The sequence below is a fragment of the Carya illinoinensis genome, chromosome 7 (assembly GCF_018687715.1).
Source record: "Carya illinoinensis cultivar Pawnee chromosome 7, C.illinoinensisPawnee_v1, whole genome shotgun sequence".
NCBI lineage: Eukaryota > Viridiplantae > Streptophyta > Magnoliopsida > Fagales > Juglandaceae > Carya > Carya illinoinensis.
Window position 1 is genome coordinate 35,108,171 of NC_056758.1, and position 71,430 is coordinate 35,179,600.

Below are 71,430 nucleotides of genomic sequence, written 5' to 3' on the forward strand. Positions count from 1 at the left end.
ATTAGGTTTTTTTCTTTTTTTTTAAGGCACCGGGCACGCTCTGTCCAAAAGTTATTGATTTTAATTGAAGTGACACGAGTCTCGAGTCTTGTACAAATTTGGCGTGATTTTAACAAGTGATTCCGAAGATAAAAGAGCGGCCAAATGCAGCAAACATCAAAAGGTCCAAAACTATACGAAATGTAGATAAGACAGCCACTGTCATGTTGTTTTACATTGCTGCTAAATTAAAAAGAAACTTCTATTTGTACGGTTTACTCGCGACCTATTCGTTTTTTATCTCTTAAAATTTATAAAATAAGTTTTTGAGAATATTGTTTTTGTCTTTTAAATTTTAAAAACCACTTACAATTTTGTTTCAAAACAAATATTCCTCTAACTACCATCTCAACTATCAATTTGACAATCAATTATGTAAACTATTAAAAAATTACAATGTGCCTCCTTTGTAAAAGGAAAAAAAATTTATATTTATTGATATTTTTTTCATCATCCACTCATCAGTTGTAGATAATATTAAATGATAGATTCACAAGTGAAATATAATAAATAATCTTTAATTATTTAATTCCACATCATGAGATAATATAAGGATGATAAAAAAATGATGAGTAATATTAATCTTTATAAAATATTTGATATAAACGTTTTCGTTAAAAAATAAAATATTAGAAATAAAATATAAAAAAAGTGACATTTTTAAATAAAATATGAAAACGAAAAAAGAAGATATATATTTTTTTTAAAATGTACAATGAATATTTTTCCAATTTTTGAGAACTCTTATGGATAATTATTTTGGAAGTAAACCAATGTTTGATGCGGCATATTATTTCACTAGTATCTTACTTTGTTGTTGAGAAAAATTATTTCAATAATTAATAAATAACTTCTATATGATGGAAGTGAATGCGAAAAGCATAAATTATCTTAAGATCGATCTGGATTAAAATGTTCCGTGGATTGAAAAAAAACCGAGGTCGTTTTTGTAATTCTGATATTATAAAACGGAAAAGTGCAACGAGTCACGCAGCAAACATGACTCTTTATGTATCTGCCACGCCGAGGTGCAGAAAGCCAGAGAATCAAATCATCACAACCCCACCCAGCATCAAATAATCGCCATCAAGTAACCATTAAATCGCCGAGTACCTTCCCTCTCCTCGCGACTCAGGAATTTTTTTTCCTTGAAGTCATGTTGCAGATTGCAGTGTTTCAGCGAGTATTTTTCATCTCTATAAACATTTCTTCACAAACCAAAACTCACGCTACTTTAAGCGCGTGAATAAACTCCTACGCCGTTGTCGTCAGCCTTCTGGTTCGTGTTATACACGCCGTCAGTATATATTATGTTGGGAATTGAACAAAATGGTGGTGGTACGGAGAGATGGTGATCTGTCACACGTGGCAAACATCCGAAGAATTTTTCTTGTCATAATGGCCGTCGATGAAGGAGTCAGGTTTCGGTTACTTGTTCTCAACCGTCTCAGTCGTAGAGAAAGAAAGGCACGTCGAGGAGAGCATCGAACGGCCAATGAAGGCCAAGGCTTCGGAGAAACTCATTGGGGCCGTGGATCCTCTTCCACTGCAGGGAATGCCACGTGGAGAGGTTACACGGTGGCATGTTATGGGACGGAAAGGATTGGGCTTTGTCTGATGTGGATGAAACGTGGGAATTTATTTTGTTGGATGTTTCGGACATTCGGTGGTAATCCAACGGCTGTGACGGACCACCCTATGCGAGTCGTCGATTGTAGGATGACGTGAGGATGGAGCTTGTGTATAAATGTGATGCGAGTAAGAGAGAGATAGAGAGAGAGGAGGTGGCAGTTTCGGGACGCATTTAAGCGCGATTTTACGGTGCAAAAGCTTCGCGTTTTCTTCCGTCTTTTCTCAGAGCTTGTCCGTGAGCTTTTTGAGATAGAAGAATTGAGATTCAGAGCTCTAGTGTATGAAAGCTTCTGTTTTCTTCCGTTCTCTTTTCGGAGCCTGTGCTTGAACTTTTTAGAGGCGAGCTTCGGAACTCTGAATTTTTTTACTGAACTTTTCTTTTTGGGTCTAAATTTCGACTCTCCGATATCGTAGTTTTTTTATTACGCGAAAGAGTGGCAATTGCTGGGGATTCAGTAGTGAAGATGGGTTTGGGGCCTTTGGGTTTTGTAGCAGATTCGCGCATTAATCGTTTCCTTTTATTCTAGAATTTGAATGAATGTGATTCATCCGGTATTCTGATTCAAGGAGTTTTCACGGGTATTTCAAAGCTTTTCTTTTTTGTATGCGGATTTTACCCCTCTCTCTCTCTCTCTCTCTCTCTGGCCCTTTTATCTGGTCTGTTGCTCCGCTTTATTTTACGAAGAACCTGATTCTCTGAACATGATAGACGAATTACTTTTCTTCCTTTTTAGCCATCTCTTAGCTAGCTTTTTGTCTCTTCCTCCTCTGTTTTTATTTTTATTTCACCGACGCGATCCTTACGAGCACTGCTACTCTAACTCTCATGCTCAGAGAGAGAGGAACGGAGAGATATGCGACAACTAAAATTGATTTTTATCTTTCTTTGGAAAACCCAAACGCCACTTTTTCAGTTTTCTTTCCGGCGAGCTTTTCGGTAAATACTCCAAAAAGAAAATAAATTCTCTCTGCGCTGTTCTCATTAACCTACTTCTTCGCATTTTCGTTTTGTTTTCATTATGGACCCAGAAACGATTTTTTTTTTTCTCCATACTGATGTTCTCTCTGACCCTTTCCCTTTTCTGTTATTGAAGAAACTCAAATTCTCGAAAGTAGAGAGAAGAATAGTAATCTAAAGGATCTGGGGGGTTCAGTGTTTCCTGTTGTTGGTTGCGCCCGATCGAGTTCTGAGCTTTCGAAGCCATTTTCAAATTCAGATGTTGGGAGGCCAGAAATGGACAAAGCTCGAGACGTGAGTTGTGGAGTCAGTCGGTTCTCTCTTGCCACGCCCAAGAAGCTCTTCTCTGGTAAATTTTACTCCCACATAAAGATACAAAAAGAAAACAAAGCTCCACCCCATTTTGTACTTGTCGTTATCTGGGCGTTCCTTGTTTCGCTTTATGATAAGGCTTGCCGATTATGAGCGTCCCGTGTCCCTTATTATCTCCTTTCTCTTGGGCTCTTGTCGTTTATGTGTGTTTCTATTTGCGTGCGATTTTGAAGGGTCGGATGGTGTTTGTGGGAACTTCGTACATTCGGAAAGGTCGAAGAAAGAGAGGCTAAGAAGATTGAGTGTTATTGGTAGGACAAGCTCAAGCTACGAAGACTGCGAAATGGGTTGCGATCTGTCTGACAAAGAAGATGAGCTTCGCTTACAAGCACCTTCTATGAGTACTTGTTCTAGCAAGAGATTTAAGATGCCAAAAAAGGTCGACAATTTTGATAAGTTGAAGATTTTTTTTTTTTATTTTTTATTTTTTTTTTTTTTATCGTTCATGGTATATGCTTATTAATTGTTTAGCTTTTTTTTTTTTTTTTTTTGTACAGTTTTTTGATGACTGCAATGGAGTCGATCATGCCTCTGTTCCGAGAAAGCTGCGTTCAGGTGCGTGCTTCGCGAATTGAAAAGGCTGGTGGATTTTTGTTTTTAGTTTTTACACAATTTTTCTTCGAGTGGACTGTCCATAATTTTATTTTTGTAGCTTCTTTAATTGTTTGTTGTGATAACCTGGAGCCTCTGGTTTATTTTTAGGGTCGTTTTTCTTTGGTTCTGGGAAGTTTCTTTCGTTTTTTTTCCCTTTTGGTGCGTGTGTGTTTTGTTGGTTCTGTGAGTTTGGATTAGGTCTGAAGCAAAACTGAAGCTTTTTGCTTTTTCTTTCTTTTTCTGAACGCAAGATTCTGTGTGTTCTAATTTAATTTTGTTTAAAATATTGATGGTACAACTTTTTTGGTGCATATGTTCTCTTAAATCTAGAACTCTGGTATTTGAGATTTTTTTCTTCATTCTGTTCTGAGTTTCACTTTTCCTTGGGAGATACTTTTGCTTTTAGTGAATCAGAAAGCTTTTCTGAATTAAATGTTAAAAAAAATGCTTGGTATATTTTGTTGGATTAATGTTTGGGAATTTTCTTTTTTAACATGTACAGCCACGAAGAAGCGTAATCATGAATCTATATCTCCCGAATCTATTTCTCCACCTTTACCAGATTCAAAGAAGCTGAAAGGTACAATCAGTGGAGTCGAAGCTTCACCCATAAAGAATGGTGCAAGGAAATCTAAATTCAATGTGGTTAGCTCTCTCTAGCTCTCACTATCTAAATACCCCCTACTTTTGCTTTTTTTCGTTGTTCATTTCAGCTATTGTTTTTGTAGAAACACGGGGGCTCAGACTGGGCCCCAGAACAGACTCTCTCTGGGCCAATAACAAAAGACGAGGAAGAAGTAGTGGAGACCTTGTATGCATTGGCCGGAATGTTCCCGAACAATGATGCAAATGAGAAGAGTAAAGTTGAAAGCAAATCCAGGGAACAAAAATCTGTGCCAGAATCAAGGGCGAGTTCAATGCCCATACAAGGTTTCTTCATTTTGCTATTAAGTTTTGATTATTTTTTTCCCTTTGTTTTGATCTGTCTGTTAAGTCGTGTAGTTTATCAGATTCTGCAGTTACAAAAGACAACTTGAGCTCAATGCCCTTGATTACAGCCAACGTTGTTGATCCTTCAGTTAGATTCTCCAGAGAAACTGGAAAAATAGTTTTTTTGGACGAACCCAGTATTCAGGAACAACTGGATTTACCCGCTGGAGCAAAAATCCGAATGGAATTAGATTGTTCTGTTCCTCAACTGAATCTAACTACCATGCCATTCCTAGCTAGTAGTGACAATGACAGTGAAAGGTCATTACACAATTCTGAGCTAAGCTTGGACTCGGGGTGTGTGGTTTTTCTTCTTCTTTTTAAATAATTAAGTGCTCTCTTAACTTTTCCCTTTTTTTCTTTGTATATAATCCTTTTTATATTTTTTATGATCCAGCATATTAAAGCTACCCACACAACCAGAAACCCCTCTGATTGAGAGGAAACAAGAGATGGCGTTGGGGGCAGTAACTGTAATTTTCTTATTTTCAAGTTCAGACTAAACATTCTTTTAGTGATCTAGATATGATTTTTTTGGTTCATCTGGTTTTCTTTATAGGCCGTAACCACTGCAAGTGAACTGGAACAACAAAATAGGACCAATGAGCCCAAGAAAAATGGTACACTTCTAGCTTGCTTGGAAGGTCTAATTATCATGTCTGGACTCGTGCTTCAGTTGCAAAAGTAGCTGTTTTTAGTAGTGTTGGATATAAATATTTTGACACCATCACACTCTTTTCTTTGATCAAAAGGTTCGATATTGTGGCCAGGATTGTCGTCAGTTGTCTCATATGGTGGTGGGAGTCGTGGTCCTTTGCAGTAATTTTCATACATTCTTGTTCTTTTTGAACCTGCCATGTATCCGTTTTCTTGTTGGTCCCATGTCCTCATGCATTTAGGTATCTCAGGTCCTCTGATGCTAGAATTCCGGGTTGGCTTGATGATGCTGTGATTGCCTCCCGACACAGGTCATCTGAAAATGGTTCTTCAAGTGGAAAGGTGAACATTTATCTTATTCATGCTTCTTACCTGTCGTTCCCAACTTTAAAAAGCTAAGCTATGTGTCTTGAAGTGGTGTTTACTATTTCAAGCATCTGAATTGGTATGTGGTTTCTACACAGATTTCAAAAGTTACTGTTGAAAAAAATTCATGGAAGAGGTGTGCTGCTCATGTTCATATAAGTCGTCTCATTCAGATCTCAAAAATGCCAGAGAGCCAAGAGAGGTTGCTGCTGCAACTTAATCAGTTGAGACCAGAGGAAGGATCAAATCTAGGATTTCTTATGGCAACCAATAGATTTGATGGGGTGAGAAACAGTTCAAATGGCATAATCTCCTATGCTGCTCCATGCAATTCTACCACTGAAAGAATTTCAAATGAAGCTAAAACTGAAATTCTTCAGCCCCAGCAACTTAATCAAGATCAGCCCCAGGCTGCTCTGGCATCCGGGGTGTACACTCAACAGAAGCAGGTAAGCTCATATTGTATTTGCGAATGATTTCTTCCCCTACAATCTTTTGACTTCTTCCATTATTGGCAGAGTTTCGATTTCTTGTCCTTGTTAGCTGGAGATGGTGAGATAGAAGCTAAGAACCGTGCTAATAGAGCTGGAAATGGGTTGGATCCTTTGTCACAACTCCAAGTTCCTTATCTTCAATGTCCTGCACAACAGCAGACTCTCATGCCTTTCACTATGCCTCAAACTCGCTATACCTCCTCTGCTTACCCTGATCAGCTTTCAGTAGCACCACCAGCAGCACATCAGGTTTTATTCTTGCTTTCAGGTTACACATATAAATTTTTCGTAGGATATTCTTTGGAGCCGGTTAAAAATTTGCTACGCAACTCTCTCTTTTCTCAACCTGACTGTAATAAATTTTCCTTAGGCTTTGCTAGCTATTACAGCTGTTTCTTGTTAGGCTTGCTATGTCATCTATAGTTATAAAACTAGATTATGCTTCATTGTCGGTGCAGCTACAGGTAGCTCCATATCTTGGTAATCCATTCCGTGGTACTAACCCAAGTCCTATGGCCTGGACAAAACAACAGCAGCAGCAACATCAACGCCTTTGGGCTGCTCAGCTAGCAGCTCATTACAGGCCTGGCGAAACTTCAACATCCCTGACCCAAGTTTCGAGCTGGCAACAGGGAATACAAGACCTGCCTATGCTGATTCCATTTGCCCAAACCATTACCCCACCATCCCCTTCATCCCTAGAAGTACTGGGGCCCAAGTATACTACAGTCTCTCAACAACAGCAGCACCTCATGGCAATTGCTACATCATTGCCCCCTGCCCGGGTAAAAAAACAAGACCACCTTATCCCCTCCGTCTACGAAGAAACCGGAGGTGGGTGCCATGCCACTGGTGCACTACCATTGCAATTACTCTGCAATGAGCGTCGTTGATGTGAAATGCATTGGCCAGCTGTTCGGTGAGACAATGGATGGGTAACACATTATTGCATTCGTTCATTCTGTTCATTCTCGGGACTAGCTGTAGCATAATCAAGTATTTGAATATACTTACAAGACCATTCATTTCAGAAACCAAATTATTAGAAAAAGAAGAGCATCGGGGTAGGCTGAGGAAAATTGCTGCCATGTATATGTTGAGGGAGAACCAAGACCTATAAGCTGCTGGAGAATGGAGATGGTAATTGAGTTTTGTTGTATAAATCCTTTTACGAGCATATCTAATCACATTGATGCCTTCTATAGAGAACCGCACCAAAAAGAATGGATTTTCTTTCTGTCTGCCTGTACCCCCACACACAGTTGTCTTTCTTGCTTGCATCCATTCTTGTTTTGACCTTATCTGCTTTACGAGGTTTATGCTAACCGTTCAGAATAAAGAGAGGCCAAAAAGTAAGAAGGGCCAAGGAGTAGAGATTTTTTTACCAGAGTAGTCTCAAGCAACTTCAGTGGAGCTCCCAATCACAATATGTATACTGCTGGGGAATGAAATGTGATGTCTTTTCTTTTGTGGGGGCAAGTGAAATGGTGACGTCAAAAAGAATGACCTTTGGATGTTCTTAGATCCCGAATTTTTTTTCCATTCAAGCATGGTAGAAGTTAGAACCATGTGATTGTCACCGATTATGCACCATCCAATGTAATTTCCGCAGTAAACTAATGCATTAAGGACCGAGAACTAGAAGTGTCGATTCAACACTTGGAGTTGAAAGGGTTCCTTCCTATTAAATTCATTATGATATTTCAACGTCATTGAAGTTTACGTTCTTCTTGTACCTTATTTTCTTTCCCCTTTCTAGAGTTTGGATATTGGATGAGGACATAGTAGTACATCTTCTCTTAATACTCATTATCCCATACCACATTTTATATATTTTAAAATTATTATTTTTTATTTCTGTTAAACTAATTAAGTTATTTTACTTGTTATTCATACACTATATATTTATTATAGAAAAAGTAAAAAAAATAAATAAATATTTTTGGGGATGATAAACTGAATTATTCTTATTTTCAATTGCATTAAATTTCGAGCAACATTGAAGATTGTGGGTCGATGGCGTGTTCGTATGTATCCCATGCAATTCTTGCCAAATTGTCTTTGCACGTCATTCGAATTTTGTAGTTTGAATGGGTTGGACTCTTTAAGACTTTTGGAGGCATTGGTGGGCTGAGTTTTACCGGATTCAAACAAACATATTGACAGTGACACTTGATCATCTTCATGGGATTATTTTCTTCAGCTAACAATTCATTGGAAGGGACGGGTAGCACGTTCAAACATTTGGCAACGCAACACGTTGGTAACTACCAAACAAGTAAAGAAGGAATTTTTCAAAGTTGAAAATTGTGGTCGGAATCAACCCAGTTTTGTCATAGATTTGGTTTGCCTTTCTTTTTTAATTCTTTTACGCTGTTGTTGTCCAATAACAGCATCAGTATTTGAATTGTCAAGATTTACTCCAGTGTTTCACTCCATTTTTTTTTTTTTTAAATTACCATTTTTCAAAAATATTTATGCATCATTATCTAATCTTACTAGACTTTTAGATTCGAATCTTATCAAAACTGGACCGTTTAGATAAGAAACACGTATCTCATAACATGACATAAGAGATATATGCATCCATTATGCAATGTATTTAGTTCTAATAAAGGCATAACACCGACCAAATCTATTTTTTTAGATTTCATTTAAATATCCGTTCTTTATTTTAGTTACTAAGTTTCAAAAAGTCCACATCTCAATAGTCTTATATTCCATTTAAATATAGAACTCCTAAAAAATTATTGGCCTTTGCCACAATTGTAAGTTATGTTTGGAGGACGGCAGCCGTAGCAAACTAAAAAACTATTGCAGGGATGGCTAGTCAAATTAGGGGGGCGATTTAAAGAATCATACTCGAATTTCGACTAAAATGAGCATTTGGGTTAGTGATCTTACGGTGTTAATATTTCGGCCCGCAGGAATCTCTGACGGTCCAATGGGCCCCCCCGTTCTCTCTCTCTCTCTCTCTAAACGAGTTTCATTAAACTGAAAATAAGAGTCATGTTACAAAATACAGACCTTTAAATACTAATCACAAAAGAGCCTAACTTGTGGGAGGATCTTTCCCGCTACTCTCTCTCATTTTTAATACAAGTTTCAGTCCTTTTTTTCGTAGAAGATTTCTTACCCTTTGGGCTTTTTACGACTAATAAAATAAACGACTTTCTACACATCACCCCGCTTCTCAGCCAGTCTACAACTTAGTTTTCTTCCACTTCACAAAACTCAATTAACAATACTCAATTCTAATATAAAAGGCGAAAACAATGGGTAAAAATAATAGACCCATATAATGGCACCATTAAGAAGCAAGAGGGAAGAGATAAGGAATTGATTAAAAAAAAAAAAAAAAGGAAGAAAGAAAGAGAAAGAGGAGCAAAAAGGGAGAGAGGACAAATGTGCATGGGGACAAGATACGAGGGAAAAGCTAGTATTAGGAAAAATGGGAGAAAAAAGAGAAAGAAGTGAAAAAGCAAGTTTGAAGAGATATAAAGCAACATCCATCACCACTCCAAAGGCCAGAATACAAGGGATATGAGAAATGAGACTAGAAGGGATGATAAAAACATTGTGTCGAATTATGTAAATTTGTGTTTCTTCATTTTTATTTAAATTTGTGCCGAATACCATACCACCGCTCCGAATCACCATTGTCAACTTCGAACCACCTCATCTAGTCTTGGACTATACCAGTGAGCCTAAAATGACTTTCTCGCGTTCCGGCGTGCGATTTTTTGGTCAGCAATAGGGTTCCATCCTTTTCATTCCTCTGTTTTGCTTTTTATTTGATTTTTCTTTCCTTCTCCTCGCAATATTACATCGAATATCTCGTTAAGTATTTCACAGCACTGGGAGATGTAGCAGGAATATGAAGCCCTCTCTTTGGCTAAAAGATTTCTCACTGGCTCGCAACACACAGGAATCAAACTTGCGAAGGGATTGCGTCCTTGAAAGTAGATACAAGAATCGGGAAAGCGAACGTCCACAGCCACGTTCATGTATATTGGTCTTTATTGATTGAATTTGAATACAATCACACATATAGTAACAAACAACGGGAATGGAGGGAAGGTAGGAAACACGTTGGAGCGCTGAAAAACGAACACTTAAAATCTCGTTCAATTTTCTGATATTACAAGATGAATTTCGCAGCAAGAATTTTGTAAGCAAACTACAGAAAAACCGATGGCCACAAGAAAGGAGCAATAAGTTGCAACTCCTAACACACTCGTAATAATCTCACTCTAACTTTTCCAGTTCCCCCATTCTCTCAATAATAGCCTGCAAGGTAAAGCAAAAAATCAGCAATATAGGCAAAATTCGTTGGCAATATGTCTATGCTGGTTCAGATTTAACCTATTTATTCATGCAATACTCAATGTATTCATTGAATGAATATTCACTTAACATTCGGTTAGTATTGCACAATAGATATGTTAAGAACAATCAATACTGGCTGCTTCTAAGTTGTAACAAATAAATAGATCACGTTAAACAGGGATACAACTATCATACTAAGGTTGGTGCTGTAGTGGTGCTCGATAAATTATATTCTATTATCAATATATGTGAGAAGGAAAGGCCAATAGCCTGTGGGTATCGTAGCACCAAGTATAAAGAGGTGTGGCAGAACTGGGGATCCATCCCCAACTCATAACTGTATCCCCTAAAAGAATCGCATAGAAAATAATTTGTGAGAAAAGGCAAACAAGCTTCAGTATGGCATACTCTAGAAGCACGGGAGGAGAAAGCACTTAGTAATATGCACACCTTTTTGCTTGTTTCTTGGAGCTCTCCAGCAAGAATGAATTCATCAAGTATAAGATATACCTAATAAAAAGAAAAAATAAAGCGTGAGAGGGTATAAAATGATCAGACCAATATCTTCAAAAAACACATATGCAGAAGGGTTGGAGTCGAAAATATCATAAAAGTTTTTAGATCAAGCAATGTACTCTATGATCTCAGGTCCATAATACTTCCCACAGGAGTCAATATGACTTAAAGATAGTATATCCTATTATGCATGCTCAACCTAAAAAAGGGCAGGAAGTTGGGAATGCATATACATTTTGCAGCATGACTGGTCTAACACAAAGGAAATCGGGGATTGTACTGCATAGTATAATGTAAAAGGGCAACAAAGAAAGTTCAGGTATGATTTCCACCAAAATCAAATCCAAAATCATATGAAGGATAGGGTGGCTCTTCACTTTCCATACAAGTTCAATCAGAAACATTGTCCAAATAAAATACATGGGACCTATATTAAATTCATAATGCTGCCATATGAACAAGGAAAGCAATTAACATCAGGAATCATGAGATAAGAGGCAAACCTTGTGAAAGTTGAAAACCAAATCTAGCTCGCACACATTGCTGAAGAAATGATCCAATATCTCCACAAATAAATGAATGCACTCCAAATAGGCCAACTCATTGTCAGTAATGTCAACACAGAGTGAGAAAAATAACCCCGCATATCGCCTATAGATTACTTTATGTGTGCGGAACTGAAACAAGCATTATAATCAGGTATTCAGTGAATATCAAAATCAGGAAACATTAGATGTAGCAATAATACATAAACTACAAAGGCAGGCTATAGAAAATGTAAAACCTGCCAAACTTTTTTTACAAAGAATTATAGCCAAATTGATGCATTGCTAATAACTATGACAAAGACTTGCATCACGCACAAAGCTGATCAAACCAAGCCACTGTTAATAATTTTCAGTCAGCAGATTTAACCTAGCCCTAGCTTGGAGATTAAGCTTAGTAGCCAGTTCAATAGAGAGTAAGCTTTCTTTTCTTGGGCAACAAATACAAGACACGTAAAATCATAGCTCCAATTCCCATACATATTCCAACAAATTGTGAGCCCAAATATCGTAAAAAAATAAATAAATGCAGAATATAAATAGATCAAAATAAAGAAATTCGACCTCGACGAAGTTTGTGAACTTGGGATCTCTGTTTACCACCAATCGATGGACCTACAAAACCATCAAATACACACCTAGAAATTTGCCTGCCAAAACAATACCGTCATAAAATTCAAAGCAAAAAAGATGAAGATCATACCTCGTATTCGACCTTGTGCTTCTCGGAATCTTCGAGAGGAACATAGTACTTGGCAAGACGGGTCTTTCCCTGCCTGTTCTGTAATAGTATGAACCGGATCTGCCAAATCAAAGAAGTAAAGAAACGGTCAAGAACATATGCACCGATTCATAATCAAAACCTAATTGAAAATGAATTTGACTTGATTGGAATACCATTCTTGTTAAAAATAAAAGGGGAATCAAGCAGAGAGCAACGAGAAGTTGAAAATTTTATTTAGAGAGAGCGAAAATCTAGCCTAGGGCAAAATTTCCCTTTTCAATGCCGTCGCACGTTACAGTCTTTTGCAACAGACGAGCGTTTAAGATTGAAATCCAACTCGTGTACAAGTCACAGACAACAAAATAAATAAATAATTGTAAATGAATTATTAATAAAAGAGAAGACTATGAAAGTAAATTTGCAAACGGTTATGATTTTATATCATATATTATATCAATTATATTAATTGTTGGGTTTATTTTTATAAAAATTATTTTTTACTAAAGCATTTCTGTATTTTATATTTTATATAATATAATTTAATTTAGAAGAAAAAATTTAAATTTATATACTACATGACATTTTGAAAAGAAGTGTGTTATGTTAGAATTGGATGCCAATAACCGCATGTGTTATTTATTTACAACTATCCTAAATGAGTAGTTATCACTACAATGGTATGCTAACATATTATTATTGATCGAGTCATAAAAAATTAGTTCTTATTTTTTAAAATAATAAATTTAAAAATAAATAAACAATATCAATTTGAAAAAATAAATAGAAATATAATATATATATATATATTTAACAAAATGAGACATAATAGGTAATGTTTCCTGCTTTAAAAAATACACAAAATTTCAACATATATTTCGACGGTGCACGTAAGTTCCACAGACCACGGCTAAACTACAATCTGCAAAAGTAATTTATCGGCTCGCATCGTGTTCTTTGCTCTTATTCTTAAACCAATGCCAAATCAAATTACAATACAAAACCAAAGTTCTCTGCTTTCTGACTTTAAGATATATTGCGCGGCAACATATTGCTTGGTGTGATCAGGATGGTTACTAGTTTCCTATAAGTCGTGACCGTACATCGAGTTGGCTGCAGCCAAGAGAGCAGCTCCTATACCAGACCCATCTTTAGAGTGTTCTATAACCACATTCTTTGATAATTCCGACCCTAGAAGCTCTGTAACCGCATCCTGCAGGTATCTTCTGTATTGGGGGTAATGTTCATACAAGCCTCCATCCATAGCCACCACTGTCCTCTTCCCAAATACCAGACCTTTTGAATCCTCCTCCATCTTTTGCAGGATTCCCACAATTCCTGCACCAGCTAAGCGGCCACCTCTCTTCACTATAGTGTCACAAACCTCCACGACAATCTTCCTTGCACTTACGTTGCTCTCGACCTACTCCCAAGATTAAAAAGGAAAACAAGACCAAAGAAATCAATCCTTCGGTAAAAGAATTCATAGAAAGCTTCAAGGGCATTCCAAAAAACTATTCAAACATATTGCAGATATATATATCTTAGCATGGTGGTTGTTATCATCATTATATTTATGGTCCAAAGGAAGCGTCACAAATCTTGTCTCTTTCACTCAACAAAACAAATGCCTTTCTGCCTTCACGTGATATATGGAACTAGGCAGAACTGTTGTTTGGAAAACAATATGAACTGTTGGTTTGTGACGGAGGAAACAAATTTTTCTGATATCTAGTGCATTGTATTCCCACACTCAAAAATAGATTAAAATATAATGAGTTACCCAGATGCCTTTGATAAATATTCACAACTAATCTTGAGTTCCCAAGTTATTCCCAGTGCATGGTTTCCAAACCTCCGATTCACCAACACAATATAGGATGATTAATTTCAAAAGGGTGAGACAATGCAAGGAGCTTACCGAAGCAGAGTCATGGAGAATAGAGCCAACAACTTTAAGATCGTCAGAGTCATCCTGCTGCATAGCACAAACATCTGGGGTCCTGCAAAATTAGCTCAGAAGACACTAGTATAGTAAGAATTCCAATCATAATTAACTGAGATTAGCATCAGAGAAGAGAAGGATAATCCTGAAGGGAGAGTGAACGCCAACTCTATACCCAGCTCCCATACTAGAATAACTAGACAGTATTTTTGAATTTGAAAATGAAGATGCAAGGACACAGGACCAGGAAAGATTCGGATGGAGACAATATGATGGAAGAGGACTAAAATGTTTTGAGTTAACTAGCAGTTCTTTCCCAAGAGAGTAAATTCACATCCTTCATGAAGCTTTTCAAAATAATCAGTGCTTGACATTTCATACAATCAGCCGTAGATTTTAAGAATTCCTAATAAACAGATTTCCGTCTGCCTTTTAATTTCATTGTACATCAGAACAGCGTGACAATGATGTGGATAGAGAGAGAGCATTATTTGATAAAAGGCCTATTTTTCCATTACTGATCCAGGAGATTTATTCAAATCACCACAAATATCTTTGTTATGGATATGAGACGCAAAAAGCCGGGGAAAAAAATAGATCCCAAGGTGAAATACAGATGGCAACAGCACAGATAGCATGCTAATTAAGTGTAGTTCCAACTTCTACCAAATAGCAACAAGATTGCTACAAGATTGATACAGATCTACAAATATGACTCTAAGGCAAATTGTATGCTAAAGAGAACTTCAGGTTACCGGAGTAAAAATGGTGTGGACAGTTTTTCTGGAGAAGAATCACCAAACAGAGCTCCTTCTTCAGCCATCTTCAGTAGCACTCTTCTTACAATTTCACCAAGATACATTCCAGAGATTGTCTTCTCAAAGATCTATTGATGACATATGATCCACAGTTGATAACTTCTGTAGTTTGAATCAACAAAAGTAAACTGACACTGATGACAAAACCCTGAGCTTACCTGCTCACCAGGATTAATAGTTGCAGCGTCCATATCTCTATCAAAAACAGTTAAAGGAAGACCTTTTGAGAATGCTCCCCACTCAGTATTTATAATCTGCATCAACAAATCTTTTTCTAAAATTAAGGATTAAAATCTAAACTATGAGTATTAGAAAAGTACTAAAGAGAGAAAAGAGTTGGAGCACTCATATACACCGTTCTTCCGGAAGAAGACACATGACTCTGAAGCTTAGGAATAGCATCCATCCGTTCGATATAGCAAGCATTCGTTCCAGTACCCAAAATGACGGCAACCATGACATCGTCATCCCAGTACCTTGCTCCAGCTAACGTACCGACTGCATCATTAACCTACATTGCATTGATTTATCAACTATACATTGTTTCATTGTTTTACTCTCCAAGTAGGACGTACGCCTGAGAAACAACATACCAGGGCAGATACTTGCATCTCCAGTCCTTGCCTTTCCATTGCCTCATTCAAACAAGCCACTACATCTCTTCCAGCCTGTAAGGTGTTCAAAGTTTCCCATTACGAGCGTATCAGTTTAATAGACTATGACATCATTCCTAAGGAAATATGGCTGAAAATTACCATACAGAATCAGGTTATCAAACATTGACTCTATTGAGAAAAGAGAAGTTAATATAAGTTGGATTAGCCACAAAACGTTATAGTGAAACTTTATTCAAAGCTCACTTCTCAGGGAATTGGAATTGATAATCAATGATTTACAAACCATCGTTTAACCTAGATTCAATCAGTTCTGCTTACTTCATGCCTTAATCTTACCATGTCATCAACTGGCTCTCTTTCTGAAATCCTGTCAAAAACTGCAATCAATCAATGGAAAAAGCAACCAACCAGAATCCCACAAACCAAGAAGTCCTTTTCTAGAACTGGAGGGGAAATACAAGTATCTTTTCAAGAAAGTTTATGTAACATTTTTGTTTCTAAGACAACATTGTTAGAAATGCCACTCAGATAAGACTTTCCTCATAAAACAGAACTTCTCCTTTGGTCTCCTATGATCCACAATAAATTTATATGACCGTGATCAATATATACTTTGGATTTTATTCCTGCCCTTTTCAGGATTACAGCTAATTGAATTGAAGAGGACAAATAGATTTCAGTTCATGCTAATAAGGATATTAGAAACAAGGCCAAGACCATCGATGTTATCTTTTCCTGCTCATACAATTAAGAAAGTGGGGAAATACGAACCGTTCCAGAGACCGCAAACCCCTTGGTCCACTTGATTAGTATGCCAGAAGCAATAGACGTCTGCCTCACGGGGAAAGAAAATGTGAATCCAATTTCTCTTTTCCTTCCAGATTGCATGCTAAACTTCCCACCCTCCCTTTCAGCAAATTTTCCCAACCCAGAAGCAATAAAATCGAAAAGCTCCTACGGTTTTGGGACTCAAAAAAATGAAGAATAGCTCGAAAACATATTGCCAAAACAGACTTAACATTATACTAAAATGTATGGGAAAACAGACCTCAGAGGTACCAAACATGAGATCTTGAGGAATCGATACTTGCTCGAACTCGGTTGCAATCACACCATCTTCCTTCCCACCTAAGTGCACCCTCAGCACCCGAAAGTTTGTTCCACCAAGATCCAGCGCATAGAACAACCCTTTTTCATTCCTTTCAAAATATAACATAAAAAGTAGATAACAATTAAATTGGTCGGTGTAAATGATAAATTATCGTTTGTAGCAAGTTAAAAAGAGATATAATTGCTGAGGATTTTCGATAAAAGGTATATGCCAGCTTATAATGGTATCAGACCGGGTTTTACTATGTTTGAGCCTGATTTCATATAAATTCACCGTCACAATTCGGATTTTTTTTTTCTTTTATAAGTAAATTAGGCTTCGGGGATAAGCGGAAGCATCTTTTGAATCCTCAAACAAGTAAGAGAACGAAAGTAAGAGGAAAACAAAGGTTCAGAGGATAAAAAAAGAAAAAAGAAAAAAAGAAAGGCTTTCTTGATCTATAACTACTTTAAGGTACCTTTGTTCGACATATTACGAATCAACAAGAAGTTTGTCGCCAAACAAAAGGAACAAAAGACTACTCCAAAATGTGTGAGATCAAACACTACACTAAGTTCTAGTAAACTGAAGTAAAACCCAAGTCAGCGTAGTCAACACCAAGAAGAGCAGCACCTATATATATATATATATAAAGAGAGAGAGTGAGGATCAAAGTAACATGGAATTTCAGAGTTTACATAACATACAGACCCAGTTGGGAGACTGTCAATATAGCTGAGTATCATCTTGAGATCACTGCCACCATCAATCTCAAGCCCAGAGCGCATATCGGCAGCCATGGCGTCCGCCACGTGGCGGAGAACAGGCAAGGGAGTTGCACAGTCGTGCTTTAACTTGGTGAGTAATGGACCGACGGAGATCGCGCTAGATCGAACGGCCATCCTGAACCGAGGCGTATGCCGGGGGAATCGTGGAAGACAAAACGATCCGACGGCGGGGGAGGTCGCGGCGACAGACATTGGTAGTAGACGGTAAGATCCAAGAAGAGTAAAAGTGGTTGGGTGGAGATAGAGAGAACACATGTAGTTAAGAGTTCGTGTGTTTGTTGATCTTATCTTTTACTGGGAAGGATTCAACCGTTGTTCGATTTTATTATTAAGGGAAACAAAGTTTTCAGTTAACGGGTTTTGGCTGGCTTAACGACCTAACCGTTCCGTAGCTTTTCTATAAAATATAAAAATAAAAAATTACGGGAGTACAAACTACGAAGCTTTGCCGTCTGGGTGGGCGGAGAAGACGATGTGGGCGCAACATCTAAGCTTTGTCCTCGTTCGGTCAGACCATCCAGCGTAGGGGTGAAAACTAATCAATCGGTTTCCGTTTTAGATCAAAACCGAAACCGAACCGATATCATTGAAAGATGATAAATTTCGATCGAAACCGGCCGTTCAAAAGAGAGAATACCGTCTACATCGGTCTCGGCATCACTTCGGTCGGTTCGTCGGCTTTTTCGGTGGCGACGGAGCCTATTTTCAGGCGATGACGCCGCAGTAACTACTGACTAGCTGAAACCATGAGAGACGACGCTGAGAGCCGAGAGGTGCGACACTGCGATTTGAGAGTGAGAGAAAGAGGCCCTCCGCCCTACCAATTGCCATGGCTACGTGTGCCGTGAGAGAGAGAGAGAGAGAGAGAGAGAGAGAGAGAGAGAGAGAGAGAGAGAGGGGCGACGGCGTCTGATGAAGAGAGAAGAAAATCGAGGAAGAAGAAGGATACCCGGAGGACTTTAAACCTTATAATGAAACGACACCGTTTCATTAAGTTTTTTTTTTTTTTTTTTTTTTTTTTTTTTTTTTTAACTTTAGATATTAAACGAAGTCGTTTCACTTATTTAAGTGAAACGACGTCGTTTAAGTAATGTATAAATCAAAAATTATATACCTTATTAAGTCGGCCGGTTCAGCAGTTTGAATCAGGGTTAAACTGCTGCCGAACTGACGTTGATCGGTTTTGAAGAATATCTATCGTCCGCCGATCGGTTCATAGGCAGTTTCGGCCGGTTCCTAACGCGGCCGATCGGTTCTCGTCGGAGGCAGCCGGTGGCATCGGTTTCTGTACACCCCTAATTCAGCGTTTTACTTCTATTGGGATATTCTCATATGCCATAGCGTGCACCGTATGCTCATATTACACCTGGCGATTATGGTAAACTTTTTATTTATTTATTTATTTATTTTTATTTATTGGGTTGCTAAAAAAAAATATAGCTACTAAAAAATTAAATAAAATTAAGAAACAGTGGATTGCGCTTTACATAAGATACAAATAATACATATATCAAAATAAATAGGAAAAATTTTGTCAGTCTAAATCAAACCATTTTGTATTATATATAATAATAATTATACTTATCATCTTCAAGTAGAGAGAAATCGACTAAGCAAAATTCTAAAAAAAGGTTATTTCATGTATGCCTTACGAACGAATAAGTACTAGCATTCCAAATCATAAATGAAAAGTCCCATTTCATTTAGAGGTCTTCTAGGTACAGTCATGTTGGGTAAATGAGGGGGAGTCGGCCGATATATTTAATATAAAAAAATAGAAACAAACAAAAAAAAATATATCAGAGGCAAAGAATACAGATCTTAATTCATGTGGAACTCTTCTTCGGTTGGGACTGGGTCTTTGTCTTTGTGGCCTTCATCTTCAATGGTCTTCTTGAGCTTGTCTTTGTCTTCATTGTCTTCAAGTGAATGTGTCCGTAAGGAGCTGAGTCTGTCGTCTTTAAAGTGGTACTCTTCTTCAAGTAGTCTTCAGTTGATCTTTGAGAAGAATCTTTGAGAACCATCAAAGATTGATGGAGGGGTTCAAAATATATTAAATATTTTTTTTAATATATCGTCTCAAAGATTCTTCATTCCTTTCATTTCAAATGCACCAAACGAGGCAAGTAGGAACCATCTTCAACATATCCACGGTTTGCAAGTCGCCCCTTAATCCTCTCCATGCATAAAATTGATCCACAACTCCTCTAGCCATCACCCAAGCCAAACCAAACCCATAACTTTTTCTGGAATATTAGGAACATCATTCATTCCTTAGACAAAACAAAGGGTTCTTTGTAGAAGTAGAACTTTACTGTTTGGTTGCTGAGAAAGCGAGAGAGAAGGAGAAAAAAAGTAGAAATTTCCAGCAATATGTATGTGAAACTTTGATCTGCGCTAGGAATGGTCTGCGCTTTGTCTCTAGGATTTTTGTTGTCTTTATACATATAAAAAGCCCATTGATTGAGTTGAGAGAAGCCACTAAGTGTGTGGGAGAGAGAGGGAGTCTGTACAAGTCGAAGTTATAGACATAAAATGGTGCGCTTCATTTTTCACATCAGCGACGGTTCCCTTGCGGCTATACACGCTAACTGTATTTGGCTTTTTTCTTTCATTTAAGAGAAAAAAAAGTTATGGGAGAGTGCAATCGTGCAAGGGAGGAGGACATTTTTTGTCAAAACGATGTGTTTTTGTTTTTGTGAAACGATGCGTTTTGAAAAAAGCCTTCAACTCCTCCAGATTCTCCTATTTGCATTTTGGTGTTCATAAATTTGGCAAGGTTTTCTCTTCCTTTTAGGTCATTCTCCATCTTTACCCCTTCCTAAAGGGTCTCATGGGTCACCAAAACCGGACTCATTCTTCTCACTTGTTTGGGTGAAGATAAATCCTTTTGTGGGCGACGTCGATGCTTGAACTGTTGCCCAAAGCTGCATTTCCATAGATTGTTGGCTCTCTCTCTCTCTCTCTCTCTCTCTCTCTCTCTCTCTCTCTCTCTCTCTCTCTCTGCTTCCTAGAATTTTCCATCCAATATGACGATGATTTTGATTGCCACTTATTAAAGTGGGAATCATGCTTGGCTCTTTGGTGAGTGGTCCAAATATATTGATGTAAGTTTTGGACAAGTATTGATTTTTGAGTGCTAGATAATCTATTGTTGAATTGAGAAAAATATTTTCTTCTGTGAGTTGAAATTCTAAAGAGAATGAGATGCCAGGAAGCACCAGTCGGGAAAAAAAATTAAAAAAAAAATAATGCAACAAATGCAGTGGGGATCCAAATCTCCAACGTCCTTGACCCCCTAGAAATTCAATTGTGAAATTTCTATTAACTTTAGGAACCTCGTGAAAACCCCATAAGTTTTTACGAATCCATTAATCGTATAGGTTTTTGTTTAACTACATAGTTAGTGTTAGTATTTATTATGGTATCAGAAGTGTGTTTTTGATTATTGGAGACAGTTAGAAGTGTCAAAATATATTATGGTTTGTGCCATTAGACTCGGAGGGTTATTTAAAGTCTTATGGCACAATAACATTTTTTTCATATTTTCGGACAAAACGTCTGTTCAAAACTGTAGATATTATTGGATAAAAAGAAATATCTTGAGGTAATTTTCATGAATATTATTGGGTAAAAATATTTTGAGTTGATTTTTATAGATATTATTAGATAAAAATATCTTAAGTTGATTTTTTGTATATACTATTGGATAGAATATTATGAGATAATCTTTTATAGATATTTTGGGTAGGAGAAAACTACACTCAACTCTCAACTCCAGCCTCATCTCTTCCATATCTCATCCATAAATATCTCCAGCCACCTCTCCCCACGAAATTATCTTCATTTACACTTTCCATTGAAATAATATCAAACACTCTCTCTCGGACAGCTTTTAGGAGGTCTTTTGCACACCCATTTCGAAGCTTTTGTAAGTGTTTTATCATAAAGTATTCTTCATATAAGTTGTTCCTTTTTTAGTCTAGTTTACATGGATATCTTATTTACCCCATTTGAAGATCATTTGGTCAGTCAAATATTGTGTACACTATAGAAATGTCATTCTGGGAGATAAACTGGAGAATATGTTATAGTTTGGAGTTTTTGACCAAGCTAATGGATAGATATTGGTCCGAAATTTTTATGGAGTATTGTTAACATGTATATGTGACTATTGGTTGAGGATTTTTGCATGATTAAAGGTTTTGATGAAAGATTTTATTAGATTTAGAAACTTAGAAACTGGAAGAAGAAAAACAGTTTCTGTTTTGAGAAAGTTTAACTCTTTGGTGGTCTAAACCTATTCTAATGACTTTAATAATTTTATTGGAGGATCCTAAGTATCTTATATACATGTTATATTATTATTTTAAAGATATTTGATATTAGTTTCAAAGATATGAAATTTTATGCAAAGAGATATTCAAATAAGCCAAAGTGTGGATATTCTTGGCTAAATTTATGTTTTGGTTAATTTCTAACCATGTGATCTTGAATTAGAAGCTTATATATGTTTTAGGACATCTTTTTAAACCATGTGATGGTTTGGTTTGAAGATCATATAATTATAAGTCATAGATCAAGAGATTTATCAAAACTAGTTGAGGAAAAAGTTTCTGTTTTTGGACGAAGTGTAAAACCAAAAACTCCAAATGTTATTTTGTGATTTTGGTGACTTTAGTTCGATAATTTAAAGCATGGTTGATGTTAGGATGATATTATGAATATGGTAGAAGTAAGATTTAATTTTTGAAATTCTTGGAGATGTTTTGATTTAAGGTCAAAACTTGTGATTCAAGTGCTTGGATCTTTTTACAAAAAAGTTTGATGTTAATTATTAGCTTTTTCTAAATGGATGTTTTAAGTATGGTTTTGAACTTAGGATTGGAAGATGTTTGTTGCAAAATTTTGGTTTAAGCATGAGTTTTGAAGTTGGAAGGAATTGCAACAAAAATCAAGGGAAATGGCCTATGGATGTTTCGGCCATAGTGTGTTCTTCATAGTTGTGTTTTATTTTAAATTTTTCTGAATTGATATTTAAGTTTAGGACAAAATTTACATGAGGAATGTAAATTTTGGAAACTTTTGGAGTTAGTATGCAAAATCCTTAAGTTATGGGTAAAACGGTCATTTTCCCACATGTAGAGAGTAAAATGAAAATTTTACTCTTTAAGTTAGTATTTTCCATATTTCAAATTATTAGTGATTTAGTTCTAACTTTTAGAATCACTAATTACAGTTCCTCGTGGTCGCACTTGAAGTTTTATAAGAAACGCGGAGATGTGTAGAATACATGGGGCCACAACAACTGTGGAGTATGTATTTTTCATGTTAAGTCAAGTTTGTGTAGAATATATGAGGCCACAACAACTGTGGAGTATGTATTTACACTTAGAATACATGGGGCCACAACAACTGTGGAGTATGTATTTACACGTAGAATACATGGGGCTACAACAACTGTGGAGTATGTATTTTTCATGTTAAGTCAAGTTTCAAATCAAGTTCATGTAAAGTCAAGTTCAGTTCATGTTTCAATTTAAGTTATGTCAATTATGCTATGTTGTACGCCAAGTTATGTTTTAATTACTTATGAATTTGATTATGCATTTATGCTTTTACTGTCATCCATGCATCATTAGCTTGAGTGGAAGTTTTTTGTTAACTTACTGAGATTTGTAATCAAATCTCACTTTGTTAGTCCCAACTACAATTCCTCCCGAATGGTAAATCTTGTTACAGGACCTGAAGGAGAATCAAGAGCTGATCAACTAGACACAGTTGACTAAGCGACGGTGCGACGTCAATGTTAATATAGTAGTTAACGTAAATTACTACTTGTATAATGGAGTTGTATTTTTAGTACTTTTTGGATCATAACTATTTTGGACTAGTGTTGTGATCTATTCAATGGGTCTTTATGTATGAAGTATGTTTTAAGCATTTGGGATATTTTCAATTTGGTGCATAGTATTGCTAAAGAAAAAAATTATCCGCTGCGAATATTGCATAATGTTATATGCATGTTAGGAACATTGCATCTTATATGTCATGAACGGGGGCAGGTAACCTTGTGTTGCATGTCTTGACGCTTCAAATGTCTGTCCAATCCCAAACAGAATTTGGGGACGTCACACTATATATTATAGCTATACATTAAAGAATATAATAATATATTCATACTTAATATATATAGTTATACTTATAGTGATTTAGTTATTAACTTATTATAATTAATATAACTATATAAATTATAATAGTATTAGAATATTAATATAGCTATATATTAGTAATATTAGTTATGGTGAATCAATGATTTAGTATATAAGTATTAATTATAGTGATAATTATAACTGATAATATAGTAATAGTTTATTAACTTATTTATTATAACTAATAAGTTAATAGTGTATTATCAGTTATAATAAATAAGTTTATAACTATTAAATAATTTAATATATACACATACTATACTATGATATATATTACTATAATACTATTAGTCTATTAGTATATAGTAATAGTTATTAACTTATTTACTATAACTAATAATATACTATTAACATTTTTACTATAACCATTAAATAATTTAATATATATATACATATAGTATACTATGATATATATATATATATATATATATTAGTATAAATATAATATTATTAGTCTAATAGTATTAGTATAACTGTATAAGTATATTATATAGCTATATATTAGTATTAATTACAGTGATTAGAATACCTATATACTAGTATTAAATATTAATAGTAGATTATTAATATAGGTATACATTAGGATTACTTATAGTGATTTAGTATAACTATATTAGTATAACTGTATAAGTATAACAATATTACAATAGTCTATATCAAACTATTAGACTATTAGTAATTTAATTTTTTTTTTTTTATACCATATTAGACTATTAGTATTAGTATAAATATTAATATTAGTATATAATTATAAATATTAGTATTAGTTAATAATTATATAATTAATTTATATATAAATAATTATATTTTTATTATTATTTTATATTCGATCAGGTTCGGGATGGAAAACCCCTAGACCGGAATCAGACCGAACTCATTCGGTCCATTGAAATTTGGACCAAACCGAACTGGACCTATTTTGATCCGGTCCAAAAATAGCCGGTCCGGTCAGTTTTACAGATCTAAACTGGCCGAATCTCATCCCTAATTAAATATAACTAGATATCCGGCTTTATTAGTTTTTATTTTTAAAAAAGACTTTTTAAAACTTTTAAAAATGTTTTTACAACACTTTTTAAAAAAATTCAGATATAATGTGTAATACCCAGTTTTTTTTTAAATAGATATTTGAAATATATATATATTTTGGAAAATTCAAAAGGCAATTTTTTTTTTATAGGCCTTTATGTTTTTTATGTTTTTATACAAAATAAATAATAATACATCAACACACACTACATGCATGTTATATATTATATTGTTGTTTACATCACAATGCAAAATCTTAATTTATAAAAAATATAATAAATAATAATACATCATAACAATATCAAGATGTAACACTCAATGCTATCTGCCTCTAATATAAATTTATCCAAACTAATTGTTTCAGTTTACTTGGCAATTACTTAGTATAAGAATATTGTCAAAAGACTTCGGTCAAACCAACACAGAGCCATGTTCTCATGATATATGTTTTTGGAAAAAAAAAAAAAAAAAGATATTTTTAATTATATTAATATGACCACATTTCAAATATGATCTTTAAAAAAGCATATGAAACTAAAAGTTACAGATTTACGTTAATAAGTAATATTAGTGTTTGATTTAATTTACACTCCAAAAAATACAACATTAGTGCTTTATTTTCCTTTTATTCATTTTTTTAAAGTTCCAAATAATCGTATAGAGTTTTAGTGAATCTCATGGCGTCGAGGGTTTTAATGAAATTTAGCTTTAAAGATATGTTAATGAAAGTCTCTTACTTTCACGAAAAATTTATGGGACATCGTAAATTTGCACTAAATTTATGTTGTGCTGTGAATTTTTAGCAAAACATTTCTTCTAAGTGTGGTTTTGGATGTTAAGATGAAATTATTTTATTTGAATAGTAAAATAAAAAGAGATTATTTATTAATAGAAATGAAATAATTTATGAATAGTAATAAATTATTTGAGTTAATGCGTTTTATGAAGTTTTGAGAGATGAAAGATAAAAAGTTAAATAAAAATATTATAAAGTTAAAATATTATTAGAATATAATTTTTATATATTATTTTTGTTTTAAAATTTTAAAAAATTGAATTTTTTTTGTGTGTGTGTTTTTTTTTAAATAAAATCCGTTTACGGATAACTTGGTACATAATCAGATCTGTAATAACGTCCATATCGGATTTAATTTCATCTTACCTACGAGTCCAATCTAAAAGGATAACCATCCAAATTCACCTGAATTTCTTGGGGACCGCGTTGCACACTCCTAAATTATTTTTGAATTGTGTTTCACTCCAGAATTAACGATGGGAACCATAAACCTTGGACTCAGTTAAGGTCCTTTTGAACGAGATGGGCCTTTTTTAAAGTACCAATCCATCACAATTTTAAGGATAAAACAAGGTGTAAAAAAAATTACCAAAATTGCCAAATGCATGTATGCAACTCAAGCTAGCCTATAATCTGTTGTATTAATGAGGCCTCCCAAGTGAGGAAACGAAGACAAGTGGGCCATTCTTCAGTTGGCTACAGGTGAAGAGTCCCTCTCTTTTTTGCTGAATAAGTAGGGGGCCAAGCAGATCCATATAACCTAGAGCCTCCACCCACCGGATTCACCTTCAAAATATAGCAGCAGCAACAGAATTCTAGTGAAGTGGACGCGAAGAAAAGAAGCTCCCCCCGCCCCCCCTCCCCTCCATGATATAATATATCTGTCACCCCCTCTTCTTCGGCCAAATCACTCTTTCCCACACATCAACTCTCTCTCTCTCTCTCTCTCACACACACACACACACACAAATCGAAACAAAAAGAGCATCCTTGTTTCTGTCTTTCGTTCAACATCAATTCTACGCCTCTGTTCTCTGTCTCACTCCTTGAATGAATATGGATAAGGAAGACGGAGTTGGGGTTATGAAGAGGGTGGAGATTGACACGAGGGCACCCTTCAGGTCCGTCAAAGAGGCCGTGACATTGTTTGGCGAGAAAGTTCTAGCTGGGGAGCTCTATGCCAGCAAACTCAAAGAGGTGACCTTTCATTATTCACCATATTCGGTTTCGTAACTTAAATTGCTACAGTAATTTTGCTTGTAGATTGATATTTTTAGGCATACATTTGTTACCTTCAGAGTAAATATATATATATTAGTTGCTTTCTATTTGATATCCGGTAGTATATTATCTGGAGCGACAACATCTCACTCTCAATTCATTCCTCCCTTCCAAGAGATCTATTTGCATGAATGGTATTAGAATTTTTAAATATATTCAAATATTTATTATTATTCAGATTTTTTAAACCGATAGCAATTTATCATGAACATCATGAAGCAATTATTTTCTTTTTTATGTTATATTTGAAGAAACTTATGGATCTAACTCATTTCATAAAACCGGTTTAACAATAGAGTTTTGTTCATTGCTTATGAACATGCCCAAGACCTTGTTCACAGACAATGTAAAATTTATTCTTCAACACATTTCCTCACATGCATGCTAGTATATTTTCAGTTCCTCATTACGAGATTAGTAACGTGGACCCTCAATATTTGTCATGTGGCAGGTTCTGATATCATGAATAAACTTATGAGCCTAACTCATATTATAAAACTGATTCAACAATATATGTTTCTTCATTACTTATAAACATGTCTAAGACCTTGTCCATATCTACAGACAATGTTGAATTTATTTTCCAATAACATAATCACTTGATCAGCATATGCAATCAGTAGACTACACTCTTTTATATTTCTCTCTGCCTAACCTCTAGCTACTTGTTATTTTTTATGTACGGGGGGTGAGAATATTGCTACAGTTGTTGGCGTTTACTTCATCATCATGTGACGGAATAAAGGTGGCCAGATAAATATAATACTATGTTTGCATTAAAACTACACTTTCTAGCAACTTTATACTATTGTAATATAAGCTTTAATAGGGAATAAATCTCTTTCTTTGCAATGAATAGATACCAAGTCACCCAACACGCATTCTCCCTAGCTGTATAACATATTATATATGTAATTAAGATTACGGATTAATTAAAGGGGGTCACCATGCATCGAATACATAGCCATATGACTTGCGTCCAGTTTATTCCATTAAAAAATAGCCTCAAGTACTACTTCTATTTTACCTAAGGGCAATGCCAAGGCTATTGAGAGTATCCCGACACTACCCACAGATAAGTATTTTAATTTTGTAAGATTTTTTTAAGTTACTTTAATCATTTTTTGAAAAATAAAAAATAAAATCATAAACTCATTTAAAAAAAAAAAAACTTTTTTAATTATTAAGTAAAAAAAATACAATCGAGACAATTCCTCGGGAAAATGTCTCGGTGACCTTGGTTTTTTCTTTTTACTAAACTGTGTTAAACAAATAAGAAAATGAAGAACACTAAATATATATTGCTAATAAACTCCTTCCTCTATATATATATATGTATGTATGTATATTATCCAGTGGGCACATTGGTCTTGAATCCTGAAATAGTCCCACACATTGCATGCCCTCCATGTTTGATTGAGTGAATAGTTTCATATCAGAAATTACATTTTTTGTTTCACACTAAGTTGATTTGTTATATAGATGCACAGCGGAGGTAGCGAAAATGGGCATGGCCCTTCGAGGGTTGGAAATGTTGCATCTGAACTAGAGGAGACAAGACAAAGCCTCCAAAAAGCAAAAGAAGAAAGCATGATTATGGCAAATAGCCTATCTTATATGAAGGAAGAGCTTGAACGCACAAAGCATGAGCTCCAACAACTGAAGGAACGTGAATCCGAAAAACTGATGGAAGCAGAGTTTGTAGACGTCAAGTTTGTCGAGGACTCGACGAGATTTGAGGTCAAAAAACAAAATTCAGAAGACGAAGAAGACGAAGGAATAATGGAGTTCCAAAAGAAAAGATACGTGACTTTTGCAAATCCTCCCTCGTCAGCACAAGTTTTAATCCCACAAGGTGTAGAAAAACTTGAGAGACACCCTTCTATCAAGAAGAAGAAAAAGCCATTGATCCCTCTACTGGGAGGGATTTTTTCCAAGAAAAAAGGCAGCTCAGGAGGCGCATTGTCCCGAGTTCCATAGGTGCATTTCAAAATGTTCAGCATATAGTTTTTTGTGTTCCAACAATAATAATAATAATAATAATAATAATAATAATAATAATATGTGCTTTTTTATGTCGAGTTTTATTTCAATTTCTTCCTGCAATTCCAGCCAGTCAAGTTGGTCCAGAATGAAAGGAATTAGTTGTAAGTGGAGTATGAATGGTAGATGTTCAATGAGAGAGCCATGCAATAAAGTGCTGTCGGACGTACAAACCAATACTTTATTCTTCTTCATGTTCTTCGAGCCCTTCCTTTAATTCTCTTTTACAAAGATATTTATAATTATGAATTGTTTAAACACTATATAATTATTTTTAAAAAAAGTAAATAAAATATGAGATTTATATAAAAAAAATAAATTTTTTAATATTAAGCTTTATTTTTTTTCAAAATAATTATGTGGTATTTACGTACTTCATAGTTATATGTAGAATTATTTATTTTCTTTTCTACTCTTTTTTTTTTTTTTGTTCAAATTATGTACTCTTAACTCAAGATTGTGTGAGCAATTTGTTGAAAAGTGAAGAAAAGAGGGAATGGAAAGAACTGTTTTGCTCTATTCTCATTGAAAATGAAAAATGAATTCTCTCCATTCTCTGTACATTGAAGTCATATATATATTCACTGCCTATTGCAGCTGTCATTGCTAAAAAGGAATAAAAATGTACAAAATCTGCCAGCTATACAAATAACTAATTCTGATATATATGCATGAGTGTGAGTGCTATAGACAAAAGTTCCTGGAATGTCAGTCCTTGTGGTGCGTGGCTAAGGCATGGCAGCAGTATGTACAATCATCTCTGCTGCAGACTGTCCTCTGCCATCTCTTAGTACTATGCTGCCTCTTGGTGCTCCTGCATCCTCCTCAGTAAGGACTCGTTTATTTCCTTGAAGCTTCTTGGACGATTTCTGAGACTCCCCCTCAAGATGGGCATATATGTTGAGTATGCCCATCTTGGATAATAACAGATGGAAAGATGGTGTTGTCAAGGCTTTGGTGAGTATGTCTGCTACTTGAAATTTTGAAGGCACATGTATTGGTTTTATCACACCTGCCAGCACCTTTTCTCTAACAAAGTGACAATCTATTTCCACATGCTTAGTTCTCTCATGGAATATGGGATTTTTGGTTAGGTGTATTGCGGATTGGCTATCACAATATAAGAAAACAGGTTGTGAATGTTTAATGTTAAAGTCTTCTAAGAGAGCCTTCAACCAAATGATTTCACAACTAGTTTGAGCCAATGCTCTATATTCTGCTTCAGCAGATGATCTTGACACCACAATTTGTTTCTTTGACTTCCAACTAATCAAAGAGTCCCCTATAAACATGTAGAAACCAGTTATAGATCTCCTGGTTTCAGGGCATGCAGCCCAGTCTGAGTTACTATATCCTTTAAGGTGCAAGGAAGATTTTGATGAGAGGAAAATTCCTTGTCCTATCGAGCCTTTAAGGTACCTCAATATTCTGTGAGCTGTGTGGAGGTGAATGTGAGTGGGCTTATCCATAAATTGGCTTAGGATACCAACAGAGTAAGTGATGTCAGGCCTTGTGGTACTTAAATAGATCAACTTACCTATTAGTCTTCGATATCCAGTCACATCTGAGAGGTACTCACCAGAGGAATGTGACAATTTGAGGTTGGGTTCCATTGGAGTAGTCACAGCCTTACTCCCAAGTAGACCAGCACTTTCAATGATTTCTAAGGCATATTTTCTTTGACAAACATGAATGCCATTGTTTGATCTTGCAACTTCTAATCCCAAGAAGTATTTGAGCACCCCCAATTCTCGGATCTTAAATTGGTCATGAAGATGAGCTTTCACTGAATTGATTTCAGTCAAGCTATTACTTCCTAAGATGATATCATCTACATATACTAGAAGAGCAACAAAACCATCTTTGTTACTTCTAGTAAACAATGAATAATCTGCCTTTGATTGATGAAAACCAGTAGCAACAAGAGAGGCAGTGAACTTCTCATTCCATTGCCTTGAGGCTTGTTTCAAGCCATATAAAGATTTGTGAAGCTTACATACCATTTTCTGTCCTTGAGACTCCCCCTTAAGCTAAAATCCAGGTGGAAGGTCCATGTATATTTCCTCTTCGAGATCACCATGTAGGAAAGCATTATGAACATCTAATTGTTCTAAATGCCAACTATGGATCGCAACAAGAGCAAGGAACATTCTGACAGTTGTTATTTTTGCTACCGGGCTGAAGGTTTCTTGAAAGTCAAAGCCCTCTCTCTGAGTGTACCCCTTTACCACTAGTCTTGCCTTATGTTTGTCCACACTCCCATCTGATTTTAACTTGACTTTGAATACATATTTGCATCCAATTGATTTCTTGCCAAAAGGAAGGGAAGTAATGGACCAAGTACCATTATTTTCAAGGGCCTCAAGTTCATGACTGATAGCAGCTTGCCAATGGTCATGCATAACAGCCTCCTCATAAGTTTTGGGTTCAGATGTGAGGGTAAGGGATAAGGCATATTTTTGATGAGAATGAGAGAGGCTTGAGTATGAGAGTGATTGTTGTAAGGGATGGGCAGTGGAATAAGTAGATAAGGGATGAGGGATGGATGAAACAAGCTGACAGTGATATTCATGCAAGTATGAGGGTGGGTTTTTAATCTTATCTGATCTTCTAAGCTGTAAAGGTGGAGGGTTTAGAGGTGAAACAGGTGATAGTTGGGCAAGGACCTCAACTGGCTCAAGGTTGCTTGATTCAAGAGGAGGGAGTGAGCATGTAGGAGTGGAAGGAGGTGTATTGAGAGTTGGAGGGTCAGAGGATGGTTCTGTATATGGCTCTATGCTTTGTGAGTGAGGGTTTGATTGGTATGGAACAAAGTCAGGAAGGGCTGGAGGTAAAGTAAGAGAAGGATTGAGTGGAGATTCAGAGGATTCATTGACTGTTTTTGCAAAAGGAAATTCAGTTTCAATGAAAATGACATCTCGAGAGACAAAGCTAGTATGATTGGTGAGATCATATAGCTTGTAACCTTTAATCCCAACAGGATATCCAATAAAGATGCATTTCTTGGATCTGGGGTCAAGTTTGGTTCTACCTCTTTTGAGTGTGGAAACAAAACATTGGCAACCAAACACCCTTAGATGATCATAGGATGGTTGGGACTTGAATAACATTTCATATGGTGATTTTTTTGCAAGAAGTGGGGAAGGAATTCGATTGATAAGATGTGCTACTGTTAGAACAGCATCACCCCAAAATTTGGCTGGAAGGTTGGCTTGAAGGAGGAGTGCTCTAGCCACATTTAAGAGATGCTGTTGTTTTCTTTCTACCACTCCATTTTGTTGGGGTGTGTAGACAAAAGATTTTTGGTGAATTATTCCATGAGATTTGTAAAATTCTGGCATGTTAAATTCAAGTCCATTGTCAGTTCGAAGTTGTTTGATTTTGGTTTCAAATTGAGTGTTGATCATGATGATGAAAGATTGTAGAAGGGACTGAGTTTCAGACTTGAATTTCATGAGATATATCCATGTTGTTCTGCTGTAGTCATCTACTATGGTTAAGAAGTAGTGATGTCCATGTAATGAGGATTGAGAATATGGGCCCCAAATGTCAATATGAACAAGATCAAAAGTAGAATTTGTGGAGGTAACACTTGATTTAAAACATAGTCTTTTCTGTTTAGCTAGATAGCAGACAGTACAATGAGAATGACTAGGCAAGGAACTAATTACATTTGGACAAAGAGAATGAAGTAATTTCATTCTTTGATTAGACAAATGACCAAGTCTACAATGCCATACATCAAAATCTTGTCTATTACAAGCATTACAGATATGACTTTTGGAGGAAGTTGAAAAATCTTGAGTGAGCTTTTGACAAGGGCTGGAACTAAGGGGCCTTGGAAGCAGATAGTATAGGCCATGATGAACCTTAGCTAGTCCAATCGTCATCCATGAAGCAAGGTCCTGTATAAAACAGAAATTTTTCAAGAAAATTAGACAAAGAAGGGGATTGAGAATGAGTTTGCTCACAGATAACAAGTTGAAGCTGAAAGAAGGAACACAAAGTACTCCTGTGAGGGTGATAGACTCAGAAAGTTGCACATTGCCAATGTGGGTCACTGCAACTCGTGTACCATTGGGTAGTTGAACATGAGCATTGGTGTTTGAAGTGATGGAGGTGAAAAGATTTGGGGAACAGATTATGTGATCTGTGGCCCCGGTGTCAATTATCCATTGTGGTGAAGTTAAGTTTAAAGAATTATGTTTCAAAAAAGGAGGGAGATGATGTTGATGATGCTTTGTAGAAAAACAGGTATGTGAAATAGCAAATAAACACATACCTGCCATGTGTAATTGAGGGATATTAGGTGATGAACTGGATGAAAGAATTGAAGGAGCTTCTGTGGAGGTATGGTTTGACTGCTGTGCTGAACCATCTACTAGTGCCATCAACTTCTGAATTTGAGACTGAGTGAGAGATAATTGAGGTACTGTGAAGGAGTCCTTTGGCTCAATGGGAGAAATGACTTGATTAGCAGAATGTTGAGCTTGAGCATGGTTGGGAAACTGGCCTTGCTTGGGTTTAGTGAACTTGAAATTAGGAGGAAATCCAATCAACCTATAGCACTTTTCTCGAAGGTGGCCAGATTTTTCACAATAGCTGCAAGTCATATCTGGTTTGTCTTTCTTTTTGAATGAGATATTGTGAGAAACTGCCATAGCTGAGGACTCAGCAGAAGGATGCATCATGACTCGAGTTTGCCTTTGTCTTTCTTCCTGTAAAATCAAGGAGAAAGTCTTATCAAGTGAGGGAATGGGGCTCATTAGTATTATCAGTCCTCGAATACTTTCATATGAGTCATTGAGTCCCATGAGGAATTTAAAAACATAGTCAGCCTGCTGAGTTTCACCAACTGTAGTAAGTGCTTTGCAGGTGCAGTGACCACAAGAGCAGTATGGTGATGGCCTATAGTTATTGAGCTCCTCCCAAATGCCATTGAGATGAGTGAAATATTCACTCACAGATTGTGTGCCTTGTATGAGTGTGCTAAGCTGCTGTTGCAGTTGGTAAATCCTCACTGAATCTGGTTGAGAAAAACGTGTGTGGAGTTTATTCCACACTGTTTTGGCTGAACTTATATAAAAGACATTGGAGGCTATCTCCTTAGTGATAGAATTAAGGATCCAAGATAATATAATGTTGTTGCAGCGCATCCATGGTATGTATAGAGGGTCATCATGAGATGGAGTGGGGATGCTTCCATCAAGGAAGCCAAGCTTATTTTTGATGGAAATAGCAAGAGTGAAGGATCTCTGCCATGATAAAAAGTTGGGTCCTGAAAGAGGTGGTGAAATAACCACAGTGTGGGAGTTATCACTGTGGTGTATGTAGAATGGGCTGTTTGGATTGTCTGATAGTGAAAAGGGATTGTGGTGAGGGATGGTTTCTGTTTCTGTATCATCATCTGTCATGGTGATGAAAAGGGAAACTGTGAAAGATGGGTGAGAAACTGAATTCTACAAATATTTCTAAGAATGAAAGAAAATTGCAGAGGGATTGATGAGTTGAGGCTCGACCTAGGCTCTTGATACCATGTTGAAAAGTGAAGAAAAGAGGGAATGGAAAGAACTGTTTTGCTCTATTCTCATTGAAAATGAAAAATGAATTCTCTCCATTCTCTGTACATTGAAGTCATATATATATATTCACTGCCTATTGCAGCTGTCATTGCTAAAAAGGAATAAAAATGTACAAAATCTGCCAGCTATACAAATAACTAATTCTGATATATATGCATGAGTGTGAGTGCTATAGACAAAAGTTCCTGGAATGTCAGTCCTTGTGGTGCGTGGCTAAGGCATGGCAGCAGTATGTACAATCATCTCTGTTGCAGACTGTCCTCTGCCATCTCTTAGTGCTATGCTGCCTCTTGGTGCTCCTGCATCCTCCTCAGTAAGTACTCGTTTATTTCCTTGAAGCTTCTTGGATGATTTCTGAGACAATTACTTGATCCAAATTTCAATCTGTCTAAGCCACTTGATGGGTTAAGCATGGTTGATTTTTTTTTGTTTTTTGGTAAAATTATTATTTTAATAATAAACTTTATTAATTAAAAACATAGTATCGAGTAGTACGCGCCATTGTATACAATTATTTATGTATGATATGTTTTAGGATTTTGAAATTGCTATACATTATACTTATTTCTATCTTATAATTATAATGATGTGGCATTAATCATTTATTATTAAATTTATTATTTAAATAATAAGAATTGATGTAATTATTGATAAATAACATCACATCTATAATGAAAATTGAATAAAAGTGAAGTGTACAGCATATCCAGATAAAATAAAGTGGACTTTTCAAATAATTCCAGATTATTGTAAGGGCCGTCGCAACGTATCTTTTCGATGAAGTATAACCTTTTGAGAAGGGAAAATTTACGAGCTCTCTCTCTTCTGCGTCTATCACAAAATTGAACCCTTTTTGGGGTGTTTTCGGGGTGGTGGCCCAGCCCAATAACTTCAAACGGTCCCAAATGTAGAATAGAGTACCATCAATACCGATCCAAGAGTCGCAAAGACCTTTCATAAGTGACCGCGTAAATAGGCCGGAGATAAGAGTAGCCCACCGAAAGGCCCAGTGACAAGTCATAAACCTAACAATTTCTGCAAAATTTGGCAAGAAATATACGAGGCAACCAACAAATAAATTTTATTTATTTATTATTATTATTTTTTGTAGTGGCCTTTTTTTTTTTTTTTTGGTCACCACAATTGTTGCTGGAGACATTGTCCTCTTGATCCTGGCCTGTTTAGGTTTGTCTGAATCAAAACAAAATAGTTACGTACTGAGGATCTAATACTCTTGGACCCTCTCCCATATAATCGATTCATGAGCTCAAGCCCACATGAGCATGCACCAGGTGGAGGAGAAGCCGAAGATGAAAGAACATGCACGTACGAGATACTAAAACATCGATCAGTTTGCAAAGTGAGTCAAGTGACATGATAGCAAACATGAGCGCTATATATGTATCAATTATATATAGGTCAAGATCCGAGAAAAGAAGATTATATAGGTAAGGAATAAAACAGGACAGCACTGAACTCTATCCCGGCCTCATGTTTTCATGCTTCTTCCGCATATCTAAATGTGCTTAGAATCCAGAGAAAGCACGAAAAGAGACCAAGAAAAGCAAAACTGAAACATTGGTAAACATGATATATATCATTAAAGTATGTCAAATCTGACCATCGGATTTACGACCGTCTAAAATCCCGTCCTACGACGATTTGTTGAAGAACTCAATACAGTCGGCGATGGCCGCATTGTAATGGGAGTGAGACGAGTAATAGGAGCTGCATGAAGTCTTTGGCAGCTCAGATATGTATGTGTCGCAGTTCTTTTGCCTCGCTGCCATTCCGGATGCAGCTAAAGACCCGCGAGAAGGGAGTGAGAATAAAAGTCGCATGAGAATCTTTCGGAAACGATTAAAGAGCTTCATCTCTGAAAAGTTGAACTTGGGAGAGACAGTCCTAGCCCGTTCAGGAAGAGCTTCACGACCACTTAGTAATTGAACGACAAATCTCTCTCTTTGAGGTATGTGCATTGTATTAATCTCCCTTTGACGCCTCCGGGAAGGGTAATGCATGCTATGATGGGTGTCGTTTGGTTGTTAGGATATAAAAGCGGTGAGATTTTCGAAGCATGAGTTTTATTTTATTTTATTTTATTTTTTTCAGAAATTATCTATACAATTCGACAAGCTCTTTGTAAAAAAATAGACTCTACTTAAAAAGTATTAAAAACATATTTTTTTAATTGATAGAACCGACTTTTTTTATTAAAAACATAATTTTTTTAATTGATACAACCGACTTTTTTACAAATAATCTGTATGAAATTTATCTATTTGAAATTTGTATATAATATTATTCTTTTTTTTAGACGTCATAAATAAGATAAAATCACATCAAAATAATTAACTTGTATTATTTGAGAGTTCTTTTTTTTATAATTATCATAAATTTATCAGATATCCATCATAAGGTAAGTCTTTAATTCACTAAGAAAACAAATTTCATGTAGATCTCAATTTATATTGCATAACAGTTAAAAGAATGTCAAATTCTTGATCTACTTAATTTATTTTACGTGTTGGAATTATTTATTAAAACAATTATTCCAGGGAAGTGTTAAAATAAAAATAAATTAAATTAAATTGTGCTTCTCTCTCGAATTCAAATTGAGTATTTTATATATTAACCTTCTTATTAAGGAAACATTTGGAATTACACAAAATAAATGTTGGATGCGGCCAAGTCCATGTGCACAAATAATCTTACATGGGCTTCCATGGCCTGACACGAAAAGTTTGTTTATTGGATTAATGCAACTGAAGAATCGTGCCTTCAAAGTATTGAGAACATTTGGGCCTTTGTTAAATTTCTGAATCCAATTAACGTAAAAGGCTGATAATATCATCTACCAATTAGTTACGAGATCAAAGGTTGAAATTGTAATCCTTTAAATAGTAGCCCACTTTAACCGAAAGAATGTGAATCGGCCTTGAAAACCAGAGCCCAGGTGGTCCGTACGCTATAAACTATATATAAAGTCTATAAGACTCTAATTAAGCTGGCCATCGAGACTGGGAGGATTCCTACCAGTGTAAAATATAATTTTTTATTTTTTATTTTTTTCAAATATTTTTAAAATTCATTTAAATATTTAAAAAAATTCACAAAATCATTTAAAAATATTTTTAAAACAATTAAATAATAAAATAAAGTAAAATATGAATTGATAACTCTTCTCGTGCGGCATCTTCGGCAGATGCAACATTTTCTTTTATAAGTAGGTCTGGTGAACAGTAAAAACATGTGAAAAGCACCTAGTGTTTTTGTCATTTTCCATAAAATTTGAGAGGGACAAAGCCTAAGAGCAAATGGTAAGGAACAAAGCATCTGAAGTGCTTCGGTTATAAATAAAAGTTGGGAATGATGAGATAGTGAAGGATTAAGGAGAATATTGTAATAATAATGATTTATCAGACACTATAATTGTGTCTCGTACCTTCTTCTTTCAACTAATTATAAAGATGTTGGTCGATATTGAAGGCACTCATTGTCCGGCGAAATAACAATATACTTACAATTCTTTTTATAATTATATTTTAAAACGAGTATATTTTTATATATTATTTTATAAAAATACGTGTTATTTAAAATATCATTATAAAAATAGTTTTTCATAAGCTTAATAATTAAATAGATATTTATTTTGGCGGAGCCCTTTAATACCATTTGCACTTGAGCTAAGCCGAAAGTTAAAAGGGCATCAATCAAGCTTCGTACGTGGATTTATAAAAAGTTTTTGAAGTCAATTTTATAGCTTGTCGAGCCATGATGTGAATTATTTTTCACCTTCCTTTATTTATTATATTTTTTTTTTCAGGCACTCCTTTTGTTGAATGTTATGATGTTCATTTTGACTGAGTTGCTCTATGGTGCCCCGTTGCTGTACTTATCGAGACTCGGCTTTACTCGTAATAAAAATTAAAAAGCTTTGAGTTGAGAGGCTGCTCTCTCATGGGCAGTACAGCGTGGTGATTGAGCCGGCTTTAACAGTAAAAGTATTTCACGTTATTTTATTTTATTTTATTATTATAATTTTTTAATATTTTATATAAAATATAATAAATAGTTTAATCTTTTAAAATTTTTAAATAATAATAATATTATTAACAAAATAATATTTTATTTAATTTTTAACTTTCATTTTAACTCATTTTATCTTATTTTACTATTCAAACCGTATAGTATGTGGATATGTCAAAATATTATTATTATTTTTTTAAATTATACTAAAGTTTTTTCCTTGTTTATCATATTAGTAAATAAAATAAATTCCACAGAATTAATAAAAACAAAACCCCAACAAAAAATTTATTCTCTGACTTGTGGATAGAGTTTACCAATTTTTCAAATCCCAATAAAAATATCTTAAAATAAATCAATCCAAATAAATTTTTAATGGGTCTCGACTCTCAACATTTTACAATAATTATACCGAAAACACCTCTAAAATTTTTCAAAAAGATTATTACCATAAACTATAAAGCATATCTTGAGATCTTGTTAGTGACAGATTGGGCCAATGACGAGACGGCCCCCAACCAATTGTACCTCAGCCTTGTATCGCCTAAGAGACTAAAAGGCCCAAAGGTTGGATATCAGCCCATTGGTTGCCTAAAGTGAGAAGTTTCCAAATTAAAAAAATAATAATAATAGGAAGGAAACATAGTCCTCCGACCGGATGCAGTGCAATTGTTGTATTTATTCCTTTCAATAGAAGGGTGACACGTGTCTAGTGGCATGGTGTAGTGAATTTATCATAAAAAAAATCTAGTTGCAAGTGTAATTATGTACTAATATGTGCACCAATCTATTGTGATTGGATAAAAAGTAGATTTTATTGAAAACAGTGTTAATTTAAAATTTAAGCATGAAGGAATCAGTATTGGTACGCAAATTAGTACGCGACTTTACTTGTATGTAGCAAAACTCTTTACCATAAGAGTGAAACATGAAAGAAAATTACTACAGATACAATGAGATTACACAAAATAAATCAACAAATTGATATGGTTTCGTTAAATCTATTAGATTTACTTTATAATAAAAGTAATTTTATAATCTGACGTAGCATATCAAATCACATTAGTTTGTGGATTTATTTTTACGTAATTCCTTTGAAGTTATAGTATTTTTCAACATGAAAACTTCTCTCGTAGTGAGTCTCAATTTGGTCTTCTCTTTCTCCACTCTCTCTCGATGGTAGCGTATCCTTGCCGCTATCTCAATTTGGCTATTGAAGTGTATTAAGATCAACTCAATTCAGTTCAATTTTAAACTGAGCCTAATATCTAAACACATAACTCTAAATCATTGAAGTTATTTCAATTCAAATATTTCTTATATGTAGGATTTACAATCTTTTTCAACTCAATATCTCTTTACATACCGGACCTACAATTATTTTTAATTTTTCACAAATAAATATAAACTTATCTTAACATTTAAACACATTTAAACTTATTTTAGATGATCCCCATAAAAATAATTTCATTATCTTAACTTACTATTATTTATAAAGAATTCAACTCATCTCAACTCAATTCAATATCCAAACACAGAATTATAAATTATGTTTCATAGTACGTGAGGAATCAATTTTTCTGTTTAGAAACAATTCTACTCCAAACATTGCTAGACATTTCTCTTCCTTCTGAACTACACCGTGGGCAATCGACGGGTGAGAGGAAATCACTGTCGAGGGTCAGGAGAGAGGAACGGACTCACACGGCAAGAGGGCTTGAGAGAGTCAACTCGAAGAGATGGAGAGGGGGTGGAACGGTTTCAATTCTTTCGAAGGATGGCGAAAGAGGAGATTGTAAAGTGTAAGGCAATCCACGGCAAATATCATGGACTAATGAGGTGTCACCTTTTCACTGGGGGGTGTAAAACGCCCAAAAGCACTTCAGCGTTTGAAGATGAACAAATTCTCCATCATGCGTAAAACGGGCAATACTTTTTTTTTTCTCTTTTTATCCTTAAAGAAAAAGAAAACTACCCATAGCTGGAATAAGCTCGTGCTTTCTACTGAAAGAAAGCGCGCGAAATCTTGAGCACAGCTAATGAGAATATGCCCTTTGGTTAACAAAAACAAAGAAAGAAAACATGGCTTTAAGCCTTTAACTCATTCTGTGGGAGAAAAAGAAAAATCGATGCATAATAATACACGATAGCAGCTTACCTCTGCATCAAGCCAAGAATAACCCCTATCAATCTTTACTTTGCCCTTTATTTTTATTCTCCTTTGGAACACCGTCACCAACGACCATGCTAGCCCATCTGAGTTGGATAGTTACTATTATATATATAAATATATATATATATATATATATTTTTTAATGAGAAATATAGTGTTCTTAGAGGTTTACAGCATTAAATATAGAAAAATATAGTTACAAGTATAATTATGCACCAATATGTACACTAATCTAATATAATTGATCAAAAAGTAAATTTTATTAAAAAAAGTGTCAATTTAAATTTTGAATATGAATGAATCAATATTATTAAGTAGATTAGTACGTGACTTTATTTGTACGTAATAAAATTCTTTTAAGTATTCCCATTATGATATGATGATCACAATAAGATCTAGTTTTAGATTCTTTGTGAATATATTGATACTTGTAAATTATAAAAAGCCTCTCAAATTGTGCTACAACCTACGTATAGTCACTTTTATATTTTTATTATGTACTATACTAATATAATTAGTTAAAATAATTATTTTATATTAAAAAAATGACCCAATCAATTATATTAATGAAGGATTTAAGGAGTACACAAAAATGATTAGATATAAAATTTTTATAAAATGAAATCCCTGTAACATTATTGTTGCCCAGATGACTAACACAAGAGGGGGGGTGAATTGAGTTGTATTAAAAAAAATTAACAATTATAAATCAAATATATAATATAAAATATAAACAAAATATGAAATAACAATAAATATAAGGAGTAAGGGTAAGAGAGAAGCAAACTCAGTATGTTAACGAGGTTCGGCCCCACTGCCTACGTCCTCGCCTCAAGCTACCCCTTGAGGATTCCCAAATTCACTATTCAACCTCCTTCAGGTGGAGATAGAAACCTATTACACCTTTGAACAACACCGCTACAAAGGATCCGTGTAGAACACCCTCTACACTTGCAATCACCTTACACGTGGTGATTCAACTATTCCCTGTGTAGAATACTTTCTACACACACAAGGGTTATACACACCCTTTTTCTGATACAAAAGCTGATAGTGGGTAGGTTATCAGAAAACACTCCTCAACGAGTGAAATAAAAACAATACAGCTCAAGCTATATCTCTCAAAATGAACAAGGATTAAGGCTCAATGTTTAGAGAAGAGAGAATGAAAGCTTTGAATGAATGTTGTATGCTCTTGGTGTTGTGAATGTGAAGCTCTCAAATGATCTATTTATAGGCATATGAGACTTCATATTCAAATTTAAAAAGATTCACATGTCAAAGACAACATCATTCACTTTTTCAAAAAATTCAAATAAAAGGTTCTTCTTTTTCAATTGTCAAAGACAACATCATTCACTTTTTCAAAGAATTCAAATAAAAGGTTCTTCTTTCTCAATTGTCAAAGACAACATCATTCACTTTTTCAAAAAAATCAAACCTAATCTTTTACTTTTGGCATATGACAAAATGAGCACACTTTCATTTTCAAAAAATTCAAACCTAATCTTTTACTTTTTGTATAAGTCTAAAAAAGCATCAATCACTTTTGAAAATATTCAAATAAAACATGCACATGTGAAAGATGACAATCAATCATCTTTAATATTTTCAAAGTTCAACCCTTTAATCAAGGCATGCACATGCAAAAGATGACAATCAATCATCTTTCAAAATTTTCAAATTTAATTTTCAAAAATATTCATGCACATGTGGAAAATGTATTTTAATGCTTTATGATAAAATATTAATTTTGAGCATTAATCCTAATTTCGAATTTTGAAGAGATTTACAACATTACTCTATAATTTTAATGTGAACTTGTTCCCTTCTTGCTCATGCTTGTTTCCTTGATGTGCTTGACTCCATTGTGTAGACAACTTGAGCTTGAGACTTCTTTATTCTTTGAATTCATTTGTTATCATCAAAATCCATGTGTAGATTTATAATCACATGAAACTTGAAATCTTGAGTTCAACAATCTCCCCCTTTTTGATGATGACAAATATTTGATAGAACTTGAAACCTATATTAATACTTAAGCTCCCCCTGAAAATATGCGTTAGTTTTTCAAGCAAAAGTATAAATATAATTCCAAGCATATATAACAAGTTTAGCAATTTAAACAATGTTAATGTTCTAGTCTAACACTTCTCCCTCTTTTGGCATCATTAAAAAGGATCCGCAACAAGAAAATGGACTGAAGAAAACGATGCGTTTAATAGTCACTGTAGATAGTTGAAAAATGGAGCCGTCCGTGACCCGACAAGTGCTGCAAAGCCTCGAGGCCTAACTCTATGAATTTAATACGGCTGAAGATTTAAACAATCGCCTGATGTTGTTGACAAACGGGATTGAAGGCTCCGAGTTTCTATAAAAAAAAATGATCATTTTCATCTATCGGATGCCAAAAAAATAATCACTTCTTGACCTGAGTTCTGTTTTTCCACAACGATAGAATGGCTGAGCAATTCTCTTCCACTAATGTTCCAGACTTGAATCAGGAACCCTTGACGCATCAATCATCAATCTTCTCTCCTGAGGCCGTCAATACCATGATAGGAGCAGTGAACCGTTTTTCTAGTAAGGCTGATTCTGAGATTATTGCAGAATCAAGAATGCTCAGTAATCAATATGCTGCCTCTGTTACGATCATGTCTCGAAGGTTAATGGCGAGGGTGAGTGAGATTGATCATCTTAACATGCAAATATCTGAGTTACGACAGAAGCTTGCTAATAAGGATAGTGAGAATAAAAGGCTAAAGCAAGAAAACCAAGAGTTGAAAAAATTTGCAGATTGGTATGCTCATGATCTGCAACCACGAATAGAAGAGCTGGAACGAGAAAGGGTTCAGATACAAGGTCAACATCGGCAGATAACAGCAGAGGTTCATCGTTTACTAGAAAAATAGGGACAATCTACTGTTAATCTCGCTGGCTTAGTAAGAAAACTTTTGACAATGTGTGTCCAGCATATCTTGTATTTCTTTTGACTAAATAAGATTTGAAGAGAAAATAGTTTGTCTTATTCTTTATGCTATCTCTATAAAATCAGTCCTGAAGTTCATCTAATCCGCATCAAGTTTTCATCTCATCTCTATAACTCATCTGCATTCCTTCAGCATTCTCGTTTTAAGCCTTCTATTCTTTTCTCAATGGCTCATTCTTCTAACATTTCTCTAGATCCATCCATGAGGCATTCTGCATCTCAACCTCCTGTTCTTTCTGCAGCTACCATTGGTGCCATGTTGCAGCAAGAAAATAATAATCTGACTAATAAGTCAGATTCTGATGCTATTTATGACTTGGTGAGTCTTGGGACTCGCTACTCTTCCTCTATTGTGGCTTTTTCTCAGCGGCTACAAGCCAAAAATCACGAAGTTGAAAAGCTCAAAGAACAAATTGTTGTACTTCAACAAATTGTTCAAGAGTCTCACACAAGGGAAGGAATCATTCGGCAGAAGAATAAACAGTTGAAATCTTTATTAGATTCTTCATTCCGCTTGCCGGTTCCCATGAATAAGAATGACATGATATTGTATGAAGAGAATGAGCGTCTCAAACATGAGGCTAAGAATCTCAAATTTATGTAAAAGTATTAAAAAAAATCTATCTCTATTTTTATTGACTCAGGTCTATCTTTTAAGAGATATTCATAGCATGCATCATACCTATTTCTCTTCTGATCATACATAATCTATCTTCTGGTAAAGGTTTTGTGAAAATATCTGCTAACTGATCGTGTGTGTTTGTGAACTCTAACATTATATCACCTTTTTGCACATGATCTCGAAGAAAATGATACCTTATTTCAATATGCTTAGTTCTAGAATGTTGTATTGGGTTCTTTGAAAGATTTATAGCACTTGTATTATCACATTTGATTGGAATGTGATTATACATGAGTTTAAAATCTTCAAGTTGTTGCTTCATGTAGAGAACTTGAGCACAACAACTACCCGCAGCAACATATTCTGCCTCAGCAGTAGATAGTGCAACAGAATTTTGTTTTTTACTAAACCAGGAAACTAATGCATGACCTAAGAAATGACATGCTCCACTAGTGCTTTTTCGATCTATTTTACAGCTAGCATAATCTGCATCTGTGTAGCTGATTAAATCGAAAGATGTGTGCTTAGGGTACCATAACCCTAGGTTAATTGTACCACTAAGATATCTAAGAATGCGCTTAACTGCAATTAAATGTGATTCTTTTGGAGATGATTGAAAACGTGCACATAAGCACACACTAAACATAATATCTGGTCTACTGGCTGTTAAATATAATAAGCTACCAATCATACCTCGATATATCTTCGAGTCAACTGGCTTACCGGATTCATCTTTATCAAGTTTAGTTGATGGGCTCATTGGTGTTCCAATTTCCTTAGCATTTTCCATCCCAAACTTCTTCAGTAATTCCTTAATATATTTTGATTGATTGATGAATGTCCCACTTTTTGCTTGCTTAATTTGCAATCCGAGAAAGAATGTAAGTTCACCCATCATGCTCATCTCAAATTCTTCCTGCATAGTCTTAGCAAAAACTTGACACATATTTTCATTAGTAGCACCGAATATTATATCATCAACATAAATCTGAATCAAAAGAATATCATCATTTTCATATTTAATGAAAAGAGTTGTGTCGATTTTTCCTCTTGAAAAACCTTTTTCAATCAAGAAACCACTGAGTCTCTCGTACCAAGCTCTAGGAGCTTGTTTAAGTCCATATAGTGCTTTTGTGAGTTTGAAAACATGATTTGGGGAAATATGATTTTCAAAACCTGGAGGTTGCTCAACATATACCTCTTCATTTATAAAACCATTTAAGAAAGCACTTTTAACATCCATTTGAAAAAGTTTGAAATCTTTATAACAAGCATATGCAAGTAGCATTCGAATAGCTTCTAATCTTGCGACAGGTGCATATGTCTCATCATAATCGATTCCTTCTTCTTGATTAAAACCTTGGGCTACAAGTCGAGCCTTATTTCTAGTAATGACTCCAGACTCATCTTTCTTGTTTCTAAAAACCCATTTTGTTCCAATAATAGTATAATTTTTGGGTCTAGGAACAAGTGTCCAAACATCATTTCTTTCAAATTGATTCAACTCTTCTTGCATAGCTAGAATCCAAGATTCATCAAGAAGTGCGTCATCAATATTTTTGGGTTCAATTTGAGATAGAAAAGCAGTATGATTACAAATATTTCTAAGAGATGATCGAGTACTTACACCTTGTGAAGGTTCTCCCAAAATTTGTTCCACTGGATGATCTTTCACAAATTTCCACTGTTTGGTTGCATCTTGTATTAAATTTTGATGATCTTTCCTGATGGCTCCATGTTGAACTTCCTCTATTGCTTTCTCTTTGTTGAGATTGAGACTTTCTGTGTTATTTATACCTTCTATTTCTTCATCAATAGATTTCTTGGAGAGTGGAGAATTAGATTCATCAAATACTACATGCATAGATTCTTGTACAGTTAAAGTCTTTTTGTTGAATACTCTATAAGCTTTACTATTAGTAGAATACCCGAGAAAAATACCTTCATCAGATTTTGCATCAAACTTGCCTAAATTATCTCTGTCATTCAAAATAAAACATTTGCATCCAAATACATGAAAGTAACCAATGTTGGGCTTTTTCTCATTCCAAAGCTCATAGGGGGTTTTATCTAATTTAGACCTTAACATAACTCTATTTATAACATAACATGCAGTACTTACCGCTTCGGCCCAAAAATAACTAGGCAAGTTGTTCTCATTGAGCATTGTTCTTGCCATCTCTTGAAGAGATCTATTTTTCCTCTCTACTACCCCATTTTGTTGAGGAGTTCGAGGAGCAGAAAAATTATGAATAAAACCGTTTTCATCACAAAATGTTTCAATATTTTTATTAACAAATTCTTTTCCCCTATCACTTCGGATACTTGAAATAGTATAGCCCTTTTCATTTTGAATTCTCTTGCATAACTTGGTAAAGGCATTATGTGCCTCATCTTTATGAGCAAGAAAGATGACCCAAGTATATCTAGAGAAATCATCAACAATAACAAATGCATAATATTTTCCTCCTAGACTTGCAACTCTATTTGGTCCAAAAAGATCCATGTGTATCAGTTGCAATGGTCTAGTAGTGGAAATATGTTTCTTAGTTTTAAAAGAAGTTTTTGTTTGTTTACCAAATTGACATGCATCACAAATTTTGTCTTTAAGAAAATATGTTTTTGGTAAACCTCTCACAAGATCATTTTTTGAAAGTTTGGAAATAAGTTCCATGTTGGCATGACCTAATCTTCTATGCCATAACCAACTAGTTTCATTTTGAGCTGACAAGCAAATAGCATCTTGTGAGGTAATTTCTTCAAAATCAATTGTATAAACATTATTGTTTCTAAAAGCAATAAAACAAATATTACAATCATGATCATTCAAAATAATGCATTTATCCATTTTAAAAGTAACTGTAAATCCTTTATCACATAATTGACTTATGCTCAAAAGATTATGTTTTAAACCTTCAACAAGTAGAACATCTTCAATTATGAGAGAAGATTCATTACCAATTTTACCTATTCCCACGATCTTCCCTTTCGAGTTGTCTCCAAATGTCACGTGTCCTTCTTCTTTAGATCTAAGATCAAAGAACTTAGTCTTGTCTCCCGTCATGTGTCTTGAACATCCACTATCTAAAAACCACTTATTTTTGCTTGTGGATGACTTCATGCATACTTATAAAAACAATTAAAATGATTTTTCTTGGTACCCAAGTTCTTTGGGTCCTTTATTTATTAGTATTAGAAGAAACAAGATTTTTAGGTACCCATATGGCCCTAATAGTCATTGTATGATTTCTTCTAATAGGACAAGTATGATAATTATGACCATTTCTATTACAAAAATTACAAATAGCATGTGACATATATGAAAAACTTGAATGATTATAATAATATCCTTTTTTGACAAAATTATTTTTATGAAAAGAATTTTGAATATTAGTCTTTGAGGTAGAATGATTATCAAAGAAATTTTTATAAGGTTTGTATTTTTGTTTTGGCATATATCCCAAACCTGCCTTGTCAAAAACACATCTTTGACTACCAAGAAGTTTTTCAAAATTTCTTTTTCCATTCGTAAAGTTTTCAACAATATTTTCTAAATCGGTTTTCTTCTTATTCAATTCAAGATTTTCATCTTTCAAAATGATACTTTCTTTTCTTAAAATTTCAATTTCGTTTGTTAAAGAAGAATTTTTCTTTTTCAAAGCAGTATACTTGATACCCAATTTTTCAAATTCCTCATAAATCTCTTCTAAAACATTTTGCAATTCTTCATATGAAGGATTTTCAATATTATCAAGATTTGTTACCTCAATGTCATCTTTAGCCATAAGACAAAGATTTGCTGATTCTTCATTGCTTGCTTCACTATCTGAGCTACTTGAATCATCATCCCATGTAGCTTTCATTGCTTTCTTGCCCTTGTTTCGATCTTTCTTTAGCAGAGGACAATCTGGCTTGATATGACCAGGTTTATTGCATTTATAACAAATTAAAGTGTCGTTTTTACCTGAATCTTTCTTGGAAAACTTTTTGAAAGATTTCCTCGGAGGAGTTCTATTTTTCTTCAAGAACCTCTGAATTCTTCTTGTTATCATCGCAACTTCTTCATCTTTATCGTCATTTTCCTCATCTTCATCACTTTCACTTTCATGAGGAACAACTTTAAGTGCTAAACTCTTCTTTGGCTTTCCTTCTTCTTCTCCTCTTTTCAATGTGTACTCATGGGTGATAAGTGACCCGATGAGTTCATTGACTTCGAGCTTCTTGAGGTCTCTAGCTTCAAGAATCGCTGTAACTTTTGATTCCCAACGTTTTGGTAAAGAGTTGAGAATTTTTCTTACTATCTCTACCTTGGAATAAACTTTGCCAAGAGCTGTCAAGCTGTTTATGATGTTAGTAAAACGAGTGTGCATACTAGAAATAGATTCATCATCATTCATCTTAAACATTTCATATTCATGAGTAAGAATATAAATTTTTGATTCCTTGACTTGCGAAGTTCCTTCATAAGTTACTTCCAAGTTATCCCAAATTTCCTTTGCCGTAGCGCAATTCATTATTCTATTAAACTCATTTCCATTAAGAGCATTATATAATAAATTCATAGCAGTTAAATTTAAAGTATAAAGTCTATCGTCTTCACGATCAAACTCTTCTTCTTCCTTTTTGACCTTTACTCCACCAACCACTTTTGTTGGAATATAAGGTCCATTTACAATACATTTCCATATTTCTCTACCTTGAGCTTGAAGAAATATTCTCATTCTAACTTTCCAGAATGAGTAATTATCTCCACAAAAGAGTGGAGGCCGACTACTAGATTGACCTTCACCAAATGAAGCTGCAATGTTAGCCATAAGATCTTAACTCAAAAGATAGTTAATCTTATAATAGAGCTCTTAGCTCTGATACCAATTGTTGCCCAGATGACTAACACAAGAGGGGGGGTGAATTGAGTTGTATTAAAAAAAATTAACAATTATAAATCAAATATATAATATAAAATATAAACAAAATATGAAATAACAATAAATATAAGGAGTAAGGGTAAGAGAGAAGCAAACTCAGTATGTTAACGAGGTTCGGCCCCACTGCCTACGTCCTCGCCTCAAGCTACCCCTTGAGGATTCCCAAATTCACTATTCAACCTCCTTCAGGTGGAGATAGAAACCTATTACACCTTTGAACAACACCGCTACAAAGGATCCGTGTAGAACACCCTCTACACTTGCAATCACCTTACACGTGGTGATTCAACTATTCCCTGTGTAGAATACTTTCTACACACACAAGGGTTATACACACCCTTTTTCTGATACAAAAGCTGATAGTGGGTAGGTTATCAGAAAACACTCCTCAACGAGTGAAATAAAAACAATACAGCTCAAGCTATATCTCTCAAAATGAACAAGGATTAAGGCTCAATGTTTAGAGAAGAGAGAATGAAAGCTTTGAATGAATGTTGTATGCTCTTGGTGTTGTGAATGTGAAGCTCTCAAATGATCTATTTATAGGCATATGAGACTTCATATTCAAATTTAAAAAGATTCACATGTCAAAGACAACATCATTCACTTTTTCAAAAAATTCAAATAAAAGGTTCTTCTTTTTCAATTGTCAAAGACAACATCATTCACTTTTTCAAAGAATTCAAATAAAAGGTTCTTCTTTCTCAATTGTCAAAGACAACATCATTCACTTTTTCAAAAAAATCAAACCTAATCTTTTACTTTTGGCATATGACAAAATGAGCACACTTTCATTTTCAAAAAATTCAAACCTAATCTTTTACTTTTTGTATAAGTCTAAAAAAGCATCAATCACTTTTGAAAATATTCAAATAAAACATGCACATGTGAAAGATGACAATCAATCATCTTTAATATTTTCAAAGTTCAACCCTTTAATCAAGGCATGCACATGCAAAAGATGACAATCAATCATCTTTCAAAATTTTCAAATTTAATTTTCAAAAATATTCATGCACATGTGGAAAATGTATTTTAATGCTTTATGATAAAATATTAATTTTGAGCATTAATCCTAATTTCGAATTTTGAAGAGATTTACAACATTACTCTATAATTTTAATGTGAACTTGTTCCCTTCTTGCTCATGCTTGTTTCCTTGATGTGCTTGACTCCATTGTGTAGACAACTTGAGCTTGAGACTTCTTTATTCTTTGAATTCATTTGTTATCATCAAAATCCATGTGTAGATTTATAATCACATGAAACTTGAAATCTTGAGTTCAACAATTATAAAGACAACTACACTAGTTGATCACGAGATTCATGAGTTGAGGGTTTAGCACATATCTAAAATAGCCATTATATAGACTTGTCTGTACAATATTTGGTAAATATATATCTTTTATTAATGAAATATTTTATTATCGAATGTATGAAATAGTAATTTTTTCTCTCATAAAGTCGTCCCTATTAGTCTCCCAGCAATGATAAAGAATTTCAATTGTTCTGTAACTTTAAAAGTTTAAAGTGAGCACGAAATAAATCTCAAATCTTTAGAAAAAAAATCGATGAATGTTAAACGGGGCAATTTAAAAAAGTTTTTTCCGAGTTTCCAGTTGTGTCTAGCTATGTAGGAATCTAGGATTATGTGTAAGATTTTCAGTAATCTGGAGATTACCTTGATAAAGGCACCAGGAAGTCTCCTACTTGCAATCAATCGTATTTTGGGTCTGAATATAATAATCAATTTTCCCAGGATCCAAACAATGAGAAGAGAAACCCTGAGTGCAAGTATATATGCTCAAGCATGTGCCCCCAACTATCACGGTCATAACTTCACTGTAATTGTTAATATATAAAATAAAGAATAAAATATACATATTCTCGTTAATTTAAATATTTGAGACAAGTGATAGTTTGACATGGTATCAGATCGAGTAGAGGTTTTGAGTTTAAACCCTGACTCTATATTCTATCTCATTTAATTAAATACTTTATATGTTAAATTATTTATTGAGAAAAAGTTTAGCCCACATGTGAGGGTGAGTGTTAAGATATAAAATAAACAATAAAATTTACATTTTCTTATCAGTTTAAATTTTTAGAATAAGTTATAATTTCATAGTCCTCTATAAATAAGACCTTGCTCAACGTGTACATATAATGCCTTGTATTTGCAAGTGATGTTTGGTCCAAGACTCCCAAGTCAAGCAATCTCATCCTCCTTTCCCTCTTCTTCTGCTTTTCAATTTTCCACACTTTCATCGGCCTAGCTAAGATTATTTCACGTGCCCCTCCATAGTTTAAACTTATTTGACAGCGCGGATGGACTTACGGAGAGCCAAAATTTTCATTTTAGCCCGCTTCCTTTGGTGTGTGAATGTACATATATATCATATATACGACATTTTGACCAAACACCCTCATGTTATAGTTTGCTTTGATCTAGGTTATAGGTACGTATTTGATTGTTTTTTTAACAGTAAGTTTTTGTTAAGAATAGGAACTTACCATGTGGCAGTCTCTGATTGATACATATGAATCTTTTTTTTAATGTTGATTGACAAAAAAAATTAGATAGAGAATCCTATTTCTAATAAATGCATACCACCAAATCTAATTGTTAAAAGAATATTAAACGTATACTTTGATCAAAATAGGAAAAATAGTTCATAACATAGAGAGTCTCTAATCAAAATTCTTAAAAAATAAGAACAAGACTACATATACAAACACAAAGCAAAGAGAAGGTCAACAAGTTTGTTAACCGTTCGATAAGTCATGTAGAATTTGAAAGTATAAGAGTAAAATAAAAGAAATAATTTGTACAAATCTTAAATAGACAAGTCACAAGTAAGCATTTGTAAAAAAGTGGACATCACCTTTAAAAAGTATTTAAAAAAATAATTATTTATTCGTGAGATCTGCTTTTAAAAAAAAAATTATATGTGACTTGTCTATTTAGGATTTATATTTAGCATTACTCTAAAATCAAATATTAAAGTAGATGCATTGTAATTACAATCCTATGTAACTTTGTTATCAAAGTATTTTATACAATTTGGAGAAATGTATATATAATTTGTGAACCTTATAGTATTAAATATAAGAAAAGTTTTATCCATCAATCTTTTAATTATTATTTTATGATGCAACATTAAAAACAAAAATCATATTACTATTATTGTTATTTATTTATCAATCATCAATGACTAATACTTTTTATTAAATAAGTTAATCTTAACATTAATTTAGCATGAATCACATATTTAGTCTATGTTACTACGAATTGTAAAAAATATTTGACTGAGAAAAATACCGAGAATTATGATTTAAAACAAATAAACAGCTTGGAAAAAAATTAAAGTTAATCAAGATTGGACAGCTCTGTATATCACTACAAAACAAGGCAGGATGGCCTTGGCATTAAAAACGGTAAGCTCCTCCAGATTGGAGTAGATCCCCGAGCAACCGGCAACAGAATCGTATGATCCAACCGATACGTTGTCCTCCTCCGCCGGGGCTGCATCATCCGCCATGCGCCTCACTCTACCAGCAATCACTCGACAGACCAGGATGGCCCTGCGGCCGTCCGTACAATGCATGGAGTCGTGCGCCCTACCACTGCTGGCAGTGGTCAACACTCCCTTGCACTCACCGCCTTTGCCTTCGAACCCGTGCCTAATGACGGTGCAGACTCCACAGGTTGGTATGGAGCTGCACAAGTTGGAGGAGCCCCGTGCTCCGAGCGCGCATGATAAGGTGGTGCCGTGGAACCGCAACAGTTCATTCCCGTCGGCTGCACATCTAGGATTTTTCTTGGTGCTGCTGAGCGCGCGGGTCTTCACCGCATCTCGACAGTCCTCGAACCGTTGAATAGTGCTGTCGGTATTTTGGACCTTCAGTATCCGGTCAATCTTGCAGATCGGATTGTCCTTTTTGAGCCAGCTTGATTTGAAGATAATCTCCACGATATTTCGACCTGAATCTTCAGGTCCCAGCTCCGATACTGTACCGAAATTAGAGGCTCAGGCTCCAGGAAAAAATAAATCTCGCTTTGAAAATGAAATATTGAAGTTATAGGATGGGTTCAGTGTCCAGTGTCCACCAATGAAGGTGGGCCAGCTCACTAAAACAGGCTATTCAATATCGTTATAAGGCAACAGCTGGTGGGGTGTACAAAATGGCCCCTACAACCTTAATTTGGCATAAAGTCCTCTAGAGAAGGAGAAGCAGAAGATTTTCGACATGCAAGATTCACGGAAATTGTTTCTTGAATTTTTTTTTACTCCGCTGTAGCAAAAGTCACTGTGGGAAAGAATATGTAAGCCAAAAATTACGACGATATCTACAAAATCGTGCACTTAAGTTCGTGTTAATTTCTTCTATAATTCAAGCAGCTTCGCTCTTGGAGTTTCGAATTTCATAGCAGAGGCTTTTTAGATTTTACCCATGAGTAGTAAACAGAAAAGAGGAAAACATACCTTTTTCTTTTTGATTAATAAAGAAACTTATTGACAGAAAGAGTGAAATTAATATAAAAAGAAAATCATATGTATATATGCACATGCAATAGTAAGGGTGAAATTTTTCTAATTAAAATTAAATGATATGGAAAAGAAATTAAAAAATATTATTACCAGCATGGCGAACTGCTTGGTGAAGCTCCAAGCTTTCAACCTTCGGAAAGACCTCCCCGCATTGAGAGCAAGCACAGATAGTGGTCCTTGGTGTTGGGTACCTGATATATTAACGATATAATTTAATTCTCTGCCATATTTTTCGTGATCATTAATGCAAAGTTAAAAGAATTTGTGAAATGATATTGTTAGAAAAAACAACAACAACAACAATGCGCACCGACTGGGGTCAACGATCATGTGACACTCGTAACACCCAGAAAGCTTTCGGAATTGCATGCCTCTTGAAGAAGAAGAGTACGCTGATACACAGGTGGATCTAGCTGAACCTGATACAGACCGAGTTGACGACCCGGTGACCGCTTTCCGACGACTGAGCAGCCCGGTTTCCTGACCGACTGTGCTACTCTCGGGCGAGTTATCAGCTCTGTGAACAACCCTAGTGTTCCCATGAACCACGTCCCGGAAGCTACATATGGAGCTGCAAGAAGACCCTAGCTTCGAGTATCCAGCAGCGACGGTGGCGTTCTTTGATGGGTCGTGCACCTGTGTCCCTTCGATTTGTTTGCAGGTGAGGAGGTTCTTAATTTGGTCCCATGAAGATGGTTGTTTCTGCTGCTTCTGCTTGCGTTTGGATTTTTGTTTTTTGGATTCTGAGGTGATCTCTGGTAGGAAAGTTAAGAGAGCCATAAAGAGCAAACCAAGAAAATGGAAGAGAAGTAAAGCAAAGCGAGCTCTCTCGTTCATATGAGAGAGAGAGAGAGAGAGAGAGAGATGGTTTCGATTTTCGAAAGATGAGCGTGGTGCCGTAAGGGGGGGAGGATCCGAGAGTAATAAGGAGGCAAATTAAGCGGGTGGGAATAGTCGGTCTGCCTTATTTATTGTTCCACGTAGTCCTCTCTACTTTTGATATTCACTTCTTTACTTCTCTTTACACAACGAAAATATTTTCATCTTATCCGCCTAATAAATTAATAGCAGTTTACTAGTTGACTGGTTCGATTTTGAGGAAGTCCATCGTGTGTTTCAGGTCATCTTGTTGCTAATTGGACGGCAAAGGAGCACTCATGCATGCATATTCTTACGTATAATTGTGCGTTGTCTTTTCTTTTCTTTCTTTCTTTTTTTTAAAAAAAAAAAAAGGGTTACAGCTTTGTGTCTCACCCGGGGGCTCGTCAGTACATCAGTTTATGATGGCTGTTGACGTTAATAATTATGAGTAAACCTATTTAAGAACCAGCTGCCAGTTTTTTGTGTTCTTGCTGTAGACAACATTAATAATGCATCACGACCAAAATAAAAAACATGTAATATTAAAAAGAGTAATATTATATTCAGTTATAAAATTATAAACGTCGCACAATCATTTAAAAAAAAAATAAAATTTATGATTAAAAAATTAATTTTTTTTTTCATGTAGATCCCATGTTAATTCATTTTTTTCAAAATAACTACACGCCGCTTGCACAACCATAACTATAAACATCATTTCTCATTAAAAAAATAAGCCCTATTCATTTTTTTAAAAAATGAGTGAGTTTATTATTAAAAAAAATTAATTTTTTATATAAATTTAATATTTATTTATTTTATTTAAAAAAAGTGATATTTGTGCATTTTATAACTATAAATATTAGTATTAAAATGAGTAAAAATAGCTAAACCACTACATTGAAAACTAACCCACAAATAAATAGTTAAAATGAAGGGAGTTGGGGTAACTTCGCCGAAGTCTCTAATCGGTAAGATACCATGGGGTCCGTTCCCCATCATTTATAAATAGCTTTTAAAGAGGGTGGGCATTGGGGTGTTTTCTGTAGCGCAATCACGTGTGATGGGGTCCAGATTCCAAAACGAAGCAAAATGAGAAGTGAATGAGCCAACGAGACATCATATAAAACAAGCAGAAAGAATAAAGATCCTCTTACCAAATTTCGTCTTCCAATGTCCCTTTTCATCCATTTTATTACCTAGCTAGTAATTCGCATCCTTTTCTTCTTCTCTCTCTTTTTTTTTTTTTCGGCCATGCTCTAAATATTTCTTAGTGTACGCCAAGCCATTTTGCACCATTCAAATAACATTTTAATAAAAATAATAAAATATTTATTTGTGATCAGATCTTTATTACAAAAATATCGTTTCTGTTATTTTTATTATAAATAACACGTTACAAATATTTGTTTTATTGTAGTATAATTAAGTGAACATTCCAACCTATTTGACAATTATAGAATAGGACATGAGTTGCTACGTATTAATACACCTAAATTCCCAAAATAATACATACACTAAAGGTTAAAGTATTATATGTGTGTATATATATATATAGCTGGATAATATGATTTGAGATAGCTTAGTAGCTGAGGTTGTCTCCCCCGGCTTGCGTGTCCACATGTCAAACTATATAAATTAGTGAGCTAACAACAAGGAAGAGTATCTTTCTTGGAGTAGTTAGACTTAGATGTCATATATATAAATGGATTTGGCCAACTATTCTTTTTAAAAAAATAGTAGAGAAAACGGTGTCCCCTTGTCGATCGTCCTCGACTCGGGACCATATCACCCTATGTTTGATATGATTCTGATCCACCATTATGAAACTATCACTTAAGAATCAACTATAAATTATTCCCTCCAAAAGGAATTATGAAATTAAAGGGATATATAATTAATATTAATTAATGCAAGTACGATCACAATTATAACATTATTTTAAAGCCAAACCAAATCCTTATTTCCCTCATAATTTCTCATATCCATTCACACATATATATGAAATCAATTATATATGGGATGGATCTGGTTTTTTTTGGTTCAACCACTATCCCAATGTACATTATCATATGGGTCTTTATATATATATATATATATATATTACAAGCAAATGAAATCAATTAATTATGTCATTTTGTTACACAGTAATTAGGAAAAAATAGAATAGAAAAGAAAAGAACAGAAAATCCGTTTGACATCTATTAATCTTTATTATTCAAGCATGTGCATCGCCATTTAATTTGTTTTCTATTGGTCAGCGATTCCTGGCCAAATAAACCCATTGTTGGGTGTCAACTACTTTGTCTTTATCTTCTTGTAAAGCCATGTCCACGTTCCTCCTGTGTATTTTCTCCTACTACCAGTTAAATATTACTAACCACAAAAACATATTTTTTTTGGGGTACTATATCCCATGCTCGAATATCAAGGAATTCCAAAAATATAAGGCCGAAACTATGCCACGAGATGTCTCAAACCCAGTCGGTCCTAATTTATAACCCCAATGCTTCTGAATTTGGGCCATAAGTGAAGCCCGTGCCCAATTAATTTAACTCCACCTGGAAGCCTTACGAGCTTATGAACTACGACTACTCGTTTGTCTTGTTACGACAACGGTCAACTATAGCTACAATGTTTGACTCGCAACGGTAAAACCCCCAAAAGGTTTTGAAGGATTTGAATTAGTTTAGATTATTGACTAGACTCTAGATTTAGAGCGGAAGAAACGTAAATATATAAAGGGACTCCACGGTATTATTGGAGACATTTAATGTTATATGATAAATTCTTTTAAAATAATTATAAATGTTATAGGATCCACTTCATATGTCTATTTCTTTCACTTTAAATATTAAAATACAATCAAGAATTCTAAAAAATTCAAATTCATCGTAATTTTTAATACCCATCCGTTCATGCAAGTGAATGCTTTTGGTAGGTAATTCTTAGTGAATTATGTAACATCTAATCCCATATACATAGAAGTTGCATTGCTGGTGTTTCTCTTATGACATGGAAAACATGTCTTTGGAATGTCCAGTTTCCCAAGTATTTCTTTATGGATAAATACACTTAACTACTTGACAATATACAGACCAAACCCCATACATCCGAATGATCTGTTGATGTTCATTTTTCCTTTTTACAGACCAAACAGATTTAGCCAAAGTTTCCCATCTCATATTTCTTCATTTCTTTGTGCTTCTTTTTTTAGTACCATACAAAATTCGTTGCCAATGGCTGTTAGGAGAAAAATTCGATTGAATAAAATTAATTTTATTTTTCATTTTAAATTTTATAATTTTATTTTTTCTAATATTACACTTGCAAATATGATATATTTTAAATGATTTTTCTAACTCGCTGCCCGGTACGAAAAAGAAAAGTTTGTTCTATTTTCCCAATGTCTTAAGTCCAAACGTGAAGCCCAAAATACACAAAAGGAGGCCAGAACCAATATAAAAACTTCACAGGATAATGGGCCGTGGTGAGTTGGGACATAAGACCCGAAATGTGACCGACCCGACAGAGAGAGAATCTGAAAGGCAAGGGCCAAGGCGGGCCTTTGTGCTGTGCAAGTGTGCATTCGAATCGAACTCACCGCATCCGCGTGCCAACCTTCCCGCTGTTTCCTCACCTTCCCTCCGCTTGTACGTTTCCTTTTCGAATTTGGTCTCTCTCAACTCGTCTAATACAAATCTCTCTCTATCTCTCTCTCTCCCCGACACCGGAAAGAATCTCTCCCTATCCGCCATGTCGAACTCTGGCGCCGATCCCTGCCGTCCAATTTAACCGTCTGAGTTTCAACTCCGGCTGCTCCATTCTCACTCCCTAACTCAGAATCACTACCCTTTTCAGAGACCTCAACGTTTTGACTTCGCTACTCCTCCCAACGGTTCCAACAACCGCTTCTCCATTTCCTGCGACTCTCACGCACACGCGCACTCCGTTGCATTTCCTAAAGTCCCGATGAGCTTCCACTGACTTGATATGACTTTCTTTCATTGGTACAAATTGTTAGTGTTTCTTTTTCATTTTTATATCAAATTCTTTTTCTGCATTCTGGTTTTCCAATTGCACAGCTGGTTTTCAATTTTTTTGAGTCGACTACAGAATCGCTGGTCATCAGCTCACAGTTTAAATATTCAAATAAATAATCTTATTTTATAATTACTCTTTTTTTCTTTGGCCGTTGGTCAAGTTCTCTGCAGCTAATTTTCTGTCATTAGGTAATGATGTTGTATCTCATTATGTGAGTTTTATGCATCGTTAAGCATGTAACAAGCAGCGTTTAGAGCAGATTCTGTCTCATTAATCATTGTTATGATGCCAAATTTTCTGTCATGGTATGCGTGGTCGATCTTGAATTTGATGTTTCTTTATATGTTTGTGCAATGCCCCTTAGCACGTTGTTACATAAAACCTTATATTAAGCGTGATTCATTGTTAAGGACAGCATAGTCACCGCACCACTATAGCACCAGACGTCCAGTGCAATTATGTAAATCAGCAAATACGTCTTCATGTCTTCACGCATCCTCTGTACTGCATCTTTGTGTAACAAACTCTTGTAACAAATTGCACCTTTCTCACATTAGAATATTCTAGACTTTGTATAGCATACGCCTATAAATAGGCACTGTTTTATAATGCAACAATACAACAAAATATACAAGGAAGAAATTAATCTTCAACTTGGTATCAGAGCACCATAGGACCAACGTCCATGGCTGCTTCTCCTACCTCCTCTCCTGCTCTTCCCTATCCAAATTTGTCCCATGTCATCTCAGTAAAACTCACCCCAGAAAACTACCTCTTATGGAATGCACAACTAGTCCCATATCTTCGTGGGCAGCGTCTCTACAAATATGTAGATGGTTCCTGCCCTCCTCCAAAACCCAAACTCTCTGATTCTACCCCAAATCCAGCCTATGACTCATGGCTTGAATATGACCAAATGGTCATGTCTGTTCTCATTTCGTCCCTCTTAGAGACTCTTATTGCCCAAGTCGTTGGTTGCAACACTGCTCGAGCCATGTGGCTCTCGCTGGAGTCCTCTTTTTCATCTGTTTCTCAAGCTCGGGTCCTACAAACTCACTATCAACTAGCCTCCCTCAAAGAGGGTTCTGATTCCATTTCCACTTATTTTCGCAGAGCCAAAACTCTAGTTGATACCTTGGCAGCTGCAAGCCGACCACTTCAACCCTCTGATTCGTACCATACCTGCTTGCTGGTCTTGGAAGTGACTATGATGCTATTGTATCATCAGTCACTACCCGTATTGACCCTATATCACCTGAAGAACTACTCGGCCATCTCTTAGCTCATGAAGCTCGCATGCTTCGCCACTCGGACACTTAAGTTTTTCAAGGTGAAACTTCAGCCAATTTTATTGCAAAATCTCCGAATGCTCCAAGAGGCCGAGGTTATCGAGGGAATAGAATTAATTCTCGTGGAAGAGGGACTGGCCGTTTCTACTCTCAACAAGGACGAGGTAACAATGGCAGCACTTTTTCTGCAACCTCTAATAACTCTGTGATCTGTCAGGTGTGCAATCGGCATGGTCACTCTGCACTCAGCTGTTTTCAACGCCTCATTCAAGCTTGCACGCCCTCACAACCAGCTGCAGCACATTTTTCTTCCAGCTATTCTCCAGACACAAACTGGTATCCAGATACTGCAGCTACAAATCACATCACCAGTGATTTAGCAAACTTGAATTTACATGCTTCTGAGTATCATGGCGATGAACAGCTGCGTGTTGGCGATGGGTCTCCTATACCCATATCTCACACTGGTTCTGCTTCCCTTTCTTCCTCTACTTCTCAATTCCTTCTCAACAAAATACTCTGTGTTCCTTCATTTCAGAAAAATTTAATTTCAGTTCGGCAACTCTATCTAGATAATAATGTCTCACTTGAATTCTTCTCTGATTCTTTTCTCATTAAGGACTGCAACTCGGGGACAATCCTCCTTCAAGGAACAACAAGTAACGGTCTCTACTCCTTTCCGTTCTCGCCTCCATCAGCTCAGATCAGTTCACTTTCAGTTCCTCTTTGGCATTCTCGACTTGGCCATCCATCCATCAAGCTTGTTAAATCAATACTCAGTCAACATCAACTCCCATATGATCCATCTCTAGTACCTGCGTTCTGTGATGCATGTGCAATGGCAAAATCTCATCGATTCCCAGCTCACTCACGGATACATCTCTCCACAGCACCTTTTCAGCTTATTTTCTCAGATTTATGGGGTCCTTCCCCACATGTATCCCATGATGGCTTTAAGTTTTACATTAGCTTTGTTGATGACTTTTCCCGATACACATGGTTATTTCCTCTTAAAACTAAGTCTCAAGCATTTGATACGTTTGTCAAATTTAAAGCTCATGTCGAACTTCAATTTCACACCAAAATAAAACAATTTCAGTCGAACTGGGGGGGCGAGTTTAGACCATTTTCTGAGTATTTAGCTTCATGCGGCATTAAACATCGAGTTACATGCCCACATACACACTAAAAACGGTGTCGTTGAGAGAAAATACCGTCACATCGTCGACATCGGATTAGCTCTTCTAGCTCATGCCTCCCTTCCACTCATGTTTTGGAATTATGCCTTCACCCATGCCGTGTATCTAATTAATCTATTACCTTCATCTTCTCTCAATAATTCCTCTCCTCACTTTCTTTTATATAAAACTCAACCTGATTACACTGGTCTACATGTGTTTGGTGCTGAATGTTGGCCTTTAACCTCGGCATACAATGCAAACAAATTTGCTTATCGATCAGTCCCATGTGTTTTCCTTGGTCTCAGTTCCTGTCACAAAAGTTTTATATGCTATAATCTTAAGTTGGGCCGAGTATACATCTCAAAGGATGTTAAGTTTAATGAGTCAAAGTTCCCCTTTGCCCATAATCAAAAACCAAAATCTGCTCCTTTTACCACACATGTTGCTCTAACAATTTTCCCAAAATCCATTTCCCCGCCACCACTGCCTACCTCTATTCTGGGCTCGTCACCATCTTCCTCGTCTATTTCTAATTCCCCATCTCCATTGCCAACATCGCCACCTCCTTCATCTTCCTCTCCCTCTCCAGTGCAATCGTTACCGAGCTCCTCTTTGCCGGATACTCAGTAGCATGCACACTCAATGTTAACTAGATCACATACCAATACATCCCGACCTCGACAGTTCACAGATGTCACTATCAAATGGCCTCCTCCCCGTGCACATGTCTCTACCATTACCTCTGTTCCTGAAATTCCATCTTGCTTTACAGTTGCACAGAGACACCAAGAATGGCATGAATCAATGGCAAGTAAATTCAACGCCCTTCTAGCAAACCAGACGTGGTCTCTCGTCCCTGCTTCTCATGCCACCAATACAGTAACCTGCAAATGGGTTTTCCGAACCAAACGGTTCGCTGACGGCTCCATTGAACGCCAAAAGGCTCGACTGGTCGCAAAAGGATATCTTCAACAACCCGGCATAGATTTTGAAGAAACCTTCAGCCCAGTAGTTAAAGCCACGACAGTTCGTCTAGTACTTGCTTTGGCAGTCTCAAAACACTGGCCTATACGGCAATTCGACGTGCATAATGCGTTTCTGCATGGCCCACTTCAAGAAACTGTTTTCATGTCTCAGCCCCCTGGATTCACTAACCCACAATTTCCATCTCATGTATGCAGGTTACACAAAGCCATTTATGGCCTTCAACAATCCCCACGGGCCTGGTACTCAAAATTAATCAGTTGCCTCGTGGACCTCGGTTTTACAATTTCTGCAGCCGATCCTTCTCTGTTTGTCCGAGAGGTTGCTTCTTCTACCCTGTTTGTCTTGGTCTATGTAGATGACCTCCTGATCACAGGGTCCTCTACTAAGTGTATATCTGATCTTGTTGCGGCATTACAAATTGATTTCCCAATCACTGACCTCAGCAACTTGAAATTCTTTCTGGGAATTGAAGCAACATTTAACTCTGAAGGCCTACTTCTCACCCAGCAGAAGTATATTAATGACTTGCTTTACAAGACCAACATGCACCTCACAAAGCCTGTAAAAACGCCAATGGCCACCTCTGATAAATTGAGTGCATTTACAGGAAATTTATTTGAAGATCCCACTCTATACCAAAGCACCGTTGGCTTATTGCAGTACTTATCTTTCACACGGCCCGATCTCGCTTTCACTGTCAGCAAGGTCTGCCAATTCATGCATGCTCCTCACCTACCTCATTGGGCAGCCGTTAAGCGTATCCTTCGATACCTTAAACACACGTCCACTTTTGGCCTTCAACTCTCTCCTTCCTCCTCGTTCAACATCACTGCCTTTTTCGATGCCGATTGGGCAGGTTGCCCGGACGATAGAAAATCTACCAGTGGGTTTTGCATTTTCCTCGGCAACAATTTGGTCAGTTGGTCTTCAAAGAAGCAGCCCACTATTACCAGATCTTCCACAGAGGCCGAGTTTAAAGCAGTTGCAAATGCTACTGCAGAAGTCATCTGGTTGCAGCACCTGTGCAGAGACATTGGCGTACAACATACTAGCGCTCCTCTACTCTACTGTGACAATTTGGGTGCCACCTAACTTTCCTCTAACCCGGTCTTTCATGCACGGACGAAGCACGTCGAAATCGACTTTCACTTTGTCCGAAATTGAGTCCTCAACAAGTCACTGCAAGTGGCCTTTATTTCTGGCAAGGACCAACTTGCCGACGTACTTACCAAGCCTCTCTCAGCGGCACGCTTCCAGTAGCTATCTTCAAGTCTACGTTTACATAATGTGCAGCTTGACTTGAGGGGAGATGTTAAGGACAGCACAGTCACCGCACCACTACAGCACCAGACGTCCAGTGCAATTACGTAAATCAGCAAATACGTCTTCACGTCTTCACACGTCCTCTGTACTGCATCTTTGTATAACAAACTCTTGTTACAAATTGCACCTTTCTCACATTAGAATATTCTAGACTTTGTATAGCATACGCCTATAAATAGGCACTGTTTTATAATGCAACAATACAGCAGAATATACAAGGAAGAAATTAATCTTCAAATTTCATTAAGTTACATTTTACGCATATATGCAATTATGGCCAGTAAAAGCAATTTTTATATTAAAAGGTTTATTTCTTCTTTCTTCCACTGGGCACTCCAGAAACTTTCAAGATTGTTACACTCCATGTGACTAGCATAATGATGAATATGGTATGGTTGCTAGACTAGGAAGTCGAATTTTTTTGGCGCATAAAATAACTTTAGTTTTTGAGGAATTTGAAGGATAATGAAGGAATGGATTATTCAAGTTTTAGGGACTATAAATTTGGTGTGGGTCAGAAGAAATAAGTTCAATTAGGTACTCAAGAAGTTTGATCAAAATTTTATTGCGATTATATTTAGGAACTTTTTTATGTTAGTTATATGCCCTAAATCTTATCGGGGCATCTAATGTATCAAAATTTTTCCTTTCGGGGAAAAATTACTTGTGAAATTGACTTGGATAAACAAACAATATGTAAGATTCTCATATGACACTTTTTATGAATGTATGCAATCGTGTGCTCAATGGATGGAGGATGAAAAGCTTTATTGTAACTCTAGCCAAACAGTGGTCGGAAAAAGCTAATTGGCCCTCAAGCTCCTTGTACACCACATTTAAACTTAGTTTGTATGGTTATAGGAGGCCTAGAGAGCTGGATGTTTGTCTGTAACTATGATGCTTAAAATTTTTGCTCGTGATCCTGTTTGGATAATAAGTTAAAAATTGAAAAAAATATTATTAAAATATTATTTTTTAATATTTTTATTATTTTAAAATTTTAAAAATTAAATTATTTATTATATTTTATATAAAAATTTAAAAAAATTATAAAGATAAGATGAGATAAAATAAAACTTTTTTATTATCTAATCGGAGAAGGTTGGAACTGTAGACTCTTTCCCCCATATCTACCATGTAGTTGGCTTGCGGAGCTTGCTGTCTTATCGTTCTGTGAATTTTCGTTCAGACATCAATTCAAACAAGTTCAGTTAGATTGCAAAAAAAAATTATGTCACGGAGTGGCCAGGAAGATTGTGGAAGAGTGTCTGACAGCCTTTATCATCTTGTTACTACTTTTTGCAATAGAATTTATAAGTCCATCGGGTGTTTGATTTGATTGATCCGTAGTTCAAGGGCTCTCTTCCCAATCCGAGTTTGAGATGGAATAAGACCCGCTGGGAAGGGATTTGTTCTATGGAATTTTGACTCCCTTCTCGCCTTACCTTTCAATAAGGGGTTCTGGGTTCTTCTTTTTCCCCACGAGTGAAAGCTCTTTCCAGATGCAGTAGCCCAACAGGTGTTTGATGTGTTCTCTTTGTATCTTCTGTGATACTATCCAATACTATGATCATTGCAGTTGAGGCAGACAAATGAATCAAATAACTGTGAGGCCCAGGCAAGTGGACAGGCAGCTATTCATGGACAGAACAAAGTAGCTAATTAACTTTCACTTAGACCGGAGTCTTGCACTGCCATAAAGCATCATATTAACTCGAAGGTTTCAAAACATGTCAAAACTCAAAAAAACTAAACTGGTAACTTCTTTTATTTGACATTTTTTTATTGCAAATATTTATGTCGTGGGCCCTTTTAATGAGCAAATTGATTTCTACGTTATTGGTTTTGCTTACAGAGTCTTCTAATGGTCTGAATGCAGCTACTAGCTGTCGTTATGACAGTTCTTTAGGTATGTTTATTCTATTCAGTCATCTGTCTTCCTCTACGTCCCAAAACATCACACACACGTTGTATACATTTCGTATGTACTGTTGAAGAATTGACTTTTCTCTTTGATGCGGCAACCGAGGCTATAGTACAGTTTACCATGTTTTTTGCAGGCTTATTGACCAAGAAATTTGTCAATTTGATCCAGGAGGCAAAGGATGGCACACTTGATCTGAAACATACTGCAGAAATATTGCAGGTATTGAAAGATACACCCTTCCAGATTTTTCCTAAGCGAAATTCAAATTGAACGATGTTAATTGTGAGATGTAGATTTTTTTTCCTATGACAACATATATATGGTGAAAATGAATTTAATATTTTACTACACGACAGTGTTTTCTGCCACGAATTAAATTGCCGGCACTATAGTACTGACTAATTTTTATTCTTTGTTTCGGTATTTTTCACTTTTTTGGTTTTGAAAGGTTCAAAAGCGGAGGATATATGACATTACGAATGTTCTTGAAGGAATAGGATTGATAGAGAAAACCTCAAAGAACCATATACGTTGGAGGTAATGATAGTGAAGTCTTCATTTATCCAAAAAAAATAAAAAATTTGACTTCCTTCGGTTCATAATGGGTGAAAGTTTATGAATAGTAGGCCTTTTAGTGAAACGCTCTTCCTAAAATGTCCTTATATGGGCTAAGAAAGGTGAATTCGATTTTGTTTTTCTCCAATATGTGAATCAATTTTGGAAAAAAAAAGTGGGTGGAATTTGGGTTAAACGGATAGTTGGTTTCCTTTTTCTTTTTTTTTTCCTTCGAAAATTTGATCTGCCATGGAGCGTTCGACAAAGCACTACACCTATTAGTGATAATGACCAGTTAGCAGATTACAGGGGATATGATGGGATTGGCCCACGGGAGCAGGGAGCTGGATGATCAAGTCGCTGCACTAAAGGTGCACAGTAAATCGTAGGCATTTCTATATCTCTCATGTGCTGTGTATTAATCTCATAGTTTCTCCGTAATCGGAATTGTATGTTTGGATAATTTTTTCGTATGAGAGCTTTATTTCTTACGTGGTAATAAATTAGTATACTTAGCTATGTTTTGTTGGTTAGTGTGAACTCTAACTTATTGCAAATCAATCATTGATGAGATCTACTATTTTTTCAACTTTTTATAAAAAAGTTAAAACTTACTTCAACTTATTTCATACATTTACACATATATTTCAACCTATTTACATTGAAATACATCATAATGAGAGTTACAAAATACTACTATTTACAGATCAACTCAGATCATATCAGCATCCAAATACAACCTTAATCTTGTTGAATTGTATGGCTATGTCATCATATATAACATAAGCAATAGGACAAGATCTTTGTAGATTAAGTTACGTTTGGATACTGAGGTAATTTCAGATGATCCGTGAATATTAATGAAAAAGTAGTTAATAATAAAAAAGTAATAATGAATAATTTGTGAATAATATTGAACTATTGATGAATAGTTTTGAAGTATTCTCAGTTTTAATGCATTCAATTCTGGAAGCAGATTTCTATGCCAAAAATAGCGAAAAATGTATTGTAACTTTTTACTAGTTCATGAGTTTCCATGTTAGCAAATCAATTGCCAAGAGACAGCTGATATTAAGTTTATCCTTTTGCCATGAATGCAGGATTAAAACAGAAACAAATACTAATATGACAGATTTCTTATGAAGGATCATTTCTCTAGCTATTCTCGTAAGCATAATTTATTGCATCTGCATTAATTGTTTAGATGGATTGGTCAACATATATTCAACTTCAATATTGGATTTGAAAGCTGGTTGTTGCTTTGTAAACTGAATATAGATTTAGGCCTTCATGTTCCCTAACCTTTCGTTTTAACTTATTGCAGTAACTTGAACTCTCTCTGTGGTTTCATTACAGGCTGAAAATAAAAGCTTACATATTAAAGAACGCAGTCTTGATAAATCTATAAGATTGGTTCACTAGGAGTTGAGAGATGTTTTTCTGTGATTGACCTCTAGTGTTTTGAACTTTCATCACGATCCTTCTTCAGGACAAAAGAAGAGCATTTGAGGGGCTTGGAGGAAGATGAAAATTATCAAAGGTATACTCTGAATTCATATGTTTTTGGATATATTTGAGACATGTTTCGGTTCTTTCACTTGATACTTTGCCTATTTGGACTCTTTGGTACCTCTTTTTGACACAGGAAGATATTGTATCTCTTCCATGCCTCCAGGTCTCTCTTTCTCTTTCTCCTCTCTAGGGAAACTTCATGAAACTTTTAATATATCTGTGGAACTCTCAAACTCACTTTCTAGTTGTTGCTATCATCGTCTCAGAATCAAACACTTGTTGCAATAAAAGCTCCACAAGCTAGTTATATTGAAGTTCCAGATCCCGACGAGGTGGGTGGGGTAGATGGATGGAGTTTGAAAATTGATGCACTATATATATTAGTTTGTGATTGATTAGTTTCTTGATAAGCAGGATTTCGGTTTTCCCCAAAGGCAGTATAAAATGATTATTAGAAGCACCACTGGACCGATTGATTTGTACCTCTTGAAGTATTATCCCCCTAGCTCTCCCTCTCTCTCTTTCCCTCCATATAGGTGTATATTCTTTTTCTTGCAAATGAATGTAATATCTTTTTCCATATTTTTTTAAAAAGAAAAAAAATCTTCATGATTGTAGTAAATACAACCGCCAAAATGAGGATATGAATGTCACGCTAAATCAATGGATTTATCACCTAGGAATATTGGCCATTGCAGAGCGGAAGATGCAAAGCAATCTTTCAAACACCAGGGTGATCATATGAATTCTCCTGAAACTTTCAGCTTACTGGATTCAGATGTGTGTGGGATTCAGAAGATTACTCCTTCGGAGTGTGATGTACGTATGTTTGGAGGCATTTGTTTTTTATTAGCCAGATATAAATCTTAAAAGTGAATCTTTACGGATGTCTATTCTTCCTCTCTTGGATCATGCCGAAGGAAAACTAACCAACTCGTTTACAGATTGACCATGATTAATGGTTCCAATCGGATCCTGAAGTCAGCATGACCGACTTGTGGGGTGAGCAATATTCTTTTTCTCTAGTCCATTTCCAACAAGTTTCAGTTCCTGGAATTCTAATATCTGATCATGCAACTAAACGATTTGAAGGCCAATCCTTTTGAGGAAACCTGTACATATATCACCTTTTACATTTTGTGAACTACAGCAAATGACTGGTCCCAAGTAGGCGACTTTCTTGAAGATGATTCTCCAAAGAGTAATGCAGCATTTGCTCAGCCACCAGCATGACATGCGGATGTTGTCCATAATGCACATGGGAAGCAGATACTCGGTTGTTCCGTATGGCATGAAGGATGTCATTTATACCTGTTCACTTTTTGACGCATAGATTTTGTAGCTAGTTTTTCCTTTTTGTTCTGTTTTTTTTTCCCCCTCCCAAATTAAATTAATTATAGCTAATCACAAGATTTAGGAAATGTCTGGAAAAGATGCCGGTTATCTGCCACACTACCGATGTATGTAGGGTCATTAGTGTAGGTTGATATAGGGTCCTGATCAAGTAGGATGATGGCATGCCATTGTTTATTTTAGGGCATGTTATGCAGTAAAGGTGCAAAAGAGCCTAGGATGATATGCAGATACAGATCCTGAATTCTTCGTAAATGTTGAAATTGTTCCAAGTAACTTTATACCAAGAGACCATTTGTAAAGTTTGGGTGCGTGTAGCTTGGCTGTTGTCCTCAGGTATTGCTGCAAATCGCGCATCCATTCTAAACGAACACGAACACGAACATGTTACCCAAGCAACATCAGAGTGGATAGACTAGTCAGGCGACCTATATATAAAGATGTCCCTCTTGATTGAGGTTGTGGAACGGCATTGTCAGACTTTTTTTTTATATGTTAATCAATATTATCGACGAGTTCATCCCCACTATAAAAAGTTAAAAGCCAGTTCACCTTAAATTGGAGAAATAAAGGTCTGCGTTTGTTTCTTTTTAGCTCAACCACCGAGTTGGTGGTTTAGCTACCGAATCTTACAAAATAAGAAATGCGACCAGAGTAGTTCTGGAGTTGGATTGGATTGGAATATTTTAAGACTAGAATTTCAGCTACATTACCTGTGTGTGATGCTATATATTGAGAAAATGAAATCTGAAGCCAGCCAATTTATTTATTGAAAATGATTCCCTCGGGTCTAGTTTTCTGAACATGTAAATAGAACAGCAGTCTTTTGGTCAGAGTGGAGTAATGTAATGATTCAAGGAAGATCTAAATCATATCAACTTACATTTTAGAAGACTTACTCCACATAAGGACCAAAAGAAGGTTTTAAGTAACATTTGAGCCAATACTTCAATTGTAACGTTGAGTAATCCTAGTGAAATATAGGTCAAAATGTGACTTCAGTTTTCTTTGAATCTTCACAATTTTTCATCTGGAAGAGTCACCGGTGGTTGGTTAACGAGTGCTGGCAATCAATTTAACTTCGTCTTAAGTTATATCTTGGTCATTCTCCCTATTCATGGGCGTCTTCTCTGGTGTGACTGAATGAGTGAATAATAGTATGCGTACTCGGAAATTGTGTCCAAGAAGAGTTCCCATATCGAGTTTAGAAGTATTCTTTTGAATACAGCAAGTCCACTGCGCAAGAATTTCTAAAATATGAAACAATTATTAGATGGGTGTTGTTGGCAGAGAATCCATGTGCCCCCTTATCCTTGGGTCACCATCACGCCAACATAAAAGTAGCACTCAGCTAGTCAAAGGCTTAAAGAAGCTTTCAGTAATGGGGACCAATTTTGACCTAACAAGGAATAAGGAGGCTTTCTGGGTTTCATTGTTTCAAGCATTAACTCATTCTTGTTGTCCAGACATTCTGGGTTAATCCCAAAACAGACATTCAGGACGCAATGTGGCTGTAGAACTTGCAAAGAGTTCTCCATACCGGTCCGGCTTGGGTAATATTTACATTTTTCAAACAGAATACTTGGAACTTAGACTCTTAGAAAGAGATTTAAAATTGATACGAGTCAAAGTTCATGAATAGTATTAAATTTAACATTATTATTATTATTATTATTTGGTAATTTAACCAACTGATGATTCTAAAATCCAATAGTTTTTAATCTCTCGTATTCTTAACCTGTTAATTAGATATTAAACTCTCATATTTTTGTTTTCTTTAACTAAACACTACACGGTATCAATTTGACTAACAGGAAATTTTCTGTTGTTTTTGCCACAGGACCCAAGCCGGACCCCTCCATACCTAGTTAGCTTCTTGATCTTTTAGTTGACGGTATCTCTCTCGTGGGCCATTCGCCTTTGTTGCATTGATTGTGAAGGCTAGCGGAACTAAAATCGGTCCTATGATGATAATGATTATCCCAACTCATTGGGACCATTGATTATTGTCGTGGTTAAGAGTGTCACAATCTGTTATCTTTAATGGATAAGATCACACCTGTCCCTCTGAGTTGGAGCATGCTCTGATAATATGTGATATCAATATTATTATATTGATGTTTGCGGGCAAAACTTTGCCCTCTTCCTCCAAAAAAAAAAAAAAAAAAAAAAAAAAAAAAGAAAAAAAAAAAAGAAACTTTGCCCTCTAAATTCTAATAGGTTACGTTACCCTTCACAACGTTGACCTTATTTCAATCCACCAAAACCACAAACCCTAATCACTTGATTCGTGCTTGGGCGGCTTGCCATCGTTTGTCCATATAATTTGATGGAATTTACTAAGGAGCAACCATTATTTATGTTGTACAGTAAATATTTGTAGATTTTTATAAAGTATAAGGATATTTTTTATAAGATATATAAATATTTTTATAAGATGTAAGGTATAGAGTGATAAATAGTGACTATTCTTAATATTTTCTCTAATCCGATTGGTAAGGACTTTTTCTTATAAAATGGATAGTATTTAGTTACGGAAAATGCCACTCTCACCTACCGAGATTTTTCACCGTCCAGGTGTTTTGGGTTTTGTTTTTTTTAACTTAATGGTTAAAAAGTAATTTTTAATGTCTTTGTAAAGTTTTTTTAAATATTTAAGAGATTTTTAAAAAAATATTAAAAAAAAAAAACAA

The 71,430-nt window shown here is 35.4% G+C and overlaps 6 protein-coding genes across 15 annotated transcripts; 2 read left to right on the top strand and 4 right to left on the bottom strand.

The window, feature by feature from the left end:
* Positions 1-2,035: 2,035 nt before the first annotated feature.
* LOC122315694 lies at positions 2,036-7,824 on the top strand. Of its 10 annotated transcripts, none has more exons than XR_006244089.1 (16): positions 2,038-2,608; positions 2,766-2,978; positions 3,175-3,380; positions 3,499-3,556; positions 4,098-4,240; positions 4,324-4,525; positions 4,606-4,882; positions 4,983-5,058; positions 5,145-5,205; positions 5,338-5,404; positions 5,485-5,584; positions 5,707-6,057; positions 6,127-6,351; positions 6,561-7,037; positions 7,134-7,242; positions 7,436-7,824. XR_006244089.1 is itself a non-coding variant. In XM_043131780.1 (15 exons), the coding sequence occupies exons 2-14, from the start codon at positions 2,906-2,908 to the stop codon at positions 6,993-6,995; spliced, it is 2,274 nt and encodes a 757-aa protein (XP_042987714.1). In that variant the 5' UTR covers positions 2,038-2,608; positions 2,766-2,905; the 3' UTR covers positions 6,996-7,037; positions 7,134-7,824. The 10 variants fall into 10 exon arrangements, 7 of the variants coding, with proteins under 7 accessions (XP_042987716.1, XP_042987714.1, XP_042987715.1 ...); XR_006244090.1 differs by having other exon boundaries at positions 6,561-7,021; XR_006244088.1 differs by having other exon boundaries at positions 6,561-7,242.
* A 2,253-nt stretch (positions 7,825-10,077) lies between these two features.
* Positions 10,078-12,576, bottom strand: LOC122314737 (AP-2 complex subunit sigma). The gene is made up of 6 exons (XM_043130305.1): positions 12,390-12,576; positions 12,196-12,294; positions 12,057-12,107; positions 11,451-11,624; positions 10,882-10,941; positions 10,078-10,392 (listed from the first exon to the last, which is right to left on the bottom strand). Exons 1-6 carry the CDS (start codon positions 12,390-12,392, stop codon positions 10,351-10,353), a joined length of 429 nt encoding a protein of 142 aa, XP_042986239.1. The 5' UTR covers positions 12,393-12,576; the 3' UTR covers positions 10,078-10,350.
* A 492-nt stretch (positions 12,577-13,068) lies between these two features.
* Positions 13,069-17,851, bottom strand: LOC122317285 (hexokinase-2, chloroplastic). Its single transcript, XM_043134278.1, has 9 exons — positions 17,395-17,851; positions 16,642-16,792; positions 16,365-16,547; positions 15,570-15,644; positions 15,332-15,487; positions 15,135-15,230; positions 14,914-15,044; positions 14,135-14,216; positions 13,069-13,636 (listed from the first exon to the last, which is right to left on the bottom strand). The coding sequence occupies exons 1-9, from the start codon at positions 17,724-17,726 to the stop codon at positions 13,298-13,300; spliced, it is 1,545 nt and encodes a 514-aa protein (XP_042990212.1). The 5' UTR covers positions 17,727-17,851; the 3' UTR covers positions 13,069-13,297.
* An 8,525-nt stretch (positions 17,852-26,376) lies between these two features.
* On the top strand, positions 26,377-29,009 carry LOC122315282 (WEB family protein At1g75720-like). The gene is made up of 2 exons (XM_043131110.1): positions 26,377-26,705; positions 28,272-29,009. Exons 1-2 carry the CDS (start codon positions 26,559-26,561, stop codon positions 28,767-28,769), a joined length of 645 nt encoding a protein of 214 aa, XP_042987044.1. The 5' UTR covers positions 26,377-26,558; the 3' UTR covers positions 28,770-29,009.
* A 551-nt stretch (positions 29,010-29,560) lies between these two features.
* On the bottom strand, positions 29,561-30,835 carry LOC122316363 (uncharacterized mitochondrial protein AtMg00810-like). Its single transcript, XM_043132890.1, has one exon. The coding sequence runs from the start codon at positions 30,833-30,835 to the stop codon at positions 29,561-29,563; it is 1,275 nt and encodes a 424-aa protein (XP_042988824.1).
* Positions 30,836-52,434: 21,599 nt separating this feature from the next.
* Positions 52,435-54,605, bottom strand: LOC122316446. Its single transcript, XM_043132966.1, has 3 exons — positions 54,016-54,605; positions 53,796-53,896; positions 52,435-53,164 (listed from the first exon to the last, which is right to left on the bottom strand). The coding sequence occupies exons 1-3, from the start codon at positions 54,540-54,542 to the stop codon at positions 52,527-52,529; spliced, it is 1,266 nt and encodes a 421-aa protein (XP_042988900.1). The 5' UTR covers positions 54,543-54,605; the 3' UTR covers positions 52,435-52,526.
* Positions 54,606-71,430: the final 16,825 nt, after the last annotated feature.

Excerpts from the sequence above, each read along its gene's own strand:
- LOC122315694 (XM_043131779.1), top strand. The coding sequence starts at position 2,906 with ATGGACAAAGCTCGAGACGTGAGTTGTGGAGTCAGTCGGTTCTCTCTT. Across the intron at positions 3,557-4,097 it reads TCCGAGAAAGCTGCGTTCAG|CCACGAAGAAGCGTAATCAT; the intron begins GTGCGTGCTTCG and ends TAACATGTACAG. Across the intron at positions 5,585-5,706 it reads ATGGTTCTTCAAGTGGAAAG|ATTTCAAAAGTTACTGTTGA; the intron begins GTGAACATTTAT and ends GTTTCTACACAG.
- LOC122314737 (XM_043130305.1), bottom strand. Across the intron at positions 12,108-12,195 it reads AGCACAAGGTCGAATACGAG|GTCCATCGATTGGTGGTAAA; the intron begins GTATGATCTTCA and ends ATGGTTTTGTAG. Across the intron at positions 10,393-10,881 it reads TCCAAGAAACAAGCAAAAAG|GCTATTATTGAGAGAATGGG; the intron begins GTGTGCATATTA and ends TTTACCTTGCAG.
- LOC122317285 (XM_043134278.1), bottom strand. The coding sequence starts at position 17,726 with ATGTGTTCTCTCTATCTCCACCCAACCACTTTTACTCTTCTTGGATCT. Across the intron at positions 16,548-16,641 it reads TCATGTTTGGTACCTCTGAG|GAGCTTTTCGATTTTATTGC; the intron begins GTCTGTTTTCCC and ends CCAAAACCGTAG. Across the intron at positions 14,217-14,913 it reads TCCACACCATTTTTACTCCG|GACCCCAGATGTTTGTGCTA; the intron begins GTAACCTGAAGT and ends CTAATTTTGCAG.
- LOC122315282 (XM_043131110.1), top strand. The coding sequence starts at position 26,559 with ATGAATATGGATAAGGAAGACGGAGTTGGGGTTATGAAGAGGGTGGAG. Across the intron at positions 26,706-28,271 it reads ATGCCAGCAAACTCAAAGAG|ATGCACAGCGGAGGTAGCGA; the intron begins GTGACCTTTCAT and ends TTTGTTATATAG.
- LOC122316363 (XM_043132890.1), bottom strand. The coding sequence starts at position 30,835 with ATGGTATGTAAGCTTCACAAATCTTTATATGGCTTGAAACAAGCCTCA.
- LOC122316446 (XM_043132966.1), bottom strand. The coding sequence starts at position 54,542 with ATGAACGAGAGAGCTCGCTTTGCTTTACTTCTCTTCCATTTTCTTGGT. Across the intron at positions 53,897-54,015 it reads ATGATCGTTGACCCCAGTCG|GTACCCAACACCAAGGACCA; the intron begins GTGCGCATTGTT and ends TTAATATATCAG. Across the intron at positions 53,165-53,795 it reads CCAAGCAGTTCGCCATGCTG|TATCGGAGCTGGGACCTGAA; the intron begins GTAATAATATTT and ends ATTTCGGTACAG.